The sequence below is a fragment of the Nothoprocta perdicaria genome, unplaced genomic scaffold, assembly GCF_003342845.1.
Source record: "Nothoprocta perdicaria isolate Ctin4 unplaced genomic scaffold, notPer1 scaffold_9, whole genome shotgun sequence".
In the NCBI taxonomy this organism is placed as follows: domain Eukaryota; kingdom Metazoa; phylum Chordata; class Aves; order Tinamiformes; family Tinamidae; genus Nothoprocta; species Nothoprocta perdicaria.
Window position 1 is genome coordinate 1,820,212 of NW_020456198.1, and position 72,089 is coordinate 1,892,300.

The 72,089-nt window shown below is 39.2% G+C and overlaps 1 protein-coding gene across 1 annotated transcript; it reads left to right on the plus strand.

The window, feature by feature from the left end:
* Positions 1-1,811: 1,811 nt before the first annotated feature.
* Positions 1,812-41,315, plus strand: MDFIC2 (MyoD family inhibitor domain containing 2). The gene is made up of 4 exons (XM_026052601.1): positions 1,812-1,899; positions 24,956-24,994; positions 34,750-34,971; positions 40,612-41,315. Exons 1-4 carry the CDS (start codon positions 1,812-1,814, stop codon positions 40,869-40,871), a joined length of 609 nt encoding a protein of 202 aa, XP_025908386.1. The 3' UTR covers positions 40,872-41,315.
* Positions 41,316-72,089: the final 30,774 nt, after the last annotated feature.

Here is a 72,089-nt window from a genome sequence, read left to right on the forward strand (position 1 = left end):
TGTGATGGGAGAGTAGAGGAAGATAATTGTCATAACAAAGGGAATATGTTATTATTTATTGGCCACACTTAAGCACTGGGATCTTGGATTATAGTATCTGGTGACAAATGCTGCTTGAAATTTTGTAAATATTGCTTAAAAGCTAAGATAACTGGGTAATTCTAAATGTACTCTGCAACTAATACTTTAAAATTCAGTTCTGGTAAGCAAAGCAGCATTTCCTCTTAGGCCTTATGGAAACCTAAGGGTGCCACATATGAGTACCCTACAATCTTCYTCTCTTTGGGCTCGACCCTGCTCCTACTTCAGTTACAATAATATTGCTGGTAACACCCACAATAGAATTTTAAAAGCAAACTAATAACCTTCAAGCTGAAATTGAGGATGACCCAGATTGATGAGCAGCCTCCAAGCTCCTGACTACCAAACTCACTGGTTCCCAACGGAGACCTCCCATCTCAGCTGCAATAGGGTTAATGGGGACCTGCTGCTCTGTGGGTGACGCTGGATTGTCCCCTGCTGAGCTCACAGAGCTCAAGGCTGGACTTTTACTTTACCAAAGCAGCAGCCGTAAATAGACATCTAAGGTCCAATTTCTATGTCTTTCGATATTTAACTTGTGTTTAGGCACAACATTGACACATTTATCTGATTTGTCGCTATTAATTTCCTGGTTCCCTTTTTATTTTCCTCTGCCTCTTGCAGATTCACTGGGTTATGAACTGCAGTAATAACCCTTCCAGAGCAATTTTCTTTTCTAAAGCTGTTGATTTTCTACCACTCCAGTAGTGCTGGGAGGCTGATTACCCCCCTCCTTCCCTAGCGTACCCAGCTCTAGAAGTGCATGCAAACAAAAAGAAGGGAGAGGGGAAAAAAAAAAAAAAAAAAAAGAAAGAATGAAAAAAAAAAAGCCCTCAGCAATAAGTTGGCTGATTCTGGCAGCAAGACAAATCTGGCACCACACAGCAGGCAGGCAGAGTGCACGGCTCATCCTTTCGGTTTTGTCAGTGTGTGGGAATGCTGGACATCAGCACGCAGCGAGGGATTCGGCCGAGAGGACTCCTCGCCCGCGCCTGAGCCCTGCTCCCGAACCCCCCATTTGGAATACACAGGTAAAAAAGAAAAGATACAGAAAGGCTTTAACTAACCCGATTCAGTGAAAACAGAAAGCAGTTAGAGGCAGCCTGGACAGCCTAATCTTATTGCTAGCAGGCAGCAGAGGTAAACCACAGTGTACAGCTGATAGCTACTGTGTACCTAATACCCTCCGGTGCTGGAACTTGCATGTAATTCTTCTAATTCTTCTGCTAAGAGAAATAAATTGTCGCAAGTGGCAGTATTTTTTTTTTTCTTTTTGGGTACACTTTTTTCAAGTTGCCTTTATAAATGTTTATTATTATTTGTATCGTTATACCTCACTGATGGCAAGCTTTGCAGTAACTTGGAATCACATAAACAGGCAGACTGGACCCTTCATTTTTAGCCAGACTGTGTCTGATATGCATGTTACATATACATCTATTACCAGTATGCGATGGTGAGGGTATCAGTCACTCATTTCATAATGTAATTTATAGTTACATTACAAGAGAATCCGTCTACAAATAGCAACCATGTAATATTGATAAAGCATTTAGTAACCGAATATAAATTTAATGATAGAGATATATTATCAATAACCCGAAAAAAAAGTGTCTGTATAAGTAAATACAATTTGTTCCATCAGAAACCTAAGCAGAGACCATTTTGCTGTGTCAGAAACTTTCTTCCCAAGAACTTCTGACATCCCCAAATTCTTTCCTCCCACATAGATGTCAGAAGCCAAGACAGACAAGGTAAAAATCAAACCAACAGAAAGTTTTGAAAATGACAAGCAAAATATTTCTTGGCTGAAGAAAGGTAAGTTGCAGTGCTGATTTATTAACTACTGGTTTGTGTTGAAATGTACTTTGCACTAGAAATTCTTTTTTGATTAAAAARAAGAATCACACAGGCTGCTTTTATAGACAAAAACATGGGCCAGGATTTCTACCATGCAAATTCCATAGTTTGACAGCTACAAACCATGCCTGTACATTTGCTTATGGTGCAGAATGGCCTAAATTACCAGAATCTTAGAGTGCTCCAAAAGTTTTTGTTTTTTTTTTCTCTCCTCTCTCTTCCCAGTGTACTTGCAGTTAATGAGGAAGCTTTATTTGTTTAACTCTAACTACAACCACTAAGAATTATGGACCAATCAGTCCATTCTTGATAAAAAGTTTTTAACTCAAATGATTAATYTAGTACACTGCTGTTTGTATGGATTTTCAGGAATAAAAAGTCAATTCAGTCTTTGAATTTTGTGCTGTATTATCTTTGAGAAAGGCAATATAATTTGGCTTACCTTTCGTATATATGAAATAAAGTCTCAGAAGTAAATATACTATGAAAGAAGTATAGTGAGATTTTTTCAGCTTAAAGGTTGAAAATTGCCCGGTTTTAAAGCAGTTAGTTTACATTGGGTATTGCTACTTTGAATAATATGTTCTATTTGTTAAACCATTTAAGAAGAAAAATAAATAACRTTGTTAGCGTTTCCTATTGCATACCCTATACGCATAAAGATGGAAGGTCCTTAGGATATATTTCTTGCTGGAAAAAATAATTTGCCAAGTTAGCACGCAGCTAATTGCAAAGTTGTCTTTATATCTGTTTACCAGTCATAGCACTTTATATTTCATTGCATATAGACACATCAAGGAATTTWTAATATATATGTGTATACACACACAGGTATATGTATGATAGAGCTACATGAATTAAATTGAAAGTCTGAAAACAGAGCCTTTCAAGATATATGTGACACAAATTACATATCCATGGTTAGGTGCAAATTACTTCTTTTAATGAAAACAGTTATATTCTACTCCTAACAAAAGTATCTTGAGAAGACTCAAGAAATGATCTCATATTTGGAATTATTAACCAGGAGAGTACAGAGGCAAATGCTTGTTTATAGCAACCATTACTATGCCATCTGTAAAAATGTATAGCACTGTTTATTTTAAGCTCATTTTGTTAATTGTAAGTTAGATCTTTTAGCTACAGGAGGGGCTGCAATAAAGTAGGCCTAAATTAATGTCTGCCTCACACTCTTCATCCAAGAGCTCATTGTTTATGCAGCACTTCCACAGAACGAAAATCAGCCTCAAGCAGAGTCGACTGGCCAACACAGAGGCTTCGCTTGGCTGGACACCCAAAACCCTCCCTCCGCGTGCAAGACGTCAGCTAACATCAATAGACACTGCAAGATTTGCACTTTGAGCATCCCAGAGACAGTACAGAAGGGTGAGAACCGGATCCGATACTACAAGCTAGTGTTGCACGCTAGCTCATAAACCACAAATCCAGAACTGATGCGAGTATTGACGGCATCAGAGTGCAGCACAAGCCTAAGTTTAGATCATAACTCTCCAGCAGCACAGTTAAGGGGTAGGAGACTTTGGCTAGTCCATAGAGAAGAATCTCTGAGCAGCCAAGACAACAGGATAAGACCAATGACTCAGGACTCCCCCATAGAGCCCCATGTGACTCTCTATGCCCTGGTCCAAACTACTCCAGCAGCCAGATTGCATCTCCTAACACTTCTCTATTTCCTAAGTTGATGTAGCTTTTGCAGTGTTTTTCCACAGCATTTCCTAAAGACATCCACTGTGCTGCATTTCTCGGTCATTAGCAGTATTTTTATTGCTTTGCTCTCGTAGGAGTTGGTCTCTTGCAGAAGGAGCACGCCAAAATTTGTCTATTGACAACTGTTCTCTCTAAAATGTTATAAAACCAAAGTGGGCCTTCAAGGTCTTATCCGACAGCTGAGTCAATAAATAGCTGAAGTATGTGTCACAAGGGAAGGAAATTTTCCTTGGTAAATGAATATGAACATTATTTTATATTAGAGCTTTTTACAAATTTGTTATTGTTTCCTTGCTTTAAACACTTCTGTGGCACATGTTAGATTTTTAGAATATGGTAAACCAAACTGTCTGGAGCAGAAGCTTTACTTCTATGTTTAAATGCTTTAAAAATACCCTGCATATACATTTCAGGCATTCCAATAAACAATGAATTGTGGAGAACAGACTTCTACTGTTTCCATCAGTCAGAATAAGGAGACTGTATGTTCTTTTAGCAACCAGTTTTAAAGAAAAGTTATTTTTATTCATGGTTTTGTATTGATTATTTGTACCTTCTAAAAGAAGCAATCATGAACCACATAGTATCAGAAATACGCATAAGAAATATATACTAGATTGTGGGTTTTAGTATCTTTCGTAGACTACAGTTTTTTTTCCTATYGCTTTACAAAGAAATAGCTCACAGACTGGTATTGCAGTGGCTCAGCATGAAAATGAAGTATTTATTAGTTGTTCATTGCTTGGAACATTAGAAGCTGTTTAATCAGTTTGTGTGCGTGGTGGGTTGGATGGATAATCTGGCTGCCAGAGTTACTTATCTTCTACTTTTTTTTTTTTTGGAAGAGAATATTTAGTTTCTATCTTCCAGCTTCTAAAAGCTGAAATCAGAATCTCATTCTGAGGGAAAACTTCTTCCGCACAGTAAAACAGAAACCAAACTAGCCTTTTAAAAGTATTATCACAGAGAAAAAAAAAAAAAAAAGAATAAAATAGGTCGGGTTTATATGAACAGCAATTCGAAGTAAGACCAAATTAAAAAGATCGCGCCTTCACCTCTTAGTAACTCACATCTACCTCCACTCACCAGTTCCATGAGTGGACTATAAGATTGTTGGGAGAGAGTGGGGAAAGGATGCTTGCTAACTTATGTTAGCAAGGCCTTGGAGAGAAACATCTATGGAATCATGGCCCCAGACTGTATGTTTTAAAAGGAAAAGGACACATTTACCTTCTCCTTTTATGTTTTATCTTTCAAATATTTCTTTTTGGTGGAGGGCTATCTGTGGTACCCCACTCATTCCTCTTTGGGAACATGCACAAAATGCTAGCCTGTGAAATCACCCTGCAGATCTGTGGGGAGTCTCATGCATCATGCTCAGAGAGCAGGCAGGCCCATCAATAACAAAGTAGTTTGGCTGGTCCATGAAACACGAATATATAAATGTATATAGGTAAAGAAACACCAATATAGCATGTAGGTATCCTCAAAGAAATGTCCTTTCCAAGGATATGAGCCCCACCTGTTTCAGGCACCAGCAAGATGTGCAGTCAGCAGGCCATCATAGCTCAGGTCAAAAAGATGTCCACAGGTTCCTAATCTGGCATGAACAGTTGCTCAAGGGCATCTGTGAAACCTGGAAATCCCTCTAAGGTGCTTCTATAAGTGCAAGAGYCAGGGATGCTCCTGAGGCCTAACTGTGAGATGCTCCTGCCTTGCCCAGCACAGAGGTGACTCCTCCATGGGGACCCAGGCTCCTTCCTCCTTGGTGGTAATTTAATGCATAGATCGCAGTTATCTGCTGAGAAGATTGCTCAATGGCGAGCTAAATTCACACCAGCTTTAGCATGTGRCTTTTGGAGTTCCTTACAAACATTTAATCTCGCCATATCACTTGATGATTATAGCCATATGGATGCATAGAAGCAGGCAGGAGCTTATCTGACTGACATAAGGCTGTAAAAGGTGACGCTGATTTTGCGCAGGAGGCCAACAATGGTCTGTTCACTATTGCTGTGTCCATTGCAAGGGATTGAACATCATGGAAAGCGTGCCAGGGCCTAATACTGCCCTCCTATGGTTTCATTCAAAAGTGACCAGAGTAGCTCAGGAACGTAGATCCAAATTGCACAGAAATGAAATTTCATTTCAGGATATTTTCCACACAAAGCCCTTCTGTTTTATGCTGCCCAGCTGTGTACACAAATGCCCTCCATATATGACTTCYAGCAAGAAGTTAATGAAATAGTGTCCTTGCTCTCCTGCCAAAAGTATAAATAAAATGTTAATCTCAAGACTTTTTCCAAAATAGCCCCTTTCTGCGTTGAAATTCTCATAAATCAGAGATATTTTGTCAAAAATAAGCCTGTTTTCATTGTCTTGAAAACAGTAAAATGTCTAGCCCTGATTTCTTTAATCAGCTTCTCTAGCCAGCAGATTTTTGCTGTAGGGTGAAATTCAGCCCTATAGCGAAGGTCAGTATTAGGTCAGCACTTAAACCATAAAATAGGGCTTAGGTGCTAAATAGAGCCTCTGTTCAGGATTATATTTCATCCCTCAAAGGACCAAAGCCCATATGAAAAGGCAGATTTATTCGCATCATAGATAGGCCCAAAGCATCATTATCCAAATAATACCTTATTCCAAAACTAATACTGTTGGATGGGCGAGGTTGTGCCACATTTTTTTTACTTTCAYATCCCCAAAAGCTAATACTGAAACAGTTGCTTCCTAATTGCACCTCACCATAACATCCTGCAGCTGCCCCCAGAATATATTCATGGTAGCAGCAGCCAACCYCTCAGCTCCTGCAGCACTCCAATGCCTTTAGCCCCAGCACAAACCAGGCACCTAGAGCTTGTAAGAAACTTCCACAGGCAGCAACAACACAAGAAAATCATACAATCAGGGATCTGGTTTTGGCCAAGGAGAATTCTCCCAAATCAATTCACAGTTATTTCACAACCCTCCAGCTTTTTGGAAGAGCTTGAGTATTGGTTAAGGATTTTGTGTTTTGGTTTCAGAGAGAGTATTCTCAGCACACTGTTCTGATCTGACTCACACCAAGGCATTGAGATAGTTAAATTGCACATTTTCATTTTTTCTTTTTAATTCAGAAATCAGTGAATGTAATTCTACACACAYGCACAAGGACACTTGTTTTCTGAATTTTGCTGACTTTGGTCCAGAAGCTCTTTTAAGTCCTCTTCCAAATTGAAGTCAGTGGATTGAAGAGCTTTATAAAAGACTGACAGCAAAGAAATACCTCTCAGTTTCATGCGACACAGAAAACGCCAACTGCCTATAAGATGAATACTAGAAATCCAAGTAGACTGTTTCCAGATAAGAACCACAAAAAAAAAAAAAAAAAAAAAGCATTTAAAAACCGATGACAAGGATCCCAGGGGGCTCAAATTCCTGGAAGAAGCCTTGTCAGCTACAGGACTATGACCAAATGAATTAATCAAGACAACCCTTCCTTAAGCTGTAAAACGGCAGATTTAAAGACTCTCTTCCAATGCAGAGAGTACATGAAATCTACTGTGGTCCCAGCTCACCAATCCTAATTATAGTTTTATAAACTCAGTGGTCCTTGATCTTTGAACTGCAGAGTCCTTGGAAATGAAAGACTTTGAATACTGCCATAAAGGTGAAACATTCAGTAAAGACAGAGATACTTCGCTGAACAGCAGTCTTTAAAGTTACACTCTTAGGCTGGATGTTGAGGGTRAAAAATACACGAAGCAAAGTTGATTTAAGGGAGTTGGTTCCACAGAGGAAGAAAATGTCTACCCCACCCAACTGCCAGTTCTGGGAAAGACCTGAGGATGTTGCATCTCATACACCCTCAAATGTGTTGAGGAACAAATTTTTTATTTAATTTGAGCATTTTTTTCATAGCTTTGCCTTCAACTGTGTGAGTCCAGAAAAAAAAAAAAAAAAACAACTCTGCTATCACTCAGATAGTCATTTGCTGTTGATTCTCTCAGGGGTGTACGTGCCTGAGAAGAATCCACATCTCCCAGAGCTTTCAGAGGATTTCCTATTTATGATGGCAAACTGTGGTATATAGCAAGTCACATAGTTGATCCTGAGTGTCAGGATCAACTGCGTAATTCCACTAAATTAAAGGGGATGTATTGGCTTGCAAAAAAATCAGTTTGTCCCAATACGTTAAACACAAGCACCTGTAAACACTTCAGAACTTAGATGAGATAGGAGGAGCAAAACACACCATTCATACATTGTCTCGTTATTAACATCTCAGCTCATAGGGGGAACTGTCGAAGGCAAAACTTTTCTCCCAGCTCTATGAGAGTATGAGCCAGAAAGATGCATGTARCAGAGAGAATAACTACTCTGGATGATTAAAAAAGGAAAAAAAAAAAAAAAGAGAGAAAGAAAAAAAAATGTACTACTAACAGTGATAATAAGTATTTTCAGAAGACTCATAATTTTTAATGCTACTGATTGTATATTCTCTTTCTATTAGAAATTGCATTGGCATTTGACTCCAGTAAATGTGTCGCTTCCAGAAAATGGTTTGCTTCCCTTCAAAAATGAAAGCTGAGCACACTGACTGTGTCTTTAATCAACTTTAGCCAATACTTCTGAAAGCTCAAGAAAAAAAAATAAAGTGTTATTTGTATTCTTTGTAATCTGGAGTACTGCAAAGAGCTCTAAGGAGTTATTATCATTTTGTTCTGGAGGGAAATGATAAGCCTTTGGAATCTAATTTTGTATTAGAGATGTCCAAAAACTACAAAAAAAAAAAAAAAAAAAAAAAGAGAATTTTCAAACCTACTAGTGAGCTTTTAATTCATTTATAAAGCTTTTAATCCTTAATATGAATTCCATCAGGAAACAACTATTGTGCAAGCTTGATTTACTCTTACCCAGAGCTTGAAGTTTTTTAATAGTGAACTTAAGTCCAATGCCAGTCTACAGCTATCACTGCATGGTCAAGAGTAAATAATCCCTTGGTCCAATGAAATTGGAGCAATTTTCAAAATTTGTCACAGAAAAAAATTAATGACCTTTACTTACATTTTTTTAACAAAAATATCTCTCAAAATGTCAGAATTCCCCAAGTAGAAATTCAGATTTGTGAGCAAATGCAGCAATCACATTTGTAATTTCAGACTTCCATTCCCCTGCAAAAAATTCTCTTTGAATTCCATCAATTCTCAGAATGTGTTTTTCAGCCCTGCAAATTATATACTGATACATAAAGCCAGATTGTCAGTTATATTGAGGTGTAAAACAAAATCTAACTGAACCTCTCTGATACAAAGGCCATCTGGGAAATTAAGGATAATTAGGTTATGAAAAAAAATAGTTTTCCGCTTTTGTCAAGGAAAATTTACTATCACATTCTGCAAAACATAATTTCTAAGTGCTCAAAACAAATTTCAGTAAATGGCCTAAATTCTGGGCATTCAAATTGTCTACTGTTTAWAGTACTATGTCTATGGGCTATGGTGGCATTGCAATTACAGCTTAGGCAAAGACTAGAAGTGAAACTAGTGGCATTACTGATCATGTTAGATGAGGTTCATAGGAATTCTTTCTCTTTAGTTTTCGGAATTAAACCCAGAACAGAGAGATACACATTCAGAATGATGTCTTTAGATGCACAGAATTAGGCAAACAGAAGACGCAGCCATCTGAACTTTGCAGGAAGCGGTTTCCAAAGAGAAAATAGCAGTATGTATCTGCAAGCTAAGCCCAGAATCTTAAAAACAAGACCCTGTCCTGCACCTCGGCACCTATCTTATATGTAGCTGCACTGCGATTCACCAGCCAAGCACTTTTATAAGCCACCATAGCCCTCCTCTCAATTTAAGGTTAGTTATCTCATTCTCTCTGTCCACTGACTGGAGTTCACTCTGGGACTCTGGAGACTACTAGGCAGAAGGATGTCCAAGTTTCTTGATGGCTCTAAATATAAAGTGAGATTAGTTTTTTTGAAGAGAACTTCCCAGGGTGAAGTTTTTTACCACTTGAGTGATATTTAAATGGTACAAAGGATCCCTGCTCTTCCCCTAAACTAGATKAACTTTCATAGAATGAAAGTTAAACAGTTTCTTAAAGTCTCCTGAACACAGTCTCATTCTAGTTGTCTTGAATCTCARTGAACGCATTAGATAAAAACAAGCAAATGCAATTAATTAAATCATAAATTTAGATTGATTATTATTATCTGCCTACTTAACGTGCTTGTGATTATTGCAGGTAAGGATTATAATGTTTTCTTTCCTCAGACACAAATGAATATACACAATACAGAAATGTCTACATCAAGAAAAATCAAGAAAAATAATTCTCAGGCATGCATTTAGTTAAACTGATGATTATTACTCAGATAAGCATTTCTCAGGCATTAGACTTTTTCTTTTTAGTGTAACATGGAGTTACATATGGCTATTGAACTTTCAAATTTAAGCTAAGTTTAAAACACATTTCATGAATTCATAATTAAATGTAAGCTTATTCATTTTGACTTCGCATTTTCCTCAATTATTTCTCTTAAATAGCAACATTAACCTGGGAAATAATAACGAATAATGTACTATGATGATAAACTAACTTTTTTTCTTGAAGAAGSTGAGAAAGAAAGTTAAGACAACTGCAGGAAAAACTAAATACTGCGGCTGTAGTTATTCTGCTTAAGCAGAAAGCTTTGACAATATATCAGCTACTTTGGATATTTTAAATGTTGCATTTTAAAATATTACTGATATTAACAACAACAAAATCTAAGACGACCTGACATAAAATATTTGAAATAAGCCATTTCCAGTCTCAAGCTAAGTAGTGATGGTTTGATGTTTCTAGTTTAATTACAATTAAACATATAATAGTTTAAGAACTTCATGGAGATATTTTTAGAAATAAAACTATTAATACTTTATTTCTAGAAAAATGTCCTGAGCTTTAACAACTTTGGTCTATATTTATTGTCACTTCTMTCTGGAATAATCATCTCTCTGGGTACCTAAGAGATGCTGGAAATCCACAAAGAAACAATTTTGATACTGTCCATGTAGCACAGGAAAGCAAATAACACACAACCCAAGCAACTAGCAAAGCAGATCCTGTTAATATTCTCAATATGCAGATAAAGAGTTCYCAAAGACTTTTTGATTCTTTCACAGGACACCTATGTCAGATTCATCCTCAGTGCTCTGAAAGCTCTTTCCATWGATGAATTCCATGAATTTAAAAAGACTTTTTCCCCCTCTAACTCACACTCTGAGCCCTTAACTTTATGTTATAACTTTATCTGAGAAGAGACAGTAATCACGACACAAATAAAATCCAAGCAGCACGGGAAGTTCACCCCACTATCACTTGGAGGGAATCACCAGCAGTCGTACAGAATCTCCATGCCTTATTTTTTCCATGTAAAATAAAATACAAAACTAAGCAGTGGTTTTACAGTATGACACAGCAGTATTACTTGCATTAGGCCAATTTACCACTTATGATAGCAGTAATAGCACTAAAAGCCAATAAAAGTGGTCTGTTCGTTCAGAGATTGGCTTTTATGGCTTATTCTAAATATTATAAAGTGAATCAAAAGCTGTCATTATAGTGTCTAAAAAGCCTCCGTACCTTGTAAGCAAACAGTGTGACTTTGACAAATAATCATTAATATGCCTGTGTGAGACCAGGGCTAAAAGAGAAAGAAAAAGGAAAACCTAATATTTCACTTTACATAAGTCATTAAGATCATTTCGAGTTAAATTTCACACGCACAAAAAAAACAGCTTTATATGTAAAAAGCCATAATTTTCCTAGGCTTTATTTAAATCTGTGAATATACTTTTTCATAAAACAAAAAGTTGTCTGATAACCAATCAAAGACTGATTGAACTATGAYGACGCATTCTCATCAGCTTAGGAAAAACCAATGCTGCCCGTGTCTTGGTAGCACCTTTCAGCCCTGACAGGCAGGCAGCATCATATCCAAGCTGAACCTCCCTTGGCTCTCATCCTGCCTGCCAGTGGCCCCAACAAGGCACAGCACCATTTGCCCTCTTCTTGAGACACAAGTAGTAAGTTATATAAGCCCCAGCGAGACATAAATTATCTCCTGTCTTATACCTGGCCAGTTACTCTACCAAGAGACCCAAGGGAGAGGCTTTAGCAGCTCTCAACTACAACCCACCTACCTTCCAGCCTTTCTCCGATAGCTGCAGGGCCCATCYGTCTGGGGACAGCTAGGGCCACCTCTTAACCTTCATGCTCATCTTCCAGGCCGAGCTGTTGACCTCAGCTACTAGCTAGGTAGACATCTCTGGGTCACTGCACCCACCCACAGCTCCAGTCCAGCCTCTACAGCTCTCTTGGACAGGCGCCTAATGTTTGTGCCCTCACAGTGACAGTGCTTTGTGCTAGGGAGTTTTCCTGGCTCTTGCTATTTGCAATTTTGGGTCCACACTATGATAGCAAGCTGGTGTGCTTGCAGGTGAAGGTGCTACATGGTATGTTGTGCAGGTGTATTGAGTGCACAGATTCATGCAACAGCATGTTGCGTTATAGCACATGTTTTGCTAACAACACGTGGTGCTGCACTGCCAGGGGAATTGTTCCTCCTAGCTGGGCACTTYAACAGCCATGTGAGCTTTGCAGGTATTTATGTTAACAGAGAAAGCAACAGACTTTCCCTTCCAAGCTTCTTGAGCTAACTTTTTCACATGTGTTGTAGACCTCTGCGTTAACAGCAAGGTGCAAGACCTCAGATGGAAASAGATACACCAGAAGTATATAAGCTTTTACCCAAGCTACACAAAAGCATGCTAGGAAACCTGATAGGAGTCTTCAGGTGCTTGCTTTTATCCAAGGAACAGAGTTGTATGCAGTTTCATAAATCTGTGGAAAGTGGAGTTTCTGTTCTAAACGCCAAAACAGACTGATCTGATAATTTCAATCCAAACAGCAAAAAATTAAAATAGCTTTTTTATTCACAAGAATTAAACCAGTTTAGTCTGTTTAAATATTCTCCTTCAGGCAGAGTATTTAGCAACTACCTAGCTCCCCTCCATATTGAACAAGACCTTTTCTCTACCCAAGCTGGTTCAACAGACAATCGACAACTGAGGCCTAAAGAGCAAAGGCTGCTTGTTGAAATTGATAATGCCAATGCTTTTCTTCCATTTCCATCAATAGTATTTTGTAGCACTGACTGCAGTTTCAAGTATTCCTTAAAACAAAAAAAAAAATAGTAAAAAAGATCCTGTATGCACTAAGGTTTGAGTGGTTTTGTGTGCATGCTTTTTATGTTATGGATCTGCAATGAGTGTATATGCACACATATTTCTTCTTTAATATTTTCCCCCTGGGTTCAATCCCCACGCTTTAGCCCCACCTACATCTCTTTGTCACACACAAGATCTTTATTAATGCTAAAGTAAATCAGAGCAGCAGGCTCTATAGGTTGCTGTGCAACCTGAAACCATCTATGCAACACTGACAAAAGCCAAGGCAWATACTGGATTTGATTTTTTTCACCAAGATTTTGAGCATAAAGTCAGTGGAATTACTCACATAAAGTTAAGCTTGTGCCTAGGCTTTATTATTATTATTATTTGGTTTCTGGTTTAAGAGGAAGATAAAGAATGCGTTGGCCCAAAATAAAGACTATCTCGTGAGTAGGTTGTTGCCCTGTCTCTGTTTGCTAGAGTGATCAAACTGCATCCTTCCCTCTACTAAGGAGACCACCTAGAGAAATATACTTTTCTCAAGCTTTGAAAAAGAGGCCAAAACTTAACTTTAATATAATACATATTTTCCATTTTACCCCTTCTAATGAGACACATTGATATTATTACCTGCACTTACTGTGTTTTGCTAATGGGAAATTTTTCAAAAACTATGTGGTAATGGACTGTGGGATATAGGATTATATATTTATTATTCTCAAGAGCACTATGTAGACTGTACCATTAAGATGCAAGCAGATTGGCAGAATAGGGCTTGAATTCTGGCAAAGAAAAAAAACCTGCCAAGTTTGATGGAATTTGCCCATTAGACTTGGTTTGACTCTGTTTTAAACCTTCACACTGATTGAGCTACAGTTGCTTTAGTCAACTGTGCTACAAACAGGCTTCACTGAGCACTCTGTTCTGGATCAACTGCATGAAGTCAGGGTGAAGTGGTGGCCAAAAGACTGGAAGACTAGGAGCAGTTGACTGTTTGATGCTACACAGAAAATATTTCTGTAACCAGAGATAACAGCAAAATGAACATAGATATGCAAAATGAGCATAGTGTCATCCTGTTGATAGAAAAGAAAAACTTCTATCCATATAAATTGTATTTATACATAATAATGTCTAAACTTACATACACATGAAGGAACACAATCAGGCTACAGTCAAATACATCCTCACTTTCTCTACCACAATAAGTCAGTTCAGATTTCTGCCGGCAGTGGCTTTTTCAGAAATGAAAGGCAGGTTTTGCACAATTGAAAGTTTGTCATTTTAAGATGAAGGCAGCTTCTTGACCCCCCTGAGGGTAAGCAGGGATTTGACTTCCATTCATTTGCCCTTTGTAATGCACCACTTTGTCCACAGCAAGAAAAGGAAGAAAAATCTAATGKAAAGAGACACTGCTTCTTGGATCAGATCTAAGTACTTGTAACACAGGCACACTTAGGTTGTGCTCTTACTTAGAAGAGGCAATAGACCAAAAGATTTGCAAGATCCAGCTTTGCTTAAACTGCTTATATATTCCTTCTCTAGTAGGACTGAGGTGAAAGAAACTTGTGATAAATTTTTACTTTTGAGATGCTCAAAATCCTTTCAGTCATTAACCAAATAACATGCTGGTATATCAAGATGTTTGATAAGAGTGGAGATGAACTATTAGCTTAGAAAAATGAAATAAACAACAACAACAAAAAAACAACCTGTCCCCCCAATGAATGGCAGCAAGTACTTTTTGGTCTATGATGGTCTATGCAATGCCAGACCATTCATGGCATTCCATTTARTTTTATGAGCTCTGAATTGCAGCACTAGGATTGGCATTAAATCAATTAAACTTTCCCTTTCGAAAATACAGTCCTCTTGAACTAACAGATGTTAATAGCCTTATGCACAGATCTTAAAAGGTACATTTCCAGCACTAGACACAATGCCACTTTTTTTCCCATTGGTGCCCCATCAGAGCTCAGATTGCACAAAACACAGCGCATAAAGTTAGAATCAGAGCTGATCAGTACCTCCGAATCCTCAGTTCCCAGAAAGTGCCGAGAAAGTGACAGTAGTTGTCATCATCATCCATGAACAACACTAGAGTTACTGAAATGGAACTTTCCTTGCAGTGTCCATAAATCTGCCCTACCAGGGAAAATTACCTAGAAAGAGGATTTTCAAGTAACTTCTTCATACACACTGTCCACAATATACTTTATGAATTCTGTATTTGCCCTGTGGTTAAGGCTGTAAAAAGAGTGGTCGGTAAGAGGTCTATTTTCTCCTTCTAAACAGTTCGGGCTCTTCTATATTCAATGACTATTGGTTGTATTAGCATGATCTTTTTAGCTCCTAATACATATTAATTTGAAATATACAAAATCATTCAAATAAATAATTGTGCAGTCTGAAAAAAAAAGCAATTTAAACTTTTTCCCCCTAACTGGAGACACTTTTTACAAATAGTTCTTTTAAGTAGTCTTAATAGTATCTCTTTAATATTGCCATTAAAATTCACTAGAGTTCAAGAGCAGAGCAAATTTACATCTGTTAAAATAATGGAATTGACATTGATATTACATCATTGCTATTTTAAATAATCATTCTTCATAATTCTAACCTACTTGCTTTAAGTTGCAAATAAAGGGCTTGTTCCTGCTTTCATCAAAGTCAATGGCAAAATTCCTTTTGGCTTTCAGGGAGCAGCACCTAGCTATAAAGGTGGGGCTTCTACCACAATACAGTGGGGTTTGACTATGCTCATTTATGCAGGGRAGAATAATTCACTGCAGCAAAAGAYTGAGGACATTTCTATGAGGTCTCTTGTGCCCCACTCAGACTGGATAATTCTACTGGTCTAGTTTGTCCCTAGAAATCATGTAGTCCTATAAACTATTGTGACTTTAAGAAAATTACAGTTCTCCTGTTAAGTTTCACAAGCAAGTAATATTTCATATATGTATTTATTTGCTGATTTTTGTTCTGCTACGTAGTTTTGTTTCCTTGATATTTTAGGAGAGTTTGCTCTAAGAGAAGTGCAATGGGAACTCTCATAAATTCATCTTCTCTTGAGAGAACTTTAGCAGTTTCACTGAAATTACATAAATATTCTCGTACAAAAAAAAAAAAAAAAATCAAACTGAACCTAAGGGAATCAGAAAGAGGTCAACAAGTAACCAGCAAACTGGGAATGTGCAACYGTTTTCCCAGCACACCATAAACAGCTGGAAAGCCATCTAGAAAAGGAATCAGCATAGCTCTCTGCTTGTTTATGGAAGAAAAGACTGCAAGTATTTTAGCAAACACAGGATGAAGATTGTAAGAGATTTCAACACTGTCTAAAATTGTAGAAAAATGTCTTTTTTCATCCTTCCAATATGCAAAAGGACAAAGTGTGGTACTCAGCTATTGCTAAGCTGCCTTCATGGTCTTAAAGGAAAGGGAGGGGGAAATCCACGCTACGTTTCATCTGGGGACTCCTCATAGTTTGGTTATTGGCTGAGGCCTTAAGTTTTCAGAGACAGGGAGTTTTCAACTATTTCTTCACTGAGCATCTAGATGGACAGATTTCTGCTCTTGGTGGACATCATTACAGTTAACTTGCTTCTAACAACCTACAAAAGACTTTATGTCTTCAGTATTTACTATACAATAACCAGCATCTGAGTATTAACACAGCTTTTCRCTAGAGTACAGGGTCTGCTACATGTTATCTGGGAGCCAGGGAACTTTTATAGCAGCACCATAAAAACTAAGGCAGAATCAATCCCTTGTTGAGGCCTTGTTGAGGGCCTGATTGAAATCACAATTACCTTGGCATCTTTAAGAGCAATTTAGCTTAAAGGGGGGGAAAAAAAACCCATACATATGAGAACAGAATATGATACTTTACTGTGATTTAAAAAAAAAAAAGAAAAAAGAAAAAAAAGAAAAAAAAAAGGCAAAGAATGAGGAGTAAACAGAAAATCACTATAGAAAAATCAAGATTTGAAGAATCTACGCTACTGGCTATTTTATCCCCCATCTTGGAATTATTTACCCCATTGCATTTCTTTCCAGCCTCACAGCAGAGCACCTTCCCTCATGTGTATTGAGGAAAAAAGAAAGAAAAAAAGGACAACCAACTTGGATGGTAGGAAAGTGTGCGAGCAAGGACRATTAGGCCTTGGGGCCTGGGGAGGTGTTTCAGGCACCATCACTTCATGGTGTCTAAGATGAAGTGAAGCGGGGGAGGCGTGGGGGAAACACCTAAGGCACCAGCCTATGGAGATTTTGCACCACCTATGGTGGGATTAGATGGACTGGAAGGTCATTTCCTGTTGCATCAGCTGTGATTCTTTTTGGCATTGCTCCTCACATTTAAAATATACCGTCTTCACTTTGCGTTTGGTAGTGACACAGCATCAGCCTTAAGGACAAGGTTGAATTACACACAGCAAATCAATGTTGTGCCCCTTAAATAAATAGAAATTACAAATAAATAAATAATAAATACTTTTTTTGTAAAYAGCTTATTTATTGCTTCCAAACCATATGCACCAAATACCAATAAGGGGGAAAAAATAAAAACAGTACATCTGATGGGGAAGAGAAGTCCTTGGCAGACCCCTCATCACTCTGAGCATACAAGGATTAGCCTGTTCCTCTTCACTGTGGAGAGGAGGACTATATAAACATATTTTCTATCCATATCTATGCAAATTTTGATATCATATATGTATAAATATACATATGTGTATACACAGAGTCAGTCTATAAGGAAGATCCTGTTGCCTGATCCAGATTCTTCATCCCCTCAGGATTCTTGTTGGCCACTACTAAAATTGTCTACATGAAAATTTCCTCTAGCTGCAGGAATCCTCATGGGAAGAAATAGGTTTGTGTCACATATTTTTGACTTTCCCTGTGGTACCTGTGGATACTGGCCTCATGTTTTTATACACAAACACCTCTCAGGTAACAGGCTAGTGACCATAGACTGCCTGGCACCTGCAAATCCTGCTCTAGGACAAGGTAAATAGAACATAAAGTGAAAGTATTTTTGTTTTATTGAGAACATCTTGGTGAAACCATATTCATAGCTGATAAAAACTGGGGAAAATAGAAACTGATGGAGAATGGAATCTTTTAATATTTTGGGAGCATGAAAGAGTGAAATCAGAGGTCTCAGCTTGAACACGCGTAAAATGAATGAGTAGGTAAAAAAGGCAGGTGATGGGTGGAAATATCTTTCTCAGGAGAAGTATTTTCAAAATCTGGTAGTTATATTTTGTTAGTTCTAATCTTCTTTTAATGAAACAACTTCTGAAAAGGGAATATAAAAGCACAGAGCCTGAATGCCAATAGAAATATATTACAAATATGATACATTACCAAAAATTCTACTGCTGCAGGGAGTTGGAGCGGGATTGGGGGCAGGGAACCTCTTTCAGTTAGAAGTATCCACTTTGCTTTCTAATATATTTTTGGAAAGAGCAGGTTTTTTTTTTTAAATCATGCTAATTATTATTTGATATTTAAAGGCCTGGATATCCTCTTGCATGTATTACTCTAGCCCAGGAGTAAGACCATTCAAGCAAATGAGATGAGGTTGGTGTGAACGAATTTAAATGTGATCAGAAAAAGGCCTTCGGATATTTATGGATGGAGTGAGTCATTCTTGTTCTGGTTGGGTGATTACATCAGTGGAGAATTAGTCTGTCATCATTCAGGCCTCAGTCTCCCTTCTCTTAYATCACCATACATTAGGAAACACTGCATGGAGTTGAGCGATATTTCACTAGCCTAAAACCAACAAGATAAAAGAACAGAGCCCCAGTCCCTTATACTAATTGTAGATTGACTGCAAAAAGCTGTTTCCATATAAATCAGCTCCATATAATCAAAGGTCTTTCTCCTTGTTTACTTTCTGTTAAAACCTTCATATAAACTGTAGGATATTTTGCCCATTGAAAATATTAAGTGACTGTGGCCATAGTTACACAGTCTTTGCCTGGAAACACCTTCAAAGAAGTAGCTTTTCTTCTGCTGATCTCGAGCAACACTACTGCACAGATGTTAAGGAGAACAAATTGAACTGGTAACATAAATTTGACTACCTCAACTTTCACCAAATCCAGTTCAGTGAGAAATCTTTAGCAGTCCAAGTGCCGAGGCATTTTCCAATAATTTCCATGTCAAAGTAAATCAACCCTATGCCAGACTCCATACTACTATTCTCTTCTTTTAGACACATAGCAGATTTGTTGAAGCTAGAACAACATATGATCCATCCATCTACCAGTAACAATAGGCAGCTTCGGCTATTTAAGTAGCGAACTCAGGAAATGTTGTGGTAAGCTGCTATGAATATCTAGAGTAGATTATAGAAGGAGAAAAAAAAATACTGGAAAGGCTCCAGCAACGTTTTGGAGTTTATATGAAAATTTTCCCTCATGGCCATGACCTTATGTCCACTTCAAAGGACAAAGAACATGACTCCCCCCAAGCCCAAGTGCTTTCATGAAAGTCTCCAGTCACAGAGAAGAGGACACTGGTCTRGAGAGGACACTGAGATGCAGAACACTTGATTTAAAGTCATTTCCAGTGCAAAGATTTTTTCTATCACTACATCTTCTTAAGATATTTAACCACCAAGCCTTGTGGGYATCACAGTTTCATATTCAAGTTATACTTTACTAATACAATCCAGCATTTCTTTAAGTGGTATATTTTATCTTTTTCCAACAAATAAGGCACTTTGGACCATAACGTATCCTATATGCAGCTCTTCTAATATTTAAATCCTAAGGCTGTTTGAGCAGAAGGAAAAAAAAATAAAGGAGATTATATTTATTCAGAAATTAAATGAGATTAATAATTTTGAAAGTAATTTACAAATACCAATCAGCCTCTGCAATGAAGGTCAAAAGAAAAAGGACACATTAGCAATTGAATATATTCCCTCCCTTTAAAGTTTTAATACCTCATACCTGTTAATAATGGGAAATATCCTTCTTCAAGAGTAGCATTTTCAAGAATGGGTAGGATCCTTTTGCTAATTCTAATCTTCTTTTAATAAAATAATTTGTTAAAAAGGATTATAAAAAAGCATGAAAATGGAATGCCAATAGAAATGGATTGCCTTTACAATAAATAGTTAATGTATTTTCTAAATGAATGATTTAAAATAGCTATTAAAGTAAAGAGAACGAGCTTATGTTTCTAGTAATGACTTCTCTGCCTCAGAATGAAATCTGTAAATCCCTGATTGCAATTTCGCTTCCCAAAAGAACAAGCAGTCCTGGGACTGATGCTTACCGCTTTTATTGTTAATACGAGYATACCACATATGTGATTTTTATATCACTGATTTGAATATTTAGATTTATACTTGTGTACGCTTTTTATTTTAAATCTCATACTGTTATTCTCTGTCGCACAAAAATAAAGCTCTTCTTCAGCAAGGTATTTTTTGTATGTACACGCACACATGTATACACAGACATTCAATATAAGTACAATTTTATTCATAAGAGCGCATAATGATTCAGGCTGTGATTGTTAATAAAAATGCATTTCTAACCATCAAATTTGAGTCTATTATTCTAAGTTAATTGCATTTGCCCTAAAGAGACTTGCGACTGGCTGTCAGCCTATTTGTGTCAGTTCCATTTTATTCATCAGTCAATCTTGTCTCCTCTTTTTTTGCATCCCATATATTGATCAAATAGATTTGTTAGCATGCCTCTGCTGCTTTTAAAAAGTTTTTGTTATTTGTCAGGTTTATTTGATTACTATATTAGTTTGTGTGTTATCTTAATTGTTATTTCAATAGAAAATAAATGCCCTTTGATAGTCCCACAAGATTCCCATTWAGTATAATCCATATAACAAGTTATTGGATGGAGTGAGTGTGGTAAGAAAATAAACACATTAAATCTATTTTAAAAGGTGGTGTTAATATGCATCTATATCATGCTTAATCCAAGAGACAGGAATAGAAATATGGACAGTGTGAAAAGCAATTTTGATAAACATCAGTGCCATATCATTGCATATTACACTTTGTATAAAATACTTCAACCAAAAGGCATATTATATAAAATAAACTGAGGTCACATCTGGGAGAGTGGGTTTTGTGGTTAAGTGGGAAACAGAAGGAGATTATATATGACTTTAGACACTAGAAATGAGGATAAGGAGGCTGCAAAAAACACACGTGGAAGCACAATGTTACAGGAGGCTGATAAGGGAGAGAAAAAAGACCCTTTTGCAAAAATTATTAGCACAAAGTATAATGTGAAATTAATAAAATTTTCATTTCTTTAAAATAAAATGTATTAAGCTTTTGTTATTTCTTTCCCTGCTTTGGTCAGGCTTAGTCTCCATATAATCCAACTTCAGTCATATAATAGTTGGATTTCTAGATTGCAATAATTGTCCGTACTTTGTTGCAGCCAATGGGGGAGAAAGCAAGAAAACTTACCGAGAAYAACTGAGTCTTGACTTAAACACTAGTAATTGAGATGGGACAAAYGGCCAGCAAGACAAACCAGTTTCTTACACTGATTAAAACAGGACTTCAGCCCGATTGAACACCTAACGTTTAGATACATACAGTCAGTATGGTGAATGCCTCTCTAAGGGGACTCTGTCTCACAGCAAAATCATTTTTAAATGCTTCTGCATAGCCAGGGAAATGTTCAACTCAAAAACAAAACAAAAAGAAACAAACAAAAAACTGCAGTTCTTTCTACCTGGAAGCCCTTTAGCAACATTTCACACTAAGTAACTAAACTTGGGCACAGCTTTGTTGTTGCAGCAGAGCAGTTAGCAACACTTCTGTGATTCAGACGCACGTGGAGCAATGATAGCGCACTATTTCAAGCCAAATTGTTATGACCAGCTAGTATGGAATATAAACAGGAACAGATGAGAAGAATACAGCCTCAACATTTGATACAACAAAGAAAGAGTGAAATGATTGCTACATAAAAAACATTTCAAAGACCTCCCAGAAAAAGCAGGCATAAAAATCCCCAATAAAAAGGCTCAGCAAGAAAACTGTCACACCCCCTAATCCTCAGCAGACTTTAACAAGATGTTCACATGAGCCAGGGATTGTCTCCTTCCCCAGAAGACAAAAGGCACGGAAAACAATACTGTCTAGCACAAGATTAGGAGGCAAGAGATAGATAAAAAGGATTCCTTAACCTTACAATTAAAACCCCAACTCTCCAGCCAAATGGATAATCAGAAACAGACTGAAAACCTGTATCACAATAATTGCGGCATCTTTCTTTACTCTTTGAAAATTGATATATTCTCCTGAATATTTTTTTTAGCTTATTGCKGCTCCACGAAAGGTTTTGATGGCCAGTTGACTACAAGAAAACACCTGTTACGAAATCACAGTTCAGCACACGTGGCAATAATCTTTCATTTCCTATCTCTATTTTTGCTTCACCTCCAACAGAGCAAAAATTAGATTACCAATACTGACACCAACTTTTGAAATAGGCAATTCCAGTAAACATACAACTAAGAGCAAGAGCGCACTATTACACAGGTCTTCTGACAAGTGATTCACTAACAAGACCCAAAACATACATGCACAGGTCTTTCATGTAAAATATAGCATTAAAAAAAAAAGTTAAAATGCAAACAATTTAGTTTTTAAAAGGGGCTATTTAGTATTGTTAATCCCCTTAAACAAGGGAAGGGCAGTGGCAAGCGCAGAGAACAGAGTTGGCAGGAAAGGAAAACTATAGGCTGGAAAGAAACTTGGGATTCTGCAAAGTTTGATCCTGCTGTTGTAGTTAGCTAGTGATCATAAACTGTAACAGCTATAGAAGTTAAACTGCATACAACCTAAGATGCTTTCTTGAGTTGAACAGGGCAACCACAAAAAACATTGACAACTGTATTTACAGGGTGCATATTAACTTAGAGATATGACTTCAGTTTTAAGACCATATATGATTAGGAAATGTACCTGTTCCCACTCTACAGGGGTGGAATTAGCAGTAAGTCTAGGCATTTAGTGAGGAACAGCCAGGGTTTCCAAAGTTATCTCAGATGGCCTTGCTGGCCTTTCTTAGTCTTATTGGTGCCATCTCAGAGGTTTTGCCTACAAGATGCTCAGAAAGTTTCTCTAAGCTCTGGTGATCCTACTGTCCTTATGTTTCTACCTCAGAGCAGCTTCATATTCCATGAGAAGTGAAATGGTCCCCCTTTAAATAAACTCCTTGAAACCACTTAGAAGGCTGGCAGAGATACAACCTTAATCATTGTCATTTGCTATTGAAAGACAGAAACAAATCACATTTTCTGAAGAACTGGGCCTTGAAATAAAAACATGGAAAAACATGTAGGTTACCATTTTCTTTTTTAGTACAGCTAGAAGAAAGACTGCACTTACTAGTGGAATGAAAAGGAGAATAAAAATCCTCTACAAAGTGAAAGCAGAGCTTGGTCCAGACAAGAGCAGATAACTACCATACACCCTCAAAGGAAGCAGCTAACAGTGCACAAGGCAGAGCAGTAGAGGATATGAGTAGCTGTAGGGTATGAGTAGAGGGTATGAGGGTAGAATGGTTTCTACCTTAGCCTAAGCAAATTAGCCTCTTCTAAACCAAGTAGTGCACAAGACCAGGTCCAGGACCTGCTTGTGGTGGGGTGTTGTCAAAGAGACCCACAACGTCTTGGCCTACAAGCACACTTATCCCTGTGTCATCAGGAACCTTTCTGATGAAAGCTCGTTTGTGTTTTAAACAAGYAACAGTCTGGAAATAGGGCTGTGGCACCCTGTCTATTGCCTCAAAATCATTTACAGCTCAAATTGCCTCCTTTTACAGTCAAGCGAGCTTCTGGTTACCGCTATTACAAACACAATTTGAGATTTACATGGTGAGCTAGTATTTTTCCCCAGTTCCCACATTCAGATCCGATACAGATTTACTGGAGACTTTGAACCTTTCTATCAACCTTCACCACATCCTATGGCACAGCAGTGCCACCAAGTATATAATTCCTCATTTAGAGCATATCTATGTTTTTCCCATCAGGCAGAAGGGAACACATAATGCCATAGACACCATTATTATTGATTGAGAGATATGTATATGCCATGGCAATGAAAAGCAGTAAAAAACTCGAATATAGCTAAAAAACTAAAAAAAACAGTTCCACCCTGAAACTAAAAAAATTAAGATGGATGAGCTAAACTTGGACCCATCTTATTATGCCTAAATTATGATTTAGAAACCTACACTGCATATATTACAGTGGTTATGTTAAATTCACTCTGCTAGCTTCAAATACTGAGGCCCTAACATTGTGATATTTACCACTGGTAGGAACATGGATGTGATAAAATATACAGTGATGATGTAAGTATTCAGGTTCATTATTACCATTTTCCTCAGTCCAAATTACTCAAATTAAGATTTTTGCCCAATATAGATTTTCACAATTTGGCATAAGAGACAGATATAAAACCTGGACTAGTACACCTTGAAGCCAAGCATTCTCTCAGCTTTAACAAGCATWAAGTTTGTATCTTATCAAACAAGGCAATACCATTTCACTGACCAGGCGTGCAAAGACAACTCAGACTTGAGCCACAAAACAAACAAATAAACAARAYAAACAAGATAAACAAACAAAAATCCATAAAYTTAAGCTTTACTCACCAAAATCTCATAGATGAATGCTGTATTAGTGAGCCAGGATCTCGAGGGCTCTATCTCCATTCTTCTGGTTAAGACAGGTTATCGTCAACATATGGAAACCAGCTGTGTCCTTTGGGAAAGAAAAAGGTCTCAGTAAGAGGCCTAAGGATGCCAGATCTTTAAGTGAAGAGGTATCTCCTAGCAATAGCACTTTTCCCCCTCCATGCTGTTAAGTCAATTAAATGACTAAACCCCTGAGGTCCCTCAGCAGCTCAACCTTTCTCTTTCCTGTGATAACATTACAGATTTGAGCAGAGCCATTAGTTTTAAAAATGCGAACACTTACAGAGGGCAGCAAAACCCGTCTGATCAGCTGAGGAGTATTTCCCACTTAGTGAAGCCTTTCTCTCTAATTTTGTTTTCCAGAACTGGACAGCCCCATTCTACAACCCCTTGAAGACTCTGGTAAGTTCTCCCACCTTTCTGAGTTCCATGTATTTATAATGACTGAAGTAATCCCTTGTCATTCAAATAAAGGAGCTGAATCTTTATGGGTTTATGGAGCCAACCTAAGAGGTGTCTCAGATGTCTGCAGTGGATAACTCGGTCCTCCCCCACCAAAGTCACAAGTGGGGCTCATTAGAGGCTGAGCACAACAGACTAGGCAGCAGCTCCAGGTTGGCTCTTCCAGCATCCATAAGCTGATTGCRTTACGGACCACCTCATTTGAAAAAAATACTAGGAAATGAAGTGCGGAACACCTTGTTCTTGTAAGCTCGAAGACTGTGCACAGCAGTTCTACTCTGCACTTATATGTATGGCAGACACATGATGCAAACTCTTTGATTGGAAGCTAGTTAGAGGACACTGCTGGGGGTTACGTAGGCAAGGTCATGACAATGTTAGTCTGCTCTTAGAGACCATGAAGAGGTAAATCATTCTGTGCAACCCAGAAGTCATTCAGATGGTACTTTTGGCATCCCCCCCCGCCCTCTTTTGTTCTGTCAGTCTGAAGAGAACAGCTCGTGTGATGTAATTTAGAACAGAGCTTTTTTAAAGCTTTCACTCAGGAAAAGCTTCTGGAGCTCTGGGGGTATAGCTTAGCTCCGAGAAACAGAAAGAAAGCAAGTTTGCATTGACAGCTTGATCCCAGAGAGAGGTGGCTGCCTGCTTGTCTAACAGGTCCTCTGGGTCTGGATGAGGCAGAGACAGAGGAGCAGTCATATTAAGTGAACGTGCGCTGCCAATGTTAAAGGAACAATTACCATTATTCTGCATAGTTCACTGTTTGCTACTGCTATTTCCTTCAATAAAACCTCTTTTCACTTGCCAATTGGAGCTTGTCATGTAACAATATTTCTTATGCACAATACACATACTAAAATGCCCTTGTGTTTTTAATACATTTATAGTTGTTAACAATAGCGGTATAGTGACAGAAAAAAAAAAAAAGTACTTGCTTTGAATACAGAATAGACTGAAAAAAAAGAATAAACCAGAGTCCTTACTCTGAAGGATTAATGGGGGTTAAATTTTGCCTAATCTCAGCACTAAAACAGTGACACTTCTTCCATTCAATTTTCATATGTTTTTCCCTCTCAGGGTCTGCCTGTGACCTCCTTGCTTTGCAGGGTTATTCACTTGAGTCTTGAGCACAAGTCTCAGTGAAACTTCTCTCATGTGGAAGCACTGCATGGCACTGCGGAGAGGAATGACTCCTCTGCTGGGCTGTGTCCTAGGTCCCAAATGTCCCTGCACCTTCAGATCACCTCATCAGAGCTGGTGGGACATGGGAACCCCAACAGGGACAAATCCAGTCTTTGATCCCTTCCTGTGTCCATGAACATGCCAGTCTGCCATCCAACAAAACTCGAAATCTYTGCTTTTCCATCCTAAGTCTGCTTTTCACTGCTTGCATCGGATACTAATTTTGCCATAAGCCTTGAGCAAAATTCTCTGTGAGTGCAAWTCCTTGGAAAACAAATGGTCAGTGATTTGGAAGGGTTAGATATTTCGATGAGATTTGAGGAATTCTGGCATACTCCTTTGAAAGCCCACAGAATGAATAAATTGTGCTAATACTGCCCTTGCCAATGCTACTACAAAACTGGTGAGGGTGTCATGGTGAAAATAAATTACCTTTTTGCACTTGTGACCAAGATGAATCAAATATTTCATGCATCCAAATGAACAAGCACCCATTTGGCAACCCTTGTACCATAGTTACAAAGGAAACTCTCTTCGTCCTTAAAGRCTCATATTTTCTTAGAAAAGTGTTTTGCTCCATATAGCTGAATATTCACAGATAACAACACCTTGAATCTCTCACACTGCTCAGAAACAGTGATAGATTACAGATTTAAACACACCCTTCTACTGCACAGTTAGAAAAGCACATTTAAATCCTAGGAGCAAAAGTTTTACCCTGTTTTCCTTAGAGCAGACAAGAGTGCCCTGTCTTAAAAGTATCTTTCATGCAATTAAAAAATAGAGAGTGCGTTCTGCATTCCCCCAAAATAGATATTCTGCAGCTTGGGAGTTGCCTACAAAAATACATTTTGAGAAAAGATAGAACAGGATGCATCCTTTTCTGCTTCAGAAATTGCTAAATATTTTGCCTRCAAAATACTCCTTCCTCGCTTTAGGAGCAAGGCAATCTCTGCCTGCAGAAGCCAACTGTGTCCAAAGTTGTTCTGGAGTCTGATCTATGGAGCTTCATGGGAGTCTTCCCATTGACATCTGCTGATCCTGGATCAGGCCCTGGCAGAATTAAACAAAAGTTTCTCCAACACAACCCGAYGAAGGTTGCTCAGCAGCACCCAGTGAGGTGGTCAGATGGCAGGAAGATTAATAGCATTTGCATTAGGAGACATGTCCAGCTCCCAGGTGTGTTTAAGTACCATGTGCAGTGAGAAATAGGAAAATCGGTAAAAGACAAAACACTCACAGATTGCCATGCTTCATCAGCTTCAAACCAGAGAAAAGCTTGTATAATTTATTAGAAGGCCTGTTTTTTGTTTTTTTTAGTTATATATAATCATATACCGATTTACTATGAGCAGAGCTTTAAGCACTGTCCATGAGAAAGGCTGAATCTTCRGTGATTTGCAGCTCTATTTGACAGCATTTAAATTGTTTGGATACATTTTAAGAAGACATGCTGTTTTGATGGTGTTTCCCCATCACCAAATCATGCTGACAGCCTCTAAGTTCCTCTGCCATTAGTGCCATGCAAGGATGTCTTTGTGACCACCACCATGCATAATATCTGCTTTGGGAATAAACTCTAAAGCATCTAACTCCAGTGTCATTCAAAAAGAGGTATTGTTGCCAAAGACCATGGTACAATAAAGGAAGATGCTGCTCTCTCTTTTCATTGAAAAGTTCACAAATCATGCCTCGAAATCCTTCAGATGTCTGCTATTTTTGCTAGATACTATTCAACAACAATTAAAACTATGATTTTAAATTTTAAGTACTTCTCAGATTTAATGACATGGAATTTTAGGTAAAAAAATCCCTTATAATAAACTCAACATTTTATTTTTATGTTATCTATAAATTTCCCTAACTAAACATAGTGAGTTATTACACAAGTATGTCCATAGGGTGGACTTACCTTTAGTTACAGTGCCAAAATGCTAAATAAAGTACTGTCCACTTCTGGCTCTTCCATTTTGGTTAGGATTTTGCCTTTCAAGCTTGATCGTATTGGCAGACAGTCTTAACCTCACTGATGGGGTGAATAATTAACCCTGAGAAGAAGGAAGGAAGATGAATTAATGCAGCTGTGCTGCCAAGGCAAGAATTATAATAATAATAAGGTCTGGATTTTCTTCAGTTTAAAAACAACATGATCAATTCGGGGAAGATAATGCACCAAAATCTCCAGCTTCACACTCGGCAGTGAGGAAGAAAGAGAATTTTATAGTTTCATGTTATCACTGAAATATAATAAGTAGCTACCAGTGAGTGCTGAGATACATTTTTCCCTACCCTACCTGGGTATAAACAGGAGTATAAATCACCTACCCTGTACGGATAAGCACCTACAAGATCCAAAATTTCAGCATGGGGCTTAATTTCAGCCTCATAAATAGCCATTCCTTTTAGGAAAATCCAAAAGAGGATGGTAGCTCTCAAAAACTACTGGAGTTACAGCAGAGTGCCAGGATGTCCTGATTGAAAACAGGAGGGAACGAATTCAAAACAGGCCAAAACCATTTCCTACAAGCAAGCAGATCATGAAATGCCACAAGAGCCTGCTGCCCACTGGATTATCGGTACATGATTTATTTCATGGAGTGTATGTGCCTGTATTTCAGATACTTATAACACACCCAACTGATTAAACAGAGACCTAAAGAGAAGCTCGGTAGAAAACAAAAGGGGATCTGAGGCAGAAGTTGGAAGATTGGATCTAGAAACCACTTCTGAGGCTGAGAAACAGCTCCTCTGTGAGGGCTACATCATTGTAKAGGTGTGTAGAGAAGTCATGGTCCAGCTTTGCAGGATCCTGCTAATGCTGTAGATCCTGCATCTGATCTGTAAAAGCAGGTACCCAGTCTACCAGGTTAAAAACAAGCTGCTACTGTGAAGTTCCTGAGAAAATCCAGTGATTTAGCTCAGCATGCATCGGCCAAGGGCTCACAGGAACCTGGCACTGAGCAACTGAAAGARCGGGTCTCCGTGCAGGCACCTGCAAAGCATCCAGCAAGTGCTCTGCAAAAGCAACAATGAGGTTTGCTATTGTGTTTGCTGGCAAATATGAATTATGTCTGGTCTCTAATGCAGATAATGATTTCTGAAACAATAGAGACTTGTGAATTAACACATAAAAAGCTTTTCCATAAAATATTTGGTCCCTCTTATTTCAAAGTCCTTTATAACTCTAAGGTGTAAGCATACAACATAAAATTTGCACTGTTTGCTCCAAATTTTATTTTAAGCATCTTTAAATTTTAAGCATCTTTTTTTTTCTTGGTTGTACATTTCTTACTCTTTATAGTTAAAAGTAATTTTAAAGCAAAAAAAGAATATAAACAATATACACTGACTCTTGACACTCCATTGCTTTTTTAAACTAGAATAATAAAAATTTGCAAATGAACAAAAGAGTGGGAGGAAGATATCTGATTTACAATGTTTTTGAGATAAAGAACACTATAAAAAAAGATCAATGTGAATAATAAAGCATTGTTAACTGAGTCATGACATTTCTATTCTCAGTGAAGATTTGAACAGTAGAGCTCTGCAAATGAGCACCTTGTGCCACTTTCAAAGTGGGAGGAAGACATATAATTATAATTTTTAAAGTGAAGAGAATTTTAAAAAAAAACTCTGTGAAAAAGTTTATTGAAAAACATATCGACATATCAATATGACATAAATTACTTTAATTTTATTAAACTAGGAGGGGGGGGAACCTCTTTTTGAAGACCAGCTGCAGAAAGCATTCCTTGAAAAGAATTTTCTTTATTAAAAACTCTTCTGCTAAGATGAAACAGCACTGAATGTCAGCACTACCGTATATTTATTCTGTAACTCTTCCAACAGCTGAGATCTATAAAAGAAACATATTTTCAAAACAGTTTTAACCTCCATTGTCTTGATCATTCATATTAACATTTTTCGTGTCACCTACTGAAATCCCTTAAAGGAATCTTTTTTTTTTCAGTCAAAACTAATGAAGCCATTTTCTTAAACAGTCTCCAAAAAGTAAAAAGGATGTAATATTGTGCATTTTATTTGACATACATTTTCTGCCATCTTACTTGTTTGTTTGATGGGAGCAAAACTTGATATTTCTGTTCTCAAATGGCAGAGAAAGGTGACTTGGGGAGAGGAAAGCTAACTCTGCCTCTGCTGTGTGTGCAATTTAAATTCACAGTGAAAATACAGCATTGATCAGGTTACTCTGGTTGAGCCATTTGGTGCTTTGGCATTCCTCAAGTTAGGTCCCAGCTGTGAAATCACAGTTTGGGCCAAACTCTGCTATTAGGTGAGTGCACATGGCTCCCATTTTCTTCAAAGGGAAGGACACACATGGCCAATATTTAACTTTCACCTTTTCCATTCTATAGCTAGCAAAGCCAGAATCAATGCACTACATTTAGACAATTTAATAGAATTAAGAATATAGTCAAGATTTTCTGAGATTTACTTGTGAGCTGGGCTATATAATTCAATGCATCTCACAGTGCAAACACTCAGCATATTCGGAAAATCAGACCATCTCAAATGACTTGTTTTAAGCAGGTAAAATCATAAATCCCTTGAGTAGCTAACTCAAACCACAAACAGGGGGCAGGAGATCTCTTCAAGATCGTGAGCTCCAGCTGGGTTGGGATGTTTGGAAGTCTCACCATGTCCAGCTGATTTTGGGTACCGGCTTTGCAGACATTTCCCTCTTGGATCACGAAAGGAGAAAGGATGTGTCCCAAAGCAAAATCCAGCTGACCCCTGGCATATGCAGATTTCCTTAAAGGTCATGTGGAAAACTCTCTTACCATCCTTGCTCACTCTCCCCTTCGATTTCCTCCGAACCCATCTGTTCCTCGCCCAGCATCTTCATTCCCCGCTTGCCTCCCTCTTCTTCCTGTGTCCATCTGTTCCCATCTTCCTGAATCCGAGCTGGTGGAGAGAAGGAAATTCAGTCATTCACTGAACAGATTTTGAGATGAACCCCCTCCCTTTCCAGCTCTGACTTCATTCATCACGGTAAAAATTATAATGAATAGAAATGTTGAAGGTGAAAATTTATTAGGGATTGTGTTTCTTTCTTGTATCAAAAGCAGCTAAAGCTGCACATAAACATTGGCTCCATTCATTTTTTTTTCTTTTTTTAATATATGGTATAATTAGCAAGAAATATTAGTGGAAATGCTTGGTAGGCAGTCCATCAAAACATGCCTGTCAGAGCTTAGGATCCAGGCCAAAATATTTTTTGCCAGTCCTGCGATGGATTTACAGCGAGCCTATAGCAGGCTTTGCAGTCAGCTAGGCATCCAAATCATGAAGTTAAAATGGGTCCAAAACAGGGTCCAAAATTCACATGGGACAGAGTTCTGCCAGCAAGGAGGTCACCATTGGCTTAGTCAATGAAACAGAATAAAAAAAACATCTTCTTCCTGCCACCCCGGGGCCGAATTGGACCAGACACCCCGCTCTTTTCAGCAAGGAGAGATCCATGATTTCAAGAACCAGGACATCACCTGCTGTTCCAAGACACTGTTTAACACTGGTGCATCATGGCCCCATCTGCAATTCTAATCCAGAAACACTTGAAACTCCAGTAATATCAGGACACCTATTTTTCACCTCTTCATTCACTGCAGTGGACAATTTCTACAGGTTAAAAAATAATCCCTTATATTTGTGACCATRCAGAACTTTGTCTCTTAGAAGACAGCTGTGAAGTTTCACCTCCTGCCCATTTCTATTTGTAATTTAATTTTTCCACACTTTGCATTTAAAAGTAATCATAAATAGTATCTGTTGTACATGATATATTTTTAAAGCCTCCTCAGCTCCACTTATTTGTTCCGATCTCTAAAACTATTACTGTTCCTGCAACAAACTGTAAAAGGAGGAGGAAAAAAAAAAAAGCTAACTGCTTTTTTTTTTATGCTGGTCTAGCATAATCTTTATTTCCTTAGACACTTTGTACAAACATTAATTTGATAAAAGACATAATGGAGATGGACCCACAGCTGAACTAAAGGTAATTGCATAAAAATGAAATGAAGACCTATAATTGTACACTGCTTTAGCCTCTATCGCACTGTTTTCTGGAAGCAAGGATCTCGCTTGTCATAGCAAGTTGCTTGTTACGGTGACTGCATGAAGTCTTGATCTAGCTGTGCAAGACAAGTATAACATTACTTAAAGGGAGCTTTTCAAACTAAGAGTCTGACACTAAAATGCACTGTATTTTCAAAGATGTAGTACGCTTTAACAAACAGAAGAGTCCCTGAGTGACAGCTTTTGTTACCCTTTTGTTTGATGGTGCTGTATTGAAAAATTCAGGTTATGTCTGTGCCTTTCTATTTCTGGTTTTGATTTCTCTTCAACAGTACTTCAAGAATAAAATTTGACTTTCAGCATGAATAGTAGAAGTCAGTGGATACAGTAAATGTTAGTCTGGCATTTACTGATTACTTGCRTCTGATTTTTTTCACTCTATTTTGTTAAATGCTTAAATGGATTCTGTGGGCCACTGTATTGTTTCAAAAAGGAGGAACTCAAGAGGTATATTGCAATTTAAACTAAATGCCGTGAACTATATACTATAGGATATAGTATACTATATAGCAGTATATATGGTATATATTGCTATAAACTATAACTCAATGAACAAGATCCTTTTGCAAGACTGGCACCCAAATAATGGGTGGGGTTTATGTCTTCTGGACCTGCAAATCAATGATTATCCAATAAAACCAATGCATGAGGAGGCCATGGCTTCCTCCAGGACTCTGCTACTTCAATTAGTAAGCCTTTCCTGGAGATGGTGTATTATTGAATGAAAGGGCAGGGGAAATTGTGATATATCATTGATCTATAAACACTGCAAAACTGCATTTATGGTGCCTGTAAGTACAGCCAAAGTGTGTCAATTTCCATATTTTGGACTCAAGAGGATGGCCAAGGAGTCAGAGAGGCAAGAAACCTATATTTACCTGCTTTGAGAGGAAAAAAATATCAACAAACGGTAATATAAAATTCATAAATGAGCAAAATCTCAGACCTGCCTTGCCCAGGATGCTTGTTTCTGTAATCAGTTGTGCAAAGTACAAGGAAGCACCACTGTGCTTTGTGTAGTGCTGCCTCAACCCACAGCAGTCACCCAAGACCATCTTAAGCTCCCCCCTACTCACTGTATAATTCCTTCATCATAATGCCTGCAAAATATGATGATTTTAGGTTTACAGGACTGATCTCTGTGCCAGCAGTACTTGTTTTCTTCCTTCCACTTCTACCTACCCYACCATTTGCTTCCTGCCTAAGGCTAACCCCTAAACTCTCCGGGACAGGGACAACCCACGCTTCCTTCCTAGAGGACCTTCTCATTGTTTTAAGTTCAAAACCAAACCAAAAATTCTTAAAGCAATGATTTAAGGCTAAGAAAAATAATCACTCCTCCTCTTGGCCCTTTTTTAGAATACAGAAAGTACCAAAGGTATGTGCAAAGCAAGGGATACACAGATGTTTCTTCTTATTCCTTGCAGGAGAAAACAGACTATCTGCTTTTGTGCACTTACTGCTCCTCTCAAAAAGTAATGTTTACAAAATTGAGGTGTTTGTAATGATTGATTTTCTGTATATAGCTTAAGAACAAGCATATCACAAGATTTAGGTAAGATAAAGGGTGAGGCTGTGCTTGATGTAAGGTGTTGGAGTTATTTAGCTATAGGTAAGAACTGATGAGGTTTTATCTTCCCAGCAGTAGAGAGAAGTTTCTTGGCCTCTTGATCGCTTTGGAGAGCGAGTGAGACTATTTATCAATGCATGTTTATCTCTGCCTGGAAAGCTCTTCAAGAATAAATTGAGCTCAGAATTCTTCTTAACATTTTGCCTACTCAGGTCTTGAAAACTAAACTCTCCCTCTGGTTTTTGATCTGCATCTCTGACAGCATTGACAGTAATAACCCATCTTCTAACTGACTTCCAGACCAACACCACAAGTATGGGTGAAGTTACAAAATAATGAACCTGGATGTTAAACAGAGACCACCTGTCTTTCTTTGCAACAAAGTTATGAGCTATGGTGAGCTGGCACATCTGCATCTAGGTGCCACCTAGATGCACACTGTTGGCTGTAAATTTAGGAAAACAGAGCAGGTGTTGAAAAGCAGCAAGATAATCATTTTGCCTTCTTTCATTTCACCAATCAAACTTAGGGTCTCATCACACCCTAAACAGATTTCAGAGGCAATGATTCTTTTCTCTCTCTAGTGTTATCAAACACATCGAAATGAATTATTACTCAACTGCTAAGTCCACTGGCTTCAAGAGAAAGTCTTAAGACTGTGAGTTTACAAAGTCTTATTCTGTGACTAAACTTTACCTATAAAGAGTCCCACTGAAATCATTAGGCAAGTAAGGTTAGGTCTTGGAATCAAATAGCTGTAAGGCTTAGAAATTTTGCATGTGTGATTCTGTTGGATCTTTGTCTCACAAACATACCGCTGATTTTTTATTTTTTTTAATCCTGCCAGATAACCAGCTTACAAATGAAAAGCATACGGATGAAAAGCCTATGAAAGGCATTGCTATGAGTTCTGTCTCAGAATTCAGCATTACAGATGCTTCATCAAAGGATATCGAAAAAGAGAAGAAATTGTCAGGCTCTAGCACATCATCCATTTCTTCCCTGGGGAAATGCAGAAAATTCACCTACATTGAAGATGATGCATCAGTACATCAGAGAGACAGTGATGGTATGTTTTATAAAACAGACTGCATTTAAGCTGATTTCTAACTAATGACCATTTCAAGAGCACTATGTGCACCAAGCTTATAATAAATACTTACACACCAAACAGCAAGTCCAAGAACATAGCCAAAAGCATTACTAGGTTGCCCTGTAGATGTTTGTGGCAGATGAGAATCTGAAGATGATGATTTTAAACTGTCAGTGAAATTAAAATCATAGAAGAGCTTAGAGCCTTTGTAATTTTGCAGACATTTTTACTGAGATGATCTGTTGGTATCAGAAAACATACACATAGCCCCTGCTATTGGAGAGAAGGGTATTTTTTTTTTTTTATTGTTACTATTACAGAAGCTGTTGTGGTTGCTGAACAGATGCTGTGTTTAGTGGTCTGGACATTGGTTATATGAAGCAGTAGACCATTGCATGCTACATTGCCATCCTGCTGACCCACCACCAAATCTTCCCTGTGGAGCCCTTRCTGCTAAACTCATGTGGGTCATGATGAGGAGGTTTCTTTATATTCTGCTTCTGCAGCAAATTGCATATTCAGTAAGGTACTTAAACACTTGCTTATTGTTAAGCATAAAAGGTGGACTGTGTCCTTAAACTTGGATATATGTTGCTGCTCCCAAAGCAAATGCGGTCTTGCAACTTTTATAAGTGCTAGAACTTCCCTCAGCCTAAGGGGCACAGGGTAGAGATGGGACTTTTAGTTAGTTCAATATACTGCAAGTTTTGGAAATGCATATTTGAAAACAAAGCATTATGAAGGGCAGTTAAAAAAACAAAAAAAATGCAGCAGAAGCCTAATAGTGCAAGTACATTTTTGCAAATGAACAGTATCAGATACCAGTACAAAACTTGCTCTGCAACTATGAATCASAGACATCTTACCTTTTCAGTGAGAAAGTTACTCCCCTCTATTTCATAAAAGTTTGTAAGTTAGTGCCAAGCACCTACATTACTTCTTGTAAGAGTTTCACAACCAGTAGTATAACSAATAGTTAAGGAAGAGACCTGATTGTGCACTCTTGTTGCTAACCACGCACCATGACTCTTGATAAATAGAGGGTATTATACTATTTACATTAAATGGAACTATGCTGATGACCAGCATGTCAGGAGCTATTCCTGGGCATTCTCCTACACGTGGAAAAAAGGGTGCTTTTATTCTGTGAAGATTTCTTTGAGTTTCTTTTGTGTGCCTTCTACAATAAAGGATTAGATTATATTATATTCAATGCAGTGTAGGGCATATCATATTAATCATGTTGGCAATCCCTGAATCAAAAACTTCTAAATGCAGATAACATAATAAACCATAGCACTCCCATAGCACTCCAAAGGAGCCATTATGATCTCTACTGTATCACTGATCCTGTAATAAAAGGAATGTCTCTGATACCTCCACTAGAATGCATTTAATTTCAATCAGGGAAAGGAAGTACCTATTGCATTAAAGAGATTCGTCCTCTTGTCCAGACCTACACTATTTTCTGAATTTACTGACTATTGGATTGGGCCCCTCAACCATTACTGGCACACAGGTGTTTACCATGTGATGCAAATAACAGATTTCATACTCCTTAAAAAGCTAAAAGTGAAGGAAATTAACAAAAAAACAATCTGTGCTCAATTAATAATGTTAAGCACTGGACATCAGCCAAAGAAACTAAAGGAAGCCAGATTTGTAGTTGTCACTGCATACTCTGCTCACTCCACTCCGACAAGTCACTGCTTATTTCACACACACAAGGACAAATTCTGCTTACTGGTGCATGGACAACTTTTGAGAACAACACTAGCAGAGGAAATTGCAGCTTATTTTGGATTCAGGATTCAAAGAGCAGCAGATCCAAGCTCAAAAGTCTCACCAAAGTTGACCCTGACCAGGCTCATGAAGAGACATATATGCTAGAAGGGAGGGTGAGCTGACAGCCACCAGCAAAGAGCAGGAAAATTTAGAGTCCAGACAGGCTGGCAAAATTGTTAGAAGTTCTTCTTTTGTGGTAATTAATCTACTAATGTAGAGAATGAGAGCTGAGGTCATTGTTCTCACTGAGATAAATGCAATAATGACTTTTCACAAACAGCAGGGAAAACAGAAAAGAAAACAGGAGATTGCATCTTCCTTTATGCAGTTTGTGGCTAATTTATTTTCAAATATATAAATGAATGCATAGGAATGGATGTTTAATTGCTAATATCTATTATTTATATACATTACCCCACTTAAAACAGGACAAAAAAGCCTCACACATGCAGATTTTGCAAAATGCGTTACATCCATTATCACAGTTCATGGTGTGTGCTCTGATGGGAATTTAAAAGCATCTTTACTGCACATCACAGACTCTGTGCTGAAACATTACTTTATTATTAAAATCTTGTGCTTTTTCTGTGCCCCCTTTTCTGGATGAAACCATAAGAATCATATCTATTCTCTTAAGATTACATAAGCACCATTATGGTTAACATGTTCGGGGGAAAAAGTTATTAGAAAACAGACCTTTAAAGCAAAAAAAAATCCTTAATTGATATATAATTTGATCTCCCATATCCAGGTGTAGAAAGGAAATTTCATAAATATAATATACCTAAAAAGAATAGTCTTAATTACACCATGGACTGCTGGATAAAATGATTACATTTTCTACACTGTAAATTTCATAAAATTAAATGCAGCAGTGTCACCTTATAAAATGTTTCAATTTTATAATTATTTCAGTTCATTTACTTAGAAAAAAATATAAGCATGAATTTACTAACTATCACCAAAATCTAGTCATTCTTATTCTACATAAATGACTTATAAGTTAGTTGTGCTTGTCTGAACTTAAATAGATCTTGACATATTTAAATAAGAATTTAAATTGATAACATTGATGATGATATGCTACTCAGAAAGAAATTCAATCACGTGCTACTTATTCTTCCTACCTGCTGTAACTGACTTTTTTTAAACAAAGAAGCAGAAATGATTTTTTAATTTTGTTTTTCATTAAGAAAGCTTTCTTAAAAAGAAAAAAAAGGCATAATTCTGAAAACTTCCTGGCAGTGAACTTTATGTTATGTGAGATATAAAATGCCACAACAGAACCAAAGTAGTTGAATGAGTTATTTCACAGTTAGTCATCCTAGGGCAAGAAATGTGGTTAGAACCATATGCTTTCCTGAAAGAACCAATGAAAAGATATTCATATTGTTGAAGGCATTTTTCCTTTCCAAAAACAAGGAGGGAAAAAAAAGAAAAAAGGTTTGGGTCTTTGCACTCCAAATGGATTCACACAGGCAGAATCTCACACCTACTCTAAGCACTGCTGCATTCAAGTGCATCCTCCCCAAATGCTGAAATCTGAAGCCTGGGTAATCAATTGACTTTGGAAGGAGACAAATACAATTCAAATTCAAATACAATTCCTTTAGGATTGCACATTACAGTACAGGAAAGCTACTGGCATAAATCTCTCCTAAGGTCAACAAGCAAATAAAGAGGAGAGGACAGGAAAGTTCTAGCAAGCAGAAGGGTGGGATTATGTTTTTAAAAGATATAAAAATCACTCTCCAGCAACATCCTGCCAGTTTTTGTCATTCATTAGGTATTATTATTATTATTAGCCTTATAGACACACATCTACACCTAAAACAAAGGTTCAGTTCCATGAAATCCACTTTACAGATGAAACTTCTGAACCAAAGATATTGGCAGTAAACCTGATCAGCTTTAATATCCATGTAAAGTGCAGAGCATGCACGTGCACTCACACGTGCATGTAARTGTTTAAGTCTGCAAGCATAATTCCTTGCAGCACTGTACATTTGTACCTCATGATTACCTATGTGATTTGATCCCTCAGAAAACAGCTGGGTAACTCCTGGTTTTTGCAATTTGACTACGACAGCCTCTTTAAGGCAAGAGTGATGCATCTCTCYTCTGCTCTGAAGTTGTGGCTCTTTTGCAATCAAAACCAATTTTCAGTTCAGTCCCATTTTTGCTTGTTCTGTTAGCATGTGAAACCTAGAAGAACTGAGTACAGTATAACTGATTTTTGGATGCTGCATGCTAAAAACATCACATGGACTCATACGTCCTCTAATCTCAGAGTATAAATTCAAYGTAAACAAATTTTTGTCCATCAGTCCTTAAAGCCTGCAGTGACACAGAATCCATACTTCTTTGATACAACCTGTTCCAAAGTATGAGCATCCTTTCATAGTGGTGCAATGCCAAACCACCAGACAGTCCTAGAGCTGGGGTGGGGACTTACAAGAGACAGTGTCACTACTTAGAATTTAAGAAACGCCTCAGAGGATGGAGGTGGTGGAAGAGTAGCCAGATAAGAAACCAAATCAATGGAAAGCCACAAAGAAAAAAACAACAAAAAATTGCTCTGCTGAACCAAACTGCTTCCGTCTTTCTAAAGTGCTAAACATGGTTGAGATGGATCAAAATGATCTAGAAAGTGAAAGAAAGAAGTAAATATCAGACCACAAAAATAAAAATCCAAATGATGCAAAGCATTACATCATTCTAGATTAGTCACATTACAGTGCTTAGAGGTCAAGAATATCTGCTCAAAAATACTGAGTGGTTCCTGTGGGAATGTTGAGACAGGTGGACACAGAGATGGAAGCTGTTGTTTGTACCCTACTCAGGACTGGGAAWAAAGAGAATCTCTTAAACATATATACACATTTTTTAAGACATATTTCCTAGTTGATACTAATTTTCACGTGTTTTTCCCTTTTGCAAATTAACAAATCGGACTAAAAAAGCCAAGAAACCCATTTCAGCAAGGAAGTAGTAGGACTCTGGATTGAATATTGATCACCACACTGCTCTGTGTAAGTGCTGTTCACCACTGCTTTTATTTCCTCTTTAGTTAAGCAATCGAGCAGTCATTAAACATTTTTACTGTTAGACTACTTATAAAAATCAAACCATAAGCAGATGACAAATCTGTGCTCTTTTTCCCCCCCATATGCATGAATCTACTCTTGCTTTTAAAGTCATCTTAGTCTTTATGCAGATGTCACATCTAATTTATGAACGAATTATAAAAGATTCTATGCATCCAGAATGACCACATATAAAGCCAAGAACCAGATTTATCATATCCAAGAGTCTGATCCACTCTCCACAATATCACTGAGTCTTTGCACATAAACTTCCTGCAAGGATCAAATCAAGGCATAAATGACTGACAGAGAAGAATTGTTCAAAAAATGACTGATAATAATGATAATCAATTCCCATGTAGTGTCTGTGGGGCAGGTAGAACATGTGACATCACATAATTCAAATCCACAAAACCTCCACCGGAATATCTTTGCTGAGTGAAATCCTCTTCTGCATTGAAGCTTGCAGCCCAAGCAGTTTGAATGCACTTATTCCTCTAATCTTCACTTTCAGAGTACTTTTATTCRAACTCTATTCATGGCAGTTGTTTTTCTAGGAGAAACATAGGAAATATTTCATTCAGGTTTTTTTATATTACTTCTGRGCACTATTTCTAGCCTTCCTTGTGTGTTACAGGGATCTTTTTGCATTTTGCATCTCACTTCCATGTGGTCACACTAACYTAAACCTGGATAGACAAGCACACCTTTTTTCTTACATCTTCCTGCTTTTCCTTTTTCTTAGATGAATGTGCAACACTTATCCTGGCCTGCTTGTTCTGCCAATTTTGGGACTTTCTTATAATGCTGCCTGATACCTGTGAACATTGGCTGATAGATACCTGTTGTCCATCCAATAGATACTACCAGACCTCCGATGAGGACCAACCCAACAATGACTGCAACTGTGACTGTGACATTGACTGCAGCCTTTTTGAGTCCTGTCATGAGACTAGTGAGTGCCTGGAACTTGCTTTGGAGATTTCCGAAATCTGCTATCGCTAATAGAAAATACTTGACAGAATTCCCCAAAACTACCTAAATGGAAGCTAAGATGGTACAAAAGAGAAATGGCTTTTTTTTTTTAAGATCAAAAAATAATATCATGTTTGCCAATCAAGACTATCTTCATCATGCTGTTCCTGCCTTGGAGTCTGTATATCTGTACCATTCCAATTGTGGAATTTCACAAACTGCTGGAACCAATACAAAGCAAACAAGGATCTCCTCCTTTRCCATAGACAATAAGAGAATTCTAACTATCAAGTGTGCTTGATGCATACCCACTGTCAATCTGATGCTTTTATAAATCCCTAATTGCTTTAAACATGGATTTCCCTCATTCACAAACACAGGATAAATTAGGACCATGTTTTAGGACTGATATATATTAGTTYRTCTTCCTAATGGATTCATACATAAACATGTATTACACATTGTTGGTTATTATTAATAATGTATGATATAACATCATTTTATAATTAAAAATTTATTTATTCAATCTCTKAAAACACACTTATATGCTCAGTTTAGGTAGAAAAGAAAATTAAATGAATTAGAAACCATGCTAGTKGTAATTACAGCAAATGTCTCTAAAAAATCTCCAGTGAATTTTGTAGAGGAAGCATTTTAACAGGGTAGTGCAATTCAACAGTGTATTAATGTGCGTGCCTATGGTTATGTAATAACAGGTTATGCCTATTGTTCATTAGTTATAGGAAAGGGCTCCTTAAGTGTAATTAGCCTAAATGGAAATTGACTGCACACTTCCAGAGGAGAATTACCCCATGGACAGCCAGCAACTCCTTCACCTGATTATCATTTGCAAGACTTCTACAAGCAGCAGAATATTGCCATCTATTCTGGTGGAAACAGGCATCTCCACTTGCGCACAAAAGACTACAAAATGACAGTATTTATTCTGGTCGTGCTTTCAAACAATCTCTATCTCTTTTATGATGGCAAGTCTGATTAATAAAAAGGAAATACATATTGCACATTACACACGACAACGAAAGCATGTAAATTGAGCTGCCTTAAGGTGTAGAATGCACCTATTAAGCACAGAGGAAAATACAGAATTGTTTGCTCGTGTTAGAAAYGTATAGACTGTTCCCAAAGACAGTATAGACTTTGCGTAGGCACTAAGCTTTTCCACCCACTGTTCTCGGAGCAGAAGGGCCTGGGGAATCCCAGGCAAGAAGCCTGGACAAGGTGCCAGGATACCCAGCTTTGTGGAAAKCATTGAAGCCACCTGTTTAATAATTAGAATTTCAAGTCTGCAGTCCTGACAAATATTTAGTGAGTGAAAATTTTTTTAAAAAAGTGAATTTCCCTTTACCCCTTGCTTTGAAAATTCATGTTTTAAAAAAAAAGTAGAGGGAAATGTTAATAGTCTTTTACAGATAACTTACAAGCTCAATGACCTCTTAGCAAATGAAACATTTCAGCTCTAATAAATAAAATACTCTAAAGAATAAAGGAGATGTCCTTGAGAAAAAAAGAAGTTAAAAACAGAGAGGGCAGCTCAGCAGTACCTGCTTTCCACACCTCTCCCAGGGCATTGGTGGGGATTAGAATAGGTTTGTTGCACTGTATTAATTGCAACATCAGCATTTTAGCTATTAGTTCTCCACCTTCCAGTCTGTGTCAACTTGCTGGGCATGTCTGGACCCAAATGTAGAGAGCACTAACCACAGTCCACGCAGTCATCTGGAAGGCATGGGTTTTGYACACCCTGGGCTGGGCAACACAGTTTCAATGCTCAGATTTCCATGCTCCTGCAAACAGCTAGACCTAAATTTGGTCCTAGGGCATGGGCAAACCTAAGCCTAAGTGCTGCATGTTAAGAGTTGGCCATGGAGCCTGGATCATTCCACTTTCCATCATAGGTTGTCCTTGCAAAGTGACAACCAAGTACATATCAACACAGACCAAGACTGTTTAAGAAGGGGAAGGAGTGTTCTCCACACAATTTGAGAGAATTAGAGATACACCTTGCCCATCCTTRCTTCTGATGCTATCATCCCAAAGGAAGGATTTCATGAATGTAATGGYTGAAAGGAGTCTCAGAGAGACTCTACCCAGAAGGTAGAGACCACGTAGGGCTGCAAATGAGGTGTGCAAAAAAGAAGATTTTGCTCTGCAAGCCAGGCCATGTCTTGCCACAGCTCTGACTTGGCCATGATCATACCCGGACAGTAGCAAGACATGATTGAATTGCTAGGACATCCTGTGCTGAAAAATAGAGCTGATGTTGTAGTGAATAATATGTTAAATAACACCTCAAAATCTCCTTGTCTAATGCACACAGTGACACATACCTCAGCTTCCTCTTTTAGGAAATAGATTTTTGGAAGACTTCTGTCCAAGCAATGAAACCATACAAATATGTTGATATTCTGTCATCTTTCATGACTTTCATATTACATAGTAGAACTAACAGCTGAGGATATCTTCCCCCACCCTCAGTGAAACTAATTGTAAGGTAACACTTTCATGACATACAGGAACTTTTTAAGATAGTAACACCAAACACCAGAGAAAGATGCCCTTTTTGTTGTTGTTTTTCCCCTTCTCCCTTAAGCATGAAAAAAATCTACTCTATTCCCACAGTAAATTGAACTCATATGCCAGAGAATTGCCAGGGTATCAGATATGATATTTGGGTAGACATTCCATTTAAAGAGAATTATTAGGAAGAACTCAAGTCTCTCTCTCCATTTTTCTATTTACTGGAGAGAAAGGCCCAAGTGTGCGAGTAGGAGGTGTTTGGGTGGATTGCTGTTCTGAACATGTTGGACTCAGCTGTGCTCCTAGAGATGTCAGCTCTGCAACGTGCAAAACCAGCTCCCCAGAACAACAAATAGACGTTACCATTTTGCAAACTGGAACATCGTTCCGACACGACGCCTCTCCTCAGCACCATAAATGCACTGACAGATTGGCTGGGGGAAGAAAAAGATGGAGATAATAATGAAGAGCCATATCGCCCCCTTCTCCGGAAGAGACTACGGGATACTCTGGAAGGATCTCCACTGCAGAATGACTCAGTAGACTTATTCTTAGGAAGTAAATGTCTTTCCGTCTCCTTCCAGAATGTTCACAGGTCACAGTACAGGTTAAGATGTAAACTCTTTGGAACAGGAATCGTCATTTACCAAGTATTGCACAGCACCCAGCACACAGGACCTAACGGGAAACTCCTCAAGTTTCAGYTGACTGTTAATGTTTAAAAAAGTCATCTTCAAGGAAATCAAGTTCTCTATCTGACCGCAACCTCCTCCACTGAGTCATTCTGTTGTCTTACTCTCCACACATATTGAGTCCYTTTGGATAGGGGACTAAAAGTGCTCTAAATTAGCCCATGCAGTTCTCTGAACACAGAGAGTATATTATCTCCTTTGACATTCCTCTGCTTCCTAGAGCATTTTTATGGTGCAGATGCTATGAAGCAACCATAACCAGAAAGACCAACATCTCCCAGGTTTCAATACTAAACATAACTCTGCCTTAACTCTACGGATTCTGGCTGAAAGCTACAGTACAGCTCTTGAAGACATTGTTTCTCAGGAAGAAAGCAAAATATGGGAGCAATTAAGATGTTTGCAACCAAATTCTTCTATTGTTATGCACATAGAGTTACTATAAACTTGCAATAGTGTTGGACTAAAAATGTATCTATTAAATTCTTTTTAATTACATGAGATGGCTAGTTCATGTCTGTTTTCTACATGGATTTAGCTTTAATTTATAACAAACTGAATTTTAAGTGTCTTCTTAAATGCAAGGTAAGTTTCCTATTATATAAGTAAATAAGGTTACCATATAGACTGGGATCTCCAGGCACCACTGTACTATAAATCATAGTAACTGAGTATTAATCATGATTAATAATCTATCATTATTGTAGTTTAAAAGAAAAGAAAGGGGGAATGAAGAATTGAGCAACTGCACTTTYTCTTAGCATATTTCATATAATTGCACAAACATAACAATTACCAGCAGAATAATGAATTCCATATAATGACCTAGATTTTCTTAACATTGCACACGAGTAAGAATTGTTGCCATCTGATGTGCGCTCCCTGGCCTGCACAAAATGAGTTGGTGGGTGCAAGCCAAAATATAATGGATGTGTGCCCATATCACAAAAAAACACCGTTATAATTGGTACCCTTAGGAAGAATGCCAAGGTCTGAGTGTAAACAGAGCACTTTTTATCCCAAGAGTTAGCTTTTTCCATGGTCAGAACTGAGGCACAAAGAAAGAGCAATACCAAATTGCATCTGCTTCCTCTGTAATGGGCTTCTCTCTCCTGAGGTATCAGTCGGTATTTCTGATAGCAGATCTAAAAGAATCACTCTCAAGGGCACTCACCATGCCTTTTATTTAGTTATTTATTTATTTTTTGCCTTTTAAAGTCATGATGGAGGTTGCATAAATATATAAATAAGAACACGACAGGAGTTGTTGTCAGTATGTAGTCTGCCTTCCTTCTAGGTGTCTCCAGAAGGGAGACAAGGAAAACTGACCTGTTGTCAGTACATATCATAGAATGGGTGAAGTTGGAAGGGACCTCTAAAGATTATCTGGCCCAACCCTCCTGCTCCAGCAGGGACACGTAGAGCACATGGCACAGGGTGGCATCCAGGCAAATTTTGAAGACCTCCAGAAAAGGAGGCTCCACAACCTCTCCGGGAAGCCTGTTCTGGGGCCCTRCCAAGAAATTCTTCCTCACATGCAGATGGAGCTTCCTGTGTTTCCACCTGCACCCATTACCCCTTGTCCTATTACCAGCTACCTCCAAGAAGAGTTTGACCTCATCCTCCCCATATTGTCCCCTCACGTACTTACACATATTGATCAGATCCCCTCTCAACCTTCTCTTCTCCAGACTAAACAGGGCAAGCTTGCTCAGTCTTTCCTCATGAGAGATGCTCCAGTCCATCATCTTTTTCACTCTGCACTGGTCCCTCTCTAGAAGCTCCATGTCCCTTTTGTACTGGGGAGCCCAGAGCTGCACCCAATACTCCAGGTGCGGCCTCACTAGAGCTGAGCAGAGGGGACAGGATCTCCTCGTTCGACCTGCTGGCAACACTCCTGATGGAGCCAGGAGCCCATTGGCCTTCTTGGCCACGAGGGCACTGCTGACTCACGGTTAACTTGTCAACCAGGACTCCCAAACCCCTCTCTGCAGAGCTGCTCCCCAGCAGGTCAACCCCTAATCTGTCCTGGTGCCTGGTGTTATTCCTCTCCAAGTGCAGGACCCTGCACTTGTCCCTGTTGAACCACATGAGGTTCCTCTCTGCCAACTCTCCAACCTGTCCCAGTTCCTCTCAATGGCAGCACAGCCCTCTGAAGTGCCAACCACTGCACTGAGTTTGGTATCATATTATATATATACACACACACAATATACATAAATATAAAGTATCTATTCATGAATATCTAGATAAACATCATAAAAATCCATAAATCAGAAAATGCCAGGAGTCACTCACTCAGGATGTAGCCAGCAGTGGGACAACCTCATAGGACTTTTCATTGCTGAGCCATCATTGCCCTGAGGCTGAAAGACACCAGGTCACAAATCACAAGGGTATTCTACTTATAAATACAATATTGGAAAATTATGTTTCCCTTTTAGAGAACCTTGTAACAAACAGTCACTCACATTCTCATGCCACAGTATAGTAAGATGAGCATGGCACAAAGGGGAGGTGGGGGAAAACAAAACAAATAACCACCATTTACACAAGCACAGAAGAAAGTTACCACCACCATCATTAAAATGCAGATTTGATTTATATTACCAGTTCTTCCATGATTTCTACAAAGTAAAAATAATGCCAGAGAGCAGTGAAGAAAATATTATTAGATCAACTGTAAAGAAAGCATGAGTGATTCCATTAGCAGGCACAGCTGAGAAAGGACAGAATTTAAGTCAAATCTAAACATAAGATTATACATTGAAAATGACATGTCCAATTTAGAAAATGATGACACAGGGCAGGAAGCAAAGGAGCTGAGCAAAACCATCATTCCAGTGATGCTGCAGACTCCACTCCATCATAGAGAACATTTAAAAACTTGATTAAAGTATCTCTTAGTACCTCCATTTTGTACTGTACTGATTATTAAGCATACAGCAAATTACAGGATCATTCCTCACTCCAGCATATTAGCATCAGTCATCACCTCAAACTGTTTACGTGCCTTATCATTTAATAAAGGTGTTATACACACAAACTGAGCCTTGGGGAATAGCAAGGCTGCCCATAGTTTCAACCACATCTTCAGCTCCTAACAGCTTTCAGAGGTTTGTATCACATTTTTTTCCTTCACATTGAAGGAAAAACAATATGCACTAAAAACTGCTTAACGGGACAATCCATTGCTTAAAATAAAAAGATCACATTCTCTAATCTGTTCTCTTCAAGACAGGAGAGCACACCTTGGATTTTATGAGCCTTTTCTAAGGTGTAATCGGGAAAAGATTTCCGTCCAAATGACATTTTTAATAGTACAGTGTTAACCAAGTCTACTGTATACGCAGATATACAGACAAAGAATCAAGAAACAGCCAAACTGGGTTGCTTTGGGCAGTGTAACTGACAGAAGTCGCTAGCAGCAAGTTAACTCCAATTGCTTCCCAGAACAGATTTTGCTTGTTAAAGAAATTTTGGTTCTTTCCACTGCATCAGAAGTGCGTGTGCTGTKCTATGAGAGGTGTGCAAGCAAGAGCAGGCCTCTTCCCACTGATTCTGTATGTCCTGTCCCGTCATTTCCTTATTTACATCYAGATGTTCTCTCTGAAATAAACCATTTGTGACCAGTACAGTTCAAGATCAGGAGCAGAGGAGACATGCATCAGCATTCATCTCAAAGACATAATCAAATATTAATCCATCTTCAAATCCTTTACTATGCATTTCAGAGTTTCCTATAATCTATAGCCCATACACACCATAAAGTCATCACAGAGGGGAAGCTGGAAAAATCCTGCTACCTTTCCAAATGGAAATCAGAAGATATATTTTTAGCTACCTTAAGCCAGCTGCATGCAGCTTTGCACATTTATGTAATTCCAACATAAAAATAATCCATAATATTCCGGGGGAAAAAAATCAGTTCTTAGTCATATAAATTTTCATATAAGTCCATCAAAACTCATTCCAGAAGTGTCTCAGTCTCTGAGAGCTTGAGTTGGAACAGAAGAGCGAGTCCTTTAAAACACCTCTGGAGCTTCCAGAGATGTTAAATCTAATTGCCCTTAGCACAGCACTGATCCGCAAAGATTTAAGCCATGGAAAATGTATTTTACTTTTATACAAGATATACTACACAAAGTTTATCATGGCACAGTAAAGTCAAATCTAACTCACCTCTTGCATATTTCWGATGTAAAGAAGTTAACCTCTGATGCCTCACCTGGACTGATTAGCCAGGCCAGAATAAAAGTGTCTTCCCATTACAGAAGAATTGTATCATATAATATTGTACTCTCTGGTATGATTTTACAAAATATATATTTGTACATTAGAGTATATATGTATATAAATATCTATATTTATATTCATGTATATTTATAGTAATGCCTCCAGCTCCAAAGTTGTTTATATATAAAATCTATTTTAGAGGACAAGCAAGAAGTACCAACGGAGAGTGAGGAATGGACAAAGATTGTGTGCATTAGGAATAAGAAAAACAGATCAACATTATTAATTCCTTTCAAAACTGTCTAATTATTAGAGCTAAAGCTGAGCAGAATTTTTCTTGCAAACTGGTTGCTCATGTCAGAGCAATGGTTTGCTAAAACCAACCTTGCAAAATCAAAACTAAGGTAGTGTTGGGAACTACAAGTCTCCCAGAGGGCTTCATGGGGCTTTGGCAGCTCAAAGATATTCCTGGGAGCCTGGGAAATCCTTGAAATTCAGATCAACCATCTGTTCTATTTCATTAAGACAATAAGGACTAGAGTAGGAACCTCCCTGTTTTTCCAGGATGAGTTTTCTTTGATTATCTTTCTATATGAATTCCTTCATTTTCTAATATCCGTCTGAATTAGCGAATCTGGAGTCTCGCTAAACCTTTTCTATTTTGACTGTCTGCAATGACTCCATCATGATCCATGTTTTATAGTCTTGGGGGGAGATTGCATCTGGCCCAGACTGCCGATCGTTTTAAAGACAAAAGTATATGATTGTGCAGTTTGCAAACAGGAAACTCAGACAAAGGGACCAAGGGTGTATTTCTTCCTCCAAGAACTTTATTTCTTAGCTTAGGAATTTGATCTGCAACTACAGGAGCCCTAGGGAGAAGTCATGTTTATAGAGCAGCCAGAGACACTTCCCTCAGCTCAGTCCCCCAGTGCACTCAAGAGTCCAAAGCCATTGCAGAGGGAAGCGTCTACTTCGAAACAGCCCAAGAAAACTTAAGCAGCCTAAAAAAGGATTTGCAATGGCACGTCTTCTCAACCAGCATCATGGAAAAGTCACGCTGCTCTCTATATAGCCTTCAGGATTGTGTCTGTAACACTTGAAATCCTGCCCAAGTCTGGCTCTGCTCGCACTAACAGGTACTCTGTGTGCTTCTGCATCTTTTCCTACAAGCAAATGTTGCAACTTTCCTATTGCGACAGCTGTAATAGGCATTCACTTTACTCTGTTTTTCCTTAACAGATTCCTTTTATATCTAGTTGGGAATACACTCAAGTGCTAATGGCACTTGTTCAGCGATCCAGAGAAGGCACAGCTCCTTTCTAAATACTTGTACTTCTTCATTTTGAAAGTTTGAACTTTGATCAGATCCAAATGCCTGATATTTAACTTAAATTTAATGGTACCTTTTGACCTTAAGAAGGATGAATCTATCTGGCAACAAAAGATCAGCTTCAACTTGGAAAAAAAGGAGGTTTTAAGTCAGTCATTCTTTCCTCTTAATTCTGTTTAGGCAATAAAAGGAGTCCAGGTGCCAGATAATTAAGTCACCACTGACAGTGGAGACAGGTGATAGACCTGCATCCATATGCTGCCACTTGTAGTTTGCTTCACATCTGGTAACCTCAAGGGATGTGACTCCCYCCCCAGGATAGTCACCTACAGCTGCTGGTGGTTGCTGATCAGTGAACACAGCTCCCATCTCTACTACCTGATGGACCTCGTCCTGAAGGACCAAGCAGAATTGCATCTATGAATGCTTCAAAACATTGTTTCACAGGAAATGACTTCCTTTTCGTAGGTGCCTCTTGACTGAGGTGAGGTTTTGGACCATATCTACATTTCTACTCAAAGTGTAGGCCACTGAATCAGGGAAATCCTGGAGGAAGAAAGAAAATAAATCAAAACCACATCACTAACCACTTGCAAATCCTTCAACCTGCTTGAAAAGAGTGGACTTGAATGGTATAAGTAGAAATGGTATTAGTGAACCTTATGAAACCTACTGGTAAAGCAGAGCTAAGAGTTGCTGAGGAATTAAGGAAGCACGGTGGCAGCCAAAGAATTCAGCAACTCGTTCGGCAAAGAGGGAGACAGACACCACCACCCAGGCAGGTCTGACATAAGGGTTTTGAACAGGAGTCTTCAAAGTTTTATTACTAGGCTCCTTTTTGTAAGGCAGGGCACAGCAAATACTCCATTTAAGGCTTCTGTGGAGTAGAACTAGAAATATCCAGCCTTGCAAATATCCTCACCAGCCAAGCACAGAGCTGAGACATGCAAAATGAGCGCCCGTCAGCTCTGTGCCAGCACAACAGAAGGCAGAAGTGATTCAAGGAGCTTGTGACAGGTTCTCTGGATGCACCAATTCGAGACGGGCCAATCCATGCTCGAAATGTGCAAACTCTCACACTCCTTGGCATGACCGCGCAGCCAAAACGCACATTTTTTAAAGGAATCAGAGAAAACACAACTAAAGGGACAAGAACGTAGAAGAATTTGGCAATGGGAAGCAGATGCTTCCTATGCAAGAGACAGGACTTAGTTTGAAAGGGGGTCAAGGAAAACTTTATATATAGCAATGAAAGTTGCCGAAGTCTATTTTATTGTAGAAACAGCAAACTTATAGGGAGGACTGCACTCTAAATGGACACATCTAGGAAAGCAAGTCCACTAGGGTTCATTCTGTGGGAGTGAAGCAACTTAAATGGTGTAAATACAAGTACTTCGGCTTAACTTCAGCAGCTGCTGCTGGTAGAGCCTACAGATACCAGTCACAACTTGTGTCACTCCACATTTGCCACTTATTGCTCCATGTCAACCCCTCCAAAGCCAACACAAGACYGGGGAAGAGAAAAAAGCCAGCAAAAGATAATTAAGGAACAAAAGAACAGTGCAGAGGCTCACGACAAATACTGAAGTTTCTCGTAAGAAATAGAAATAAAGTCTCCTTTCTCAAGGCTCGTGTTCATCAGGCTCATTCCTGGCTTGTAGGACAAGTTTACATGAACTTTGACTGAGACTGGCAATGGTGCAGAGCACTTAAGCTGAAAGCAAACAAGGGATATGTTCAAATACCAAAGGTGTTACCYACTGAGAGAGAGGGAACTGGCACATTTTGCAGGGAGGGGGAAACTTTGAGGGAGGAGGAAGGAGAGGGTAGGAAGTCAGAGAGTAAGAAAAGGTCATATTTCAGTTAAAAAATAAAAATAAAGCTGCTTGCATTTCTCAGGACTTCAGTCTTTTTCATAGCAGTGTTATTTTTATTTTTCAGCCTAAACTAGATTACTATTCATTCATATTTTAGGGCCTCCTTATAAAATTAATCTAGGAAAGCAAAACCATTGGACTAATGATTTTTGGACTTTACTTTTGGATGCTGTGACGAACTTTGTGTTTCCTTGGAAATCCTGCCTTTCTGAGCAACTGAACTAAAACTGCTCTACTTCCACTAAATACACACAATTGTACCTGTCGCCAGCAGGACTTAAGTGTTTCCTTCCTATAAGGCAGAGTTTAGAGGCCAGCTGCACTCCCGAGGCTTCAACAACAGCCCTGCAGTCTCCAGCAAACCACATGCCAGAAACCAGGATCTATACAGGCTCACAAAAACTGTAAAACATCTTGTGCAGAATGGAAAAAAAATGCCAGGGAACTTTGCCAAACATTTTGTGCTTATTTGCACCCATGCCAAGTGCTTTACTATCTCTTGCAGGGGACATCAGAAAGTTGCACAGCACCTGCCACCAGAAGAGGGAATGTATTGCCATGGGGTCATCCCCCTGCCCGCATGCTCAGAGAGAGGCTTGAAGCAGATGTCTCCAGGTCCAGAGGAACTGTAGTTGAGATGTTTGCACAGAGATTAGGCTCCTGATGCCTTTGGAGAATAAACTTTCACATAAGACACAATTTAATTTCACTTCTGCCACAGAATTCATTTACATCCCTGGTGATGTGTACAATAGTTCTGCCTCAGCTTCCCCAAACAGAGGGGAAAAAAAAAAAAAAGGAAAAAAAAGAAAAAGAAAAAAATCTCTATATCACCTTTCACAGTTCATTTGGGGCCTAAAAGGACAACCACTTCTAAACCATAAGGTTTGCAAGGTGCAGCAAAAGGAGGAAAATGGGAAAATACAGGGATATTAATTGTCCTTACTTGGGAGGAGATGTGGACTTCTGCAGCGGGAAGATACTGCTGTTGTTCATGGAGCTGGGAGAGAAACTCCTCCCTAGACCTGACACAAAACTCTGACTTCTGCAGAAGAAGCTTTCCTGATCCAGAATGCTGGAACACATTGCAACAAGACACAGGCACGAGGAATCACTGTCCAGTTTTCCTTCCCTTCCCAAAGGGAGGAAGASTGGAGAGAGCACAGGGCAAGAGCCCATCTGACTAGGTCATTCCTTTTACTTCTTTAAAGTGGGCTTTTAAACAGCAGAGAAAGGGCAGTACCCAAGCCAAGGGCCCCAAGAGAGGACTAGGGGGGCATCCCAAAGCCATGAGGAGCAACACAGACATCCAAATAGATATTAACTTGTTTGGAAGCACACTTAACATAGGAAGGCAATATCAACAAAGGAAAAGCCATGGGAAAAGGGAGAGGCAATGGGATGCAGGATCCTCTGAGGTTCAGGCAGCCCGGTAATTAATCCCTTGCTGCAGTGGGTTTTAGTCATTGCTCCATATAATCATGCATTTAAGCAGCTTCAAGTCTCCTAAGCTGTTAGCTCATCATAAGATATCCTGTAAATATTCAACTCAGAAGGAGAAACACAGAACAACAAACTACCTTCATGCCTCAGTGTGTGCTTAGGTTCTCTCCAAGAGCACAAGCAGAAGCAACACAACAACCATCTCCCCAGCTTGGGGACCAGCCTAAAGCCATCCTCTGCAGGAGACAGCTTATATTGACCTAGGCACAGCTGTGCCTCATCCCCAGTTCCTGCAGGCTGGTGGGCATGGCATGTCTGATGGGTGCCAGCTGAGGACTTGGTCCTCTGTGCTTGCTGGCATCGGGGAGCACCTTGAGCCTGGGGGGATGCTGCTTGATTTGGGATCATCCTCTCATCAGCATGTCCCAGCTTTTCCCCTTTCCCTCCTTGAGCCCCGGGCCAGGGGRGTCCCTGCGGTGGGATTACAGCCCCATGGTGCAGGTAGCATTGTGGAACGCGCCCCGGCGCATGATCCGGGACCGGCGCATCTTAACACGGGGCTGACTTTTGTCAAAACCTATCAATAGGCCTCTGTTTCCCCACTGTTTTGAACCTCCTTACGTACAACATTGAAGTCTCAGATTTGTCAAAACACGCGAAGGTGCTGCCAGAGGCTGAGCAACTCATTTTAGTCCCTTTACAAAGCCATTTTGAGGGAAGAAACAACATGTCAGGGCGATGCCAACAACTGCCTGTACCAACAAGGAGAGATTTGACGTACTTTTCTATGCTGCAAGTGACGGTTATAATAAAAGGCAGGCGTGCATTAGCRAAAGATTTATGCTAGGATTTCGACAATGGAAAACACGAGCTTTGCTGTATTCCCATTCACAGGGAGACAGGCAGCGAGGGCATGTCACGCAGCACTATTTCCAGGAATGATGTTACAATTTAAGAGATGCTGATTTGCCAGTGTGGGAAGCTAATTCCTGGAAGTAGAAGAGACCCCCGTTTTACCGCTTGCTCAGAGGGAGCCTCATCCCCAAGCCGTGCAGAGCGGCAGCTCTCCGGCTCCCAAAAGGCAGGAGGAAAAGGTGAGCCAGGAAGCCAGGCTGCTYCGAGAGCTCCCGCTCCTCCGTGGCCCCCTCTGAAGTGCAGCAGCCGCCTTGGCATCGCCTTCGGAGCCCTCGATGCCAGGAAGCGGGAGCGCCAGCTAATTGAATTTGCTAATGATACATTCTCTCGAAAGCCTTCGCGCGGCTTGCACCCACCATTTTGCGCTTGCAATTAAAGCGCGAGCAGAAATGCCATGTGGTGTCATTTGACATTTAGATGTCAAAGGAACTGATTGACAGGGGGGGAAAAGGAAAGGAAAAAAAAAAAAAAATCCACCGCGAAAGGCCCAGCTCCTGCCAAAGCCAGCAGGGAGTTTGCCAGCGGCACGAGGAGGAGGAGGCGGAGAAAGAGGAGGAGGAAGATCGGGGTCCTTGTGAGACCCATGGCAAGAGGGAAGATGGGGTGAGAGAGAACAGATAAGTTTGCTCCGATCTGCCACTTCCTTGTCATCCTTGGCAGCCAGGATTTGAGGATGAGGAGTGGGATGGAGGAAGGGGATGTCCACCCCTCATGTCAGGGTGCAGCATGGATGCCCAGACATTCTGCATCTCACAAGASTATCTCGCATCTCACTAGGGGTTTTACTTTCTGTCCTTGATCAGAATAAAAAAAGAGGAGGGACTGAAAAAAATGGTAATTTCTGAGCTGAGCATTGAAGAAGAAAAAAAAAGAAAACTCAGTAAAAGCAAATTATTGTTTTCATCATTTTGAAACATTTTCTTTGTTTTTCGTCATATGCTATTCCTCCTGGTTTTACCCYGAAGAATAAAGTCATATAAACTTCAAAATTCATCAGATTTTTTTCATGTCAAAACCTGGGTAATACTYTGAACTCCAAAAATTTTCTACTCAGAATCTTTTGGTGCTGGAGAGCATCTTCAAGGCAAARCCCTGTCCTGCAAAAAGTCTCCCAAGAGATGACTTTGAAAAAAAAAAGGACATTTCCCAACAGGAATGGAGAGAAAAAGAAGGAAAGGCAGAGAATTGCATAGGCAGTTTCTCTCCAACCCAGTGCTGACCCTTCACATAGTGTAGGGAAGGTCTTGCAAGTCAGAAGGGATGGTTGGGTTACTTGCTGCCAGGAGCTCTCTGGTCCATCATCCATCCACATGGTGCTGAGGGATGTGCAGGGACACATTCCTGTAAGAGAAGAAGAATATTAATAATACAGAGCAAAAAGCACTCTCGCAGGCTTTCAGCAAGTGCRCCAAGTCCTTTGGTGAACTTTCTTSTTTTCCTCCTTCCTGCCTTCCCATCCAGGTCCGCAAGTTTTGGGGGCTCTGGATCAGTCTCTCATAGATCTGCACTGTGCAAACAGCAGGAGCTGGCACTTGCATGTGTTTTAATGGAACAGGCTAGGTATGTTCATGCAGTTAAAAATAAAGCATTGGGGCTTTTTTCTTTTCTTTTTTTTTTTTTTTTTTTTCCTTCTCTTAGTTGCAGGTGGGGCTATAAAACCCTGCTAGAATGAGTCAGAGAACCCAACTTGGCAAAGCTTCTCTTGCCACTTTAAAAACAGAGCACTAATTAAATGAAGTAACAACAAGGGAAAAAAATATCTCTTTTTTTCCAATAACTAATCCAGCCTGAAATGAATTAAAAATATTTTACCTGGACTCTATTCATGTGCAGAATAAAGCAAAAAAACACGTCTGAAAAAAAAAAAAAACGTTGGCAGAAATGTAATGTGAATTGCTCTAGCTTGAAAGTAGAGACTCTGTTTTTTTTAATGGTTTAGATAGATTTTATCATGAAGCTGGAAGCCAAGGAGAGGATCAGCCCTTTGTCTGGGCTGATCAGAACCCAAGCGCAACAGGCCGGCAAAGGGACTAATGTGGCCCCAACATCACCCCTGTGCAGTGGTGCTGAGCTGGTCCTTGGGCACATCATCCTGGCCCAACTGGCTCTGGGGCTTCAGCAGCACTTACAGCACTTCTGTTCCCCCACGCTCCTGTTTTCCTGCAAACATTTTGGGAAAATGTGATCCATTTTGAACTCGCCTCAATGCGGAAAAATGCTCGCCTTTCCAGTGCTCCAAATTTCTTTGGCACTGCACTTACAGCTCATCTTCCAGATTTCAAGATCTCTTTTTTTTTTTAATCGTATGTTGTTTATAGAAAAAGAAAAGTAAGAAATGTTAGTATCAATGAGAGACTTACAGCAAATTAGTGTGAAAACCACTTGGTAAAAATACAAGTAATGTGGCAAGAAGTAATCTATATTTAAAAAGCAGTTCCTTCCTCATGCGCTCTCCTGCTTTTGCAGAATTAGCCAGTCCAGCCCGGCATGGGAGCCGTGGCACAGAGTTCCATGGCCCATGGCACATAGGATATCAGCAGGGCTGATCGCCCCATTCACTTACCTATAAAATTCCCTGGGGCTCGCTGTGCATGGCAGTATCAGTATCGCCTGAGACTTCCCAAATCCCATCCCTTATAGCTTTCTATTGAAGGCATCTTTTTTTCTTTTCTTTCTTTTTTTTTTTTTTTTTTCTGTGCATGGCAGTATCAGTATCGCCTGAGACTTCCCAAATCCCATCCCTTATAGCTTTCTATTGAAGGCATCTTTTTTTCTTTTCTTTCTTTTTTTTTTTTTTTTTTCAGAGTGCTCATTTAAATTACATTTAATAAGATAGGCATGTCAGATTTTGTTTACAGAAGTTTACTGTTCAAGTCAGTAGGGAAAATAAAAATCTATCGACTGTGGCTTTTAAACAATAAGAACGCAGATTTTTTTTATTAGCTTTTTATTTCATTGCAGACAGAAACATCACTGACTATCACTGTTGTTTACTGTTGAAGGCACAGCTCCTACTGCCTTTCCACACAAAGAATATTCCCATGGCAATCAATGGAAGTTTAGCATAAAGAGCAAAATATATTCCATCATGTTGTCTCTCTATATAGTAAATGCTAATTTCTTGCCAACTATAAACTTGAAAATTTCTTGCTGTACATTGCAACACAAACTTATTCTCGGTGAGTAATTTGAATTTGCAAGATGTGTACATTCCCAGCGGAGAAGGATTTGTGCCTGTGTGTGTCTGTGTATGGAAGAAATGAAATGTTAACAACTCCTCCATCTACGTTTCTGTACTTGTTAGCTTTCCTCACTAGTTTTCTTTTGCCCTTCAGAGTGCTAATTGTGCCTGTAAAAGTCCAGGAAATTTGTGTCATAAATAGTTTCTGCCTATTATAGCCAATGAAACCCATATTGAGACAAATATACGGGACTGAATCTGAAGGTTTTTCTCTGAAGTCAACGGGGTTGCTCTGCATTTTGAGCCTGATTTGGCAAAGCATGTGGTCTAAAGTTGGTCTTGGAGACAGGAATAAAATTAAGTACATGCCTACGTGCTTGTCTGGGGCTTTCTTTTTTTTTTTAAATTGGTTCCATACAGGGAATTTAGCTAAATACATTTAATACCATTTCCTTCTGATTTTCATCACTACAGATAATAGCTTATAGTAGGAGAAGTGTGCCATAATACCATAGATTTGCCTGAGTTCAGGCAAGCAGGAATTACTGATGCTGTGTTTGAATCAGCATATATAGCTAGTGATGCTGATCTCAATGGCCAGTTTATTGCCATAYGGCCATTAATTTTGCTGATAGGCTGAAATATAATATGCTTTTCCACATTAACTAATGAATTCTGTATCCAAGAGTAAGGAAAAGCCCTTGGTTTCTCAGATGCTCAGAGRTGCTCCTCTTTGCCCATCCTCCTGCATTTTGGGTGCATTATCTCTCAGATGGGTGAATTTGACTCTCAAAACTAAACTGTCCATTTTTTTTTTTTTCAAATAGCAAAGAGTTCTGTGTGTGTTTGTGAATATGTTCTTAAACAAGGGCATCTGTATAAAAAATGTCTATCCTCATTAGATCCATTTTCTCAATTAAATTCAAGTTTCTATGTCCAAAAGGCATAAATCTGGGTATCGATTTAGTCATAAAATAATGAAACTCCCAGCAGTCTTCTAAACCCATTTTACTTGGATGAGTGTATAAGCTTTTAAAATATCAAGTTATTCCAGTATTTAATACACATAACTGCTTCCAGAGGTCTTAAGGCAATAAGGCATCTCTCCCTACTCCATTTGAATTGCTGCAGTTAGAGTTAGCCAGTGCCTTACTACTGTTTTTAAAGCTTTTGACTATTTTATTTAGTATGAGCTTGATTCTTTCTGAACGGGGGCTATATACCCCAAAGCCAAAATCAATAACCTATCGAATCAAAGCTCTGTAAAGTACCAGTCGGCTCTTGCTGCTCTCCTCCCATAAATACAGTTTGGTCTGAATTTATTGGCCTGTTCCAGCAAGTTAACTGGATAGTCAATGTWCACTTCCAACAAAAACTTTTGAGGCAACAAATAATGACCCCTTCTTCCTAAAGCAAAGAATCAAACCCAATTCCACTTGCTTGTTTTCAGGAGATGACTCTGAATAGCACAAGAACTAACATACCTCACTAATTCAGACATACACCATATGCACTTCACTTCTACAGCCTTATCAAACAAAGCTGCCCTGCATAATACAACAAACAGGCGCTCAACAACTACGTGCATCATTGCAAATTCAGGGGTGCTGCAGTGTATTTGGTCTGCTGATGCCAGCTTGCCTTTAGCACTAGAAAGCTCAGTTTGCTATGACATTATTCCAGGATTTGTGCTGCTGCACCCCCAAAGCAATGGATCCTCCTGTGCTGGTTCTTTTCAAATGATTTCAAAGGACCGAAGCTATCAGGTTTCACTGCAATTACACAGTTGTGAAACCGAAGCAACGTAGTGATGAATCATATTCCAAATACTTATATTCTGATTACTAAGGAATCTACAGTTAAATTACTCCGGTAAGTTCCTCACACAATCCTGATCCCTATTCAGAGACTAGTTTCCAAAAATAGTCTTAGGGCCAGCAGGTAAAAATGCCTTTTTTACCACATTCCAGTTCTGTTGTATATCCTAATTTCAAACTAAAATGCAGAGTTTTCATGCAAATTAGTGTGTTTTAGCTCTGCCACATCTCTCCTCCCATACATGCAGCAAGACAGTTGCAAGTTTTTTTTCTGTGAATGGCACTCAGGTAGTGCCACTACTGCAAATATCCCAGAAGCTCRTTTATATATTGAGCTCCAAGAAAACCATTCTCTCATATTACATTTCGTAAGAAGGGTCCTTATATCCTTGACTTTCTCCCCCCAAAAAATCAGTAAGCTTCATTTCTTGAATTAATTCAGCGCAATTCTTCAAAGCCAGCAGTATCAGCTGGAAAACATTCCTTTCACCATTAAATTCATCTTTGCATATACCTGATGCAATGTCCAGTTTCAAAGGGCTGAACAGCTGCCAAGTAGGAGCACGACTTTCTCTTCATGAAGCCTCCTATTTTTACCCCTACGTTCTGGTCACCCACRGGATGATCAGCTCAGCCCTCAGCAAGGTCCATTTTTAGCACAGTGGACAGGAGCTCCGCATGACAAACTGTGATGTCTGAGTTTCGTGTTGTACCATCTGGCCTGCCATTGCCAGAGCTGCACATCAGAGTCCTGATGATGTATGTTTAAGCTTGGCACTATCATTTATCTCGTATCTTGTGGTTAAACAGATGCAAGCTGAATATAGCAGAAAAGGAGACCTTGATGCAGGAGCCGTTGCAGACAGAGATGCTCTTGAGCTGTCTACAGACTCCAAGATTAAGTGTGAAATCTGACAGGGAGGATATGTATTAAAAAATATGTGTTGACAGAATGATTTAACTAATATTTTAAAGGCAAAACATCAACTACATTTCCACATCATTTATAATGTTAGTGAACAAGGTACTACAAAGCAGGCTATCCCCTCCTGTCACCATCATCTTATTCGCAACTGTTTTTTTTACAGATCAGGAACATTTTAATAAAAGGAAGCTCTAGGGCCTGATTTTCAGCTGCTGTAAATCAACCTCGCTGCGTGGATATCACTGGGGTAACCCACGTTAATGTAGCAATGTTGATTTACATCAGCGCATTATCTGATTCCTGATTCTGATGCAAGTCCGTTGCAGGGAGAAAACTTAATGCATCATCAGGAAGACACCAACAGGTAAGACAAGCCCTCCAAAAGCTATTTATGCTCCATAGCTAAGATGTGGCACATCCATCAGTTCAGGAAGGAGGTGGAAAGAAGTCAGTCTGCCATGTGCCAAGAGGCTCTCCAGTGGTACTGGAGGTGATATCACCACAGTCCTGGTGGTGCCAGCACTTGATCTCTTTTCTTCCATCCTGCTCTTCATTAGTACTCAGACATCAAGAGTTGACATCTGAAAGAGAAAATAGCCGAGGGAAACAAGCTCATTGCAAATAATCCAGCAAGTGGGAACTACTTGGGGGAGTGACTGTAAGTGCAAGGAGGAAGAAGACATCATGCACTGAAGAAAATAAACAGATCATAGAGATACAAACAATCTGGGAAGTCTCAACTGAACAACTGTGGATTTTCTTGCTCTGAGCTCTGCAATAAGGAACTGTGTACATTTCCCTCTTAGTTCCTCAGCACTTCTGTAAGTGCAATGGCACTTTCAACTGGCAATATCCTTGGGTCACTCAATGCCAAAATCAGAGCAGGAGGATCCACCACACCAGGGGTGACCAAGTCAGCACCCACTAAGTGCCATATACCCCGCTGCAGAGCCTGAGCTGAAAACTTTCAAACCATATTAACTTATTAGCACCTTATTTTGTGAATGGAACGATACTTTTATTGAATGCATAATTATCCTTTCGTATTAACAACTTCCTAGCAACTCTGTTGCTTAAAATAGGGACTTACAGTGCAAGCTTTTATCTTATATAATCCTTTAAAAAAAGATAGCTCAGACACCTTTTGGGGGTTTAAACATCAAACCTTCAGCTTGAGACCTGTCTTTATCAAAGGAACTAGCAGCTCTATCTAGGGTTTAAGTTCTTTAGAGGAATTCCAAATTGCCTGTTTTTTATAGACTACCTATATAACAACCTCCTACAGTATTTAAATTTTTGTAATTTTCTACTCCTAATGTGATCTTCACATTTAAATGCACACAGAGTATTTTACATTTATCTATTTAATATCATAGTTATGTCTTTCTTTAAATGCCTGTTATTCAACAACTTATTAATGGTGAACTGTTTTTTTGGAACAGAAACTATTTAAATTTCGTTAGTTTATGATGATTTCCTGTGTCTTTTCAGCCAGGAAAAAAGGTCTTAATAGCCTAAAAGACCATAATTATAAAACCTGTTTGTCTATTTGACCTCAGATGAACCAYTGTTATGAGAGACTCAAACAGCTTCTTGACTTTACTTTTCACAGATGTTTCATTTTCAAGYATTCATAAATACGACTTCTGTGTAGCGGACTTACTGTGTATTAGCAAAGCTTAAACCATTTTGGCATTAAAAAAATCTCCCCCGTGGATCATTTCAAATGCTTTCAGGATACATTCCCAGAGGCAAAGTCGATGTGTTACTCATCAAAGGTGTGCTTATTTTTGCTRTCACAATTGCTCTGGGATCCCAACACAGAGGTTAACTCAACCATCCGATCACCTTTACCAGCAACTGCAGAGCACYCCAATGCCAAGTTACATGTGGACTGAGTATGGCTCAAAGGAACAGCCTTTGGTTAGCAAAGAGCTTGGCAGGGAAGCATAAGGCGAGTGCAAGCTAATTTTGGTAAGATTCAACATCAACCCTGCAACCTCAGTGTGCAGGTAAGTCATAAYCAGGAGCAATGCTTTTGCATGTGTTTTACTTTAAGGACAGAAATGTTCCCTGCATTTCAAGGAAGTATGGAGTGGCAAGGAGATGATTTTTCTGACAGACTCCAATAAGCCCAGGAACAAAAAGAATCTATCTGGGATAGAAATGCTGCTCTTTATGCAGCGCAGAACCAGGAACCTTGGCCACAAGTTGCTGCTTTCATCTCTTTGTTGTGTCCCACAGTGCCAGCTCCGGGCTCCCCTGGGCAGGATGGATGTGTCCTCATCTCTTCTGATGGGCACCTCAGCATCTTGCACTTGAAACTGACTGAGCAGAGGGGGAGAAATGGTTAGATGTCCCAAGGGAGGAACAACTTGTCTCCCTGCATTTCCCCTCAGATTCCGAGAAAGAACCCTGCTCTGGCCTGCCCTGCCACCTTGGGTCCCCTCTCCAACCACAACCAGCCATCTCCTGCACGAAGAGAAGCCACCAAGGGCCAGCTCCTTTTCCCCAAGCACCTTGCACAGAGACCATGGAAGGCCTACTGAATATTCAGGCTTTTCCTTCAGTAGCTGGTTCATTCAGTATTTACTTCTCCTGCAAAGCCCAGCCGCTGAGCACCTTTCAGCTTCCACATCCCACCACATCTGGATCACACAGCCTTCCTGCCTTGCATGCTCTTCCTCCCCAAGTGTGCTGAGAGATGCAACATGAATGCAGGCCATTCTCTCCCTCGCTAGTGCTACCTAACCCCAAAACTTCAAGGAGCCCTTCCCCTCCTTTTTATGTATCCAACAGACATGCTTTGCAGAGGCTAATTTATATTTGAACAGATGTGTGTATAGAGAGGTCTATGCAAGGCAGCTCAGCCACCACAAAAGTTGGTATGTGCTTTGCATTTGCTGTCTCTAATTTCAGGAGAAAGGAGGTACAGCTACGCCTGCCCCTGCACRAGCCAGTCTGACTATTGCAAAGCTAATTAAATATGTCTCCTGTATATAAAATATATCATCTGCAGATAACAGCATACTGTTAAATTCTTCATCTTATTAAAAGCTTGCATTAATGCTTTTCCAACATAAATTTTAGCTGTGGACAGGTACTATTTGTGGAGCCTGACAATAGGACTGACCTAGATTAGGCTGACAGTGCCAAAAGATATATCACCTCTAGCTGTCTGAGAGAAAAGAAGGATGAGGAATACATTCTCCATTATTGCCTAATGCTGATGTACCGGCATTATCTCCAGAAAGGCAGTGTTGCTTTGCCTGCTGCTTTCTTGGTACAGTAGGTGCTATTCCATGCCGAGGAATCATATTCTGTGCTTGCCATCCCTTATTTCCCATCTTATAAGTCAAGTGCAGGGGGATTTAATGAGGCATTGGATAATGTTTTTAAAGCCATTGATAAGTCCTCCAATAGTTTACAAAATTACGAGCGAAGTCAGATGATTCCAGGTGGCTAGCTTTATGCGGTGGGTTCTCACAAGCTTTTAGGTCAGGGCTGTGAAGTCTGGCTTTGCAAACCCTCAGCTCTCATAAATTGAAACAACTCTAAAAGTCTCTTGGACTCTTCTCCTGATAGATTCCAGCAAGCACGGAACAGCAATGGTTTGCTTAGAAACCACAGGGAGACTCACTGCATAGGAAAAATTTTWATTTATTTGCACAGAGCTGATCAGAGACCTTTTCAAGGCAACCTTGATCACAAAAGCACCAGCAAGCAGGTTCATAAAAAAACCTTTACTGTCACACAATTTCTAATGCAGAAAGCAAGAAGACTGTTGAAGAGCAGGAGTGTTTCTTACATGCATTACTGAATATTCAAAGAATGTGAAAATAGCTTTAAGAGACTAAGAAAATAGAAATTCCAAATATTAATAGGAACTCTGCCATTGATTTTAGCACCGAGCTTGCACTGACATTGCGAGATTGCTCAGTCTTAGACATTTGATTGACACAGTGATGGCTCATTCAAAGTGTATGCAAAGTCAGTGCAACTCTATTAGGCTTTTCTCTTGACTTTAGATTTTTTAACTTTTACCATTGACATCCCAAGGGCCATTTTATTGACAGAATAATACTCTGCTACAGTGCTGGTGGATGAGAGACTTTCTTTTTTGTGGAGGGGGGACTCTTCCATTGCTACCCTCCTGGATGAAGATCTCAAGATACAGTGAATTACTGCAGAGGTGCAGCATTGTAAGAGAAATATATTCAGGAACTCAGCTGTGGTTCAACGTACCTAGTCCACAAAATTCTTCAATTTCTGGAGATGCTGTGCCCTCAAAAATACCATGAGAGCTAATGGGAGCTCTGGCGATAAGGCAGAACATCTGAAAATTAGACTTTATCCTGCCACGGGATAAGGATAAGCCCAAGGATATACTCTGAAGGTAGAAGAAGGAAGACTCTGGAAGGATCTCAGGATCACATCCTCAGCAGATTAAAACAGCAGTAACTGCAATGGATTCAGTATCAGAGAAAATTAAATATTAGAGAAGAAAATGACAAGAATCTGTCAAAAATATCTTACAAAAATGTATTGACCTACACAGAGAAATTAGCAAGAGTCTYACTTGCCCCAAATCCCTTTCATACTTACATAATGTAAAACAGACCTTATGTCCATGAAAATCTTATCCTAAATTCTTTCAGGGAAACTTTTACCCAGGAGTTTCACTGGCAATGGAAATTCACTCCCTCGATTTGGAAGGTTTGCAGAGAAATATGTCTAACCCAAGGAAGAAAAATGAAAACTGACAATAAATCATCATAATCTGCTTGATCAGCTGGAGCATAGAAATAAAAAAAAATGCTGCTTCTTAAAAGAGCAGTCTGAATTATCTTGATTTGTCCATAGAAATAAGTGACAACAACTTCTAGATAACACCACTTCTTATCCGCATATTTAAACRTAAAGTCAAAGTTGAGTGAAAAAGTATTACTGCCTTGAAAGATAAATATATTACTTATATTAGCTATAACAGGAATATGTGTTACTGCATAAATATTTAAATAGAGATTGAGAAACTATATATTTTGAATAAACCAAGTCCAATAAATATTGGATTATAAATTCATATTTACAATTTCTTTTCAAGGAAAACTTACAATTTCTGTTTCAGCGAACTGAGGTGGCAATAATGTGTCTATGTTGTACAAATGCTCAATTTGCACTCTATTCTCCAAGCTAACCTTTTCCCATTTTATTTTAACCACCAGAAAAGTGAAAATATTGCCCTAAAATATTTTCATTCAAATTCTGTAGATTAAATCATAGGCTTTTAAACCTCACTCAAGGACCAAGATGGTTTTCCTACAGCACTTCAACCCAGCTAGTGTACAGGAATGAAAAGCAATAGAGTTGCAGTAATAAAGCAACTAGGTTGGAATAGATAAAAAGAAATGCTACAATACAGTCAGCCATTGGACCTCACTGCTACAAGATCTCACTGAAAGAAGGATTTTGGGAAGCTAAAAGAATAAAAACTAAAGCCAGAAGAAAAAAATAAAAAGAGGGAAAAAATAAAAAAGAAGGAAAAAACCCCCRTTGTATATAATTGGAACAGAAAGAGCTGAAAATGTCATATTTTGAGATGCATTCCAGCCTGCATTGAGTGTGAGTTAGGAGGAGACATTTCATTTGTCCTGGTCTTTAATTTTTGCCTACTATACATATTAGTGCATTAGGCTCCCAAGGCAACTCTTATTAGTCTTCTCTACCCACAAAATTAGGTATCCATATCCTGGAGTCTCATATGAGATGATGATTCCTGAATATTTTATTAATGAAGAACAGGTTCTTCATTTTTTTGCTGGGCTAAACTACCTTCCATGGGCTATACATCAGGGAAGCACCTGGAAATGATAAGCCAGGACAGTAATCACAAACTAAAGATTGAAAATGACGTTGGCCAGTGCCACAATCCTAACAAATTAAAAGATGTTTTGCTAAAGTTTGAGAGGGAAAGGAAATAAAATGCTTAATGGCCTTGATAATAAAACAGTGAAGAAGAAAATAGTCTAGCTGTCCTGTCACACAAATTTAGGTCCATAAATGTTCATTTTGAGTGAGACACAAGAGGTGATGGAAAATGGCATCAAAATTTGGAGAGTTGTGTCCCRCTCCTCACGGAGGGAGCGGAGGACACCAGTCCCATCAGGAGAAGAGGACTCCACCACTCCAGAGAGATACTTGCTGCCTGGAGCATTTAACCCATGTGGATGAACCCCAGCTGGATTGGGAAGATGTTCTCAGAAGCAGTAGGAATGCAAAACTCCATCCTAGAGCAGTTGCTGCTCTGAATTGCCTATTGCTCTGTACTTCAGAAAATGACTGCTGGCTTTAGCTGCTCTTCTTGGGAGGATGCCCAAGAGGATTGATTGTCAGAGAGCAAAGACTTAGTCTCCCTGTGAAACAGGAGCTAATTAAATATCATAAGGGAGAGGAGAAGGCATGTCTTTTAAGCATGACATGACAGGAAAAAAAAAAGAGAACAATAATAACAAAAAGTTCTGTACATAATCAGCAGAAAAAGATCAGATTCCAGCGGGAAAGGAAAAGATGGATTTTCTTTCCTAATCCAAAKAGATATCACATTTTTCACATTCTTCTCCTTTTCATTTTGCAATGAAATGTATGGACAGTGTAGAACAACTCTCACCCATTACTAGTCTATAAATGGTTGATTAAGAAGAACATACCACGTATAGCACGTGCCTTGACCCAACAGGAAGCATAAATAACAACAAAATTGTAAGAGGACTTGGAGTAAATTCAGTTTTCACTGAATTCTGAGCATTACCACCCACTTCTTATTTCCAGTAAGCTTACCTCTGCACCAGCATCTCGTGTTCACATGAACTGTTGATATCATGTCTATACCTGTAAAATCAACTTCAACAATACTTCTCCCTCTCCAGGACTTGGCAGACTAACCATGAAGTTGCCAGATTCTCCCTTTCTCAGGGACTTTTTATACTTGCTCATTAACATTTAGCTTAAAGGGCGATTTGCTGTCCACCACTGTGTGGACAGCATTTTTAATAAATAATGCATAGTTTGTAATGAGGACAATAAATGCCAAGGTAAAAAACGTGAAACATTTTAATGGGATATCTTGATGAAAGCTGCCCATCACCTTCTCTAAATACTTTACTAATGATCTTCTAGCTTGGAGGATTTTTTTTTTCTGCTTAGAAACAAGTTCTTAATGTACTACTAATATGCTGCTAATTGTTGAAGTAGCAAAGTTCAGATGTGTTATTCCAGTTGTTCTCACTGARCAAATGAGCTGAGGTCCCCCACTAAATGCTTCAGTAGTGTGTAAGTGATACGTAYATAGGGTCTTCTTCAGGTTTGTTCTGCCTAGGAGAACTTCAGCCTCCTATTGTAAGGGCGKATTCCAATTTTCAAGGGTGAAATATGAAATAATGAAGTGAAATAATAGCATTAACCAATACCTAATTAACACACAATCTATTAAATTTCTAGCTCCACCATTAGGTTACTATTAAGGTATATCTAGTCAGCCTGTGTAAAACTATGCATTATGGCACCTTTTCAGAGTCAGGCTATTCACAGGCCATTTGCAATTTTCATCTCTCTTCTCTCATTAATGTCCTAGACCTAACTCCACGAAGGTCTAGAGCAGGTTAGTGCAGAAGATTGACGATTACAGCCTAATGGGTTTCTTTCCTTGACCCTGCATGGAGTCAGCTGAGGAGTCAGAGCAGAAAAGCTGGGTCACCTGCTAGACTCCAAGCTAAGTGGAAGCAGCATTTTGAGCAAGAAAAACTGGGATTGCAGGCAGAGCTGCATGGTTCCTCTAGACACCAAAATGTTATGTATGTTTGGATACTTAGACAGGCAAACAGTGAACATGGAGGGACTGAGATGACGGCCAGCCCAGCATTCCACATGGGATGGGTGCTGGAGCCAGGGTCCAAGCTAAGTACAATCAGCCCATCAGCAAGAATTTCCTCTCCTTAAGGTATGGGCCACTTGCACTCATAGCTAAATTCTTTCATTCATACCAAGCCTGACAGCAGTTACAAAAATTATGGTCAGCATCTGTGTCCTTAGGAAGTCACCATCCCCTCTGCATCCCTGCCAAGAGACCCAGCAGCGATGGTCCGTATAGTTAACTGCTAAGTTTAGTAAATTGCCCAAAACGCTGCCTAGCCCATAATATAAAGGAAAGATGTGATTTAGTAGGAGACTCGGGCTGGGCAGAACAGAGCTGCCTGTGTTACCTCAAGCTAGAAAAGGATGAAATTTCAGCAGACCTCCTCAGGATATTTTAATTTGTGCAAGTGCATTCAAAGCATGAAAGCAGACGGACAATATGTGAATTATGAACTAATTGGGGGAAGATGGAAATGAGAAGGTAAATTTCATTTACATTATCTCCCTTTTTACGCTTGCTAAGGTCTAAGGTAAAGGCTTGGTCTCTTTCTGGTCCATAAAATATGGATTGCTATTTTCAAACTACATCAACACTGCTAATAGCCATTCCCATTAGTCAGCCGTATAATAGCATTATGATGCTATGAAATATTGACATGATAAAAATATGTAAGCCAGAGGTTACTGACAGTGCACACTCTGCTATTGACAAATAAATGCAGAATTTTTAATGTACTCTTTTTGCCACCTTTCTACCTGACTGACAGTATATAAAAACATTTTTTTTCCAGGCCCCTCACTCACTGTTGCTAATGCCAGCTGATGGACAGAGGCCCATTGAACTTAATGGGAGTATTCAAGCTGATGCTTTCCTCAATGGAAAAGAATTCAAAAATCTGGCTAAAAAATCTGGAGCCAGAACGGAAGATTTTACATACTAGCTGGTGCACGTTAAAGGAGGTGAGGCAGGGGCAGAGGGTGCTGAAAGTAAGTATTTTGGAAACATGAGCGCACGGGTAGGGTCAAAGCAGGAATAGATGGGCTGAGCAATAGACCTGCTTGCTCCAGCATCTCTTTCTTGTACCCACATGCCTGCAATGGAAGGGAGTTGTGGAGCCAACCCTGTCCCAGCTCTTCTTCACCAAGGAGCTGCAAAGTGATCTTTGCAGAAAGCATGAAATATACATAAACATCTATCCACCTACCCCTACTCTGTTAGACATTTTTAAATGTCAAAATTGTTTATAACACCCATTTGATGCTGTGCTTTGCATCTCAAATCATGCTTGCTGTACACTTTGTTTTAGATTAGATAAATTTCATGTGATACTCGGTACAGAATTGAATAGAGGAGTCCTATCTTTTTCCAAAAATAATGATTACTAATCACCTAGTAAAATGCCTTCCAGGAAAATTAAGCTAGAAAATATACCTGTAATGGAAAATGTATCCTCTGTCCCAAAAGCTTTCATTTTTTTGCTTTACTTTTGGTGCATTTTTCTTCCTCTATAACCAAAATACTTCCCCACAAACTTCAGGCCTAGCCACTTGCATTCCTTCAATGGCACCTCCACCTTTGCAGCTCTATGTGCCATCATCAACTGCGTTAAGAACACTTACCATGTGATGGTGCTTAGTCCGTTTGGACATCTTCAGACACTATGTTTAGAGATCCTGAACTGCAGGTGGAGTTTTAGCCCAGGAGGAGTCCACAGSAGCGTTTCTCCTGGTAAACACACGTGCTCATCTCAAACTCCAGGTGCCAAGGAACTGCCCTAGGACTGCCCCTTTCTCTTCTTCCTAGCCAAYGTGTTTCAATTTTCACTAATTTCCACTGCACATAAATCACCATTGCATCCTCATTCTCCTGAAAGCCATCTCTTTATCTGTTTATGTAACTTGTCTCTTCCTTTGATGGTTGCTCTTAGGGTCTCTACACACATTCTCCAGGCTGTATAAAACCCATCCCATGGATTGTAGTATTTTCACCACTGTGGTATCCAGTCTGCTCCTGAGATCAGGACCTAGGAAGTGTCTGCAAGGACCATAGGTTTTGATGTTGCCTTTGCACATTGCCTGTCACCTTATGTCTGAGGCTATACATTCTATAGGAGCCCACAAGGGCAGCCTGAGAAGTGTTTGGTGAAGGAACATTCTAGAAAAGCAAGTGTTCCTGGTCTACATTATCTACAGGGGTCAAGCAGAGGACATGTCGGCAGATCTGATGGGTAGTGCTAAGGTCAGGAGAACATACTCGTGTCTGCACCAGTGGAGCGCCTGTGGGCCTTTAGCAACTTAAACTTCACACACAAGGTTTGGATTGCACAGTAAGTCCCATAGCCAGATGCCTTCAGCTCAACCTGCAGGCACTGATCAAACATGGGAAGGGAACTTCAAGCATGAAACATTGTCTTTGCCTATGGTGTGACCACCAATTTTTCTTGAMATTATTCAGGAGACAGCTCTCCAGGAGGGGTACTCAGCATAGGYCAGCCCACAAGAATGAATCCCCCTGGATTTCAGAACAGGCTTAAATCCTGTCTTGAACTCTGATAAGCTACATAGAATACACTTTCAGCACCTTGTTGATTTGATTACTTACCCAAGCAATCCTTGCTTGCCTGGAAATAACAGAAACTCTTCCAAGTTGGATGCTGCATTGCTGAGATGGTGGGCAAAATCCTCCAGTCAAAACTGTATTCAGAAGTAAGTTTTTAGTTGTAATAGATGAATGAAGTGATATGCAAAGCAGCTGCTTGTCCTTACTATTTACCTTGGTTTAGAAGCTGATGGCAGCCCTCCAAGGAAATGAGTTTAAACTGAACACTGAACTCAATTTAATTAGTTTTAAGGTATTGACACCGCAGTGAGAACCATCAGACAAAACTTCAGTGCTTGATCAAACATATGGCTTTATCTGTGTCCARTGTGAGGCTTTTGCTGCCTAAAACCGAAAACTTCTTATCACTTAATGGCTTGGCTCGAAAGAAAGCTAATTTGGGATGGTAAGTGGATTGACTGACCAATTTGTGTTTTAAGGCTAATCCACATGTGCTGTACTTCACAGTGCTCCTTGGTGAACTCCTCACCTTGCTCTGAAGCTTTCTATATAAGCTATCTTCCGTGACAAGTGCAGAGAGATGCAGTGAAGAGTTAAAAGTGAATCTCCTGCCTCTTTGAACTGTTTTCTCAGTACTGCATGTACACAGATACACTTTTGATGTGTTAACTAGAAAATCTGACTGAAAAAGAACAAAGCAGCTGTCACTGAAAGGAAGACACTGACGAAGAACCACACAGCCTTTTATTGAAGAACTGTCAAGATTGATCCTACAGCACTCAGTTTGTCTGTAGTATTTATCAAAGACCTAGATCAGATGAAGGAAATTAAAAAAAAAAATCTAACCACTGGACACTTATTAATTGTATCTGAAAATGCATTACATTTAAAACATCTATAAGGATATATTTGAACAGTTTGGGGTCTGAAATATAAGCACACTGGCATTTCTCGTAAGTCTTRAAAAACACTAATTTGTCATTGCTGAGCAAAACTACTGAATCTCTTGCAAAGTTTTAAGTAGCTAACTTGATTAAAAATTGTTCTGGATGAATAAATAAACAATTGCATGAGAAGCTTGAAATCTCTTGCCTTTTAAAGAAAAGCATGCAATGTTTTGCCTTTAAGTACTTACATTCACATTGCAGCTGCATCACAAGAGCTCAACTCAAGATCAGGGCACCAGTGTGCCAGAACCATCCCATACATCTGGGTGGGATACAGATGAGCATGTGAGCAGAGTGAKCAAGTCATTTGCCCAAGGTCACACAAAGGGGCCTTTGGATAGTCAAATCTGAAACCTTAAGAGGTTCAATTCACCGGGCTACTGCCAGGCCCGGTGTAAATCAAACATGCTGGTCCCTTAGTGATGAAGCCCATGATATGATGATAGGAGCTACGATGCTGCATATCTCACAGGACTGACAATGATTACCATTAAAAGAAGATCATTGGCCGAAAGCTTCTCTAGATTAATATCACAGATCACAGTCCTGTGTTTAGCTCCATGGGGGAACTAACACTCCCTGATGAGCAGCACAGCAAAWCCTGTGGTTACTGTGTGGTATCTCTTGGCAAACGTTGACAATTTAATGATGAAGACTCTGGAGATATGCCTGACACAGAGCCAACAAGACAAGTCTTTTCCAGCAGCGTCTSTTTAAAAGTAACAAAAATACTGTCCTTTCTTCCAAAGAGGGAATTACTGTGCAAAGTGCTCTAAGTACTATGCAAATGTTGATTAACATTCAAATTCTCCCACACACATCTCCCTCCCCCTACGCACTCACATTGGGAAGGGAGAAAGGATTAGACTCCCG

Excerpts from the sequence above, each read along its gene's own strand:
- MDFIC2 (XM_026052601.1), top strand. The coding sequence starts at position 1,812 with ATGTCAGAAGCCAAGACAGACAAGGTAAAAATCAAACCAACAGAAAGT. Across the intron at positions 1,900-24,955 it reads TATTTCTTGGCTGAAGAAAG|AACTGGACAGCCCCATTCTA; the intron begins GTAAGTTGCAGT and ends TTTGTTTTCCAG. Across the intron at positions 24,995-34,749 it reads ACAACCCCTTGAAGACTCTG|ATAACCAGCTTACAAATGAA; the intron begins GTAAGTTCTCCC and ends TAATCCTGCCAG.